The sequence below is a fragment of the Amblyomma mixtum genome, chromosome 5, assembly GCF_055824585.1.
Source record: "Amblyomma mixtum isolate Tamu chromosome 5, ASM5582458v1, whole genome shotgun sequence".
Taxonomy (NCBI): Eukaryota; Metazoa; Arthropoda; class Arachnida; order Ixodida; family Ixodidae; genus Amblyomma; species Amblyomma mixtum.
The window spans coordinates 194293119-194365207 of record NC_143016.1 but is presented as its reverse complement, the minus strand read 5'-3'; the positions used below and the strand labels follow the sequence as shown (position 1 = coordinate 194365207).

Below are 72089 nucleotides of genomic sequence, written 5' to 3'. Positions count from 1 at the left end.
CACTTCAAGCCTGCGAGCACCGTATCCATTACTCGCTGGAACGTCGCTGGGGCAGAGCAGAGGCCGAATGGCATCACCTTGAACTCGAAGAGTCCGTCTGGCGTGATGAACGCAGTCTTCTCGCGATCTCTTTCGTCGACTTCAATTTGCCAGTAGCCGCTCTTCAGGTCCATCGATGAGAAGTACTTAGCGTTGCACAGCCGGTACAGTGTATCGTCGATGCGGGGGAGGGGGTAGACATCCTTCTTCGTAATGTTGTTCAGGCGGCGGTAATCGACGCAAAAGCGAAGGTTGCCGTCTTTCTTTTTCACTAGGACGACCGGTGCTGCCCAGGGGCTCCTCGATGGCTGTATGACGTCGTCACGAAGCATTTCCTCAACTTGCTTGCGGATAGCTTGGCGTTCTAGCGGCGATACGCGGTAGGGGCTCTGTCGCAGTGGTCGCGCGTGTTCGTCTGTGACAATGCGGTGCTTGGCAAGCCGGGTTCGTCGCACATTCGATGCTGATGAGAAGCAATCGGTGTACCTTTGAAGAAGACTGCGTATTTGGTCTTGTCTGCTCCGGGGTAATGCCGGGTTGATGTCGAACGTGGGTTGATGGCCTTGGTCAGATGGTTCTGCGGGTTGGTCGGGTAGGGCAAATACGTCTCTGATGTCTGCCAGCTCGTCGAGGAAAGCGATCGTCGTACCTTTGTTTAGATGCCGGTATTATTCCGTGAATTTGGTTAGCAACACCTGGGCTTGGCCATTTCGGATTTCGGCGACTCCCCTCGCGACGCCCAATCCTCGATCCAGGAGTAACTGTGTGTTCCCCTCGATAACGCCTTCGGCATTTTCGATGTCTCCAGTACCTATGCCGACGAGAACACTTGATCGGGGCGGCACGCTCAATGCTTCATCGAGGACGTTTAAGGCAACGTGATGAGTCGCGCCCGTCGCAACAGGTATGGCTTTTTCCGTGGAAAGCTTGATCGACTTAGATCGAAGGTCGATGATTGCCCGATGTTCGTTCAGGAAGTCCATTCCCAAAATCACGTCTCTCGAGCATTGCTGTAGGATCAGGAAGGTTGTCGCATAGGTTCTCCCATTTATAGCAACTCTCGCGGTGCAGCGTCCTGACGGCGTAATCAGGTTGCCACCTGCGGTGCGGATCAGCGGGCCATCCCAGGTTGTTGTTACCTTTCTGAGTCGGACAGCGAGTGGGCCACTCATGACAGAGTAGTCAGCTCCCGTGTCCACCAAGGCAGTAACCGCGTGACCGTCGACCGTAACTTCAAGGTCACTTGTTCGCGTTCTCGTATTGTACGTTGTCTTCGGTGTCCGATCTCGGCTTCGTCGAGTAGTGAGGCTGCGGTGGGCGTACTGCGACGTTACTTCACTGGGCAGCGGTAAAAGCTTCAAGTCTGGCCGCGTCGTCGTCGTCGTCGTCGGTGTCGTAGTCGTCGGTGTCGTCGTCCTCGGTGTCGTCGTTGTCGGTGTCGTCGTCCTCGGTGTCGTCGTCGTCGGTGTTGTCGTCGTAGTTGAGGCATGGTCTTGAGTACTCGTCGATGGAGGATCTTTGTCATTGCGCTTAGAAGCAACCTCACCTCCAGAGGCTGCTTTATTTAGTTTAACCTTCGGGGGCTGGGGGAGCGTCCACGCACGGCGTAGCCTCGGCTAGGAGATACTTAGCGCGGTGACGATGGCGACGGAGAACGCGACGCAAAAAATCCTCGATTTCGGCTGGTCGCTGGCCGGGTCGGGGTCGTGGGGCGTCGTAAGAGAACCCTCGGATGCCCAGTCTTCTGTATGGGCAGTGCCTGAGGACGTGACCGGCTTCGCCGCAGTGGAAGCATAGTGGGCGGCGCTGGTCGGGAGTTCTCCACTCGTCGCATTTCCTCGGCTGTGTACGACGCTCGTAGGACGGGCGGGTTGGGGCGAATGGGCGGCGGTCCAACGCAGCTGGCTGAGGGTGATAGGGGCTTGGGTCCCGTCGTCGCGGTGCAGGACGGCGCACAGCTGCGGCGTAAGTCATGGCTGGGGGCTGCAGAGGCTGCGTGGGTGTCGGCGTCACACCCAAGGCCTGTTGAACCTCGTCCCGGATGACGTCAGTGAGCGGTGAAGGTTGCGGCTGCGTTCCCGTTGGCAGCAATCGTCGGAGCTCCTCTCGCACAACTTGACGTATAACCTCCCGCAGGTCATTGCTGTTAGCGGTGTCCAGGCAGCTTGCTGAGAAAACGCGCTGCTGGCGGTCATACTGGCGGGCTCGGGCATCAAGAGTTTTTTCCATCGTGGATGCCTCTTCTACAAATTCCGCGACAGTTTTCGGTGGGTTGCGGACGAGGCCGGCAAAGAGCTGCTCTTTAACTCCTCGCATGAGCAGCTTTACTTTTTCTTCTTCCTTCATGTTTGCGTCGGTACGCCGGAAGAGACGCTTCATTTCCTCAGTGTACACAGCAACGGTCTCGTTTGGGTGTTGTATGCGAGACTGTAGCAGCTGCTGGGCTCTCTCCTTTCGCACGACGTTCGTGAAGGTCTTTAGAAGCTGCTCCTTGAAGGTTTCCCAGTTCGTGAGGTTAGCTTCCTCATTCTCAAACCAGACTTTTGCTGGCCCCTCCAAGGCGAAGAACACGTACCTAAGTTTCGTGGCATCGTCCCAGCTGTTGAAGATAGCCACACGGTCGAACTGCTCCAGCCATTCTTCGGGGTCGGCGCCAGGCGAAGCGTCGAAGGTTGGTGGCACCCGGGGCTGCTGAAGAATGATTGGAGTCATCGTCTGGGGCAAGCTCATGGTAGATGTTGCTGCTGGCTTCCGCTTCCGGGTAGGGTCCGGCAGAATCCCGAACTCAGGTTCGTCCCCTTGCAGGCGTCGGCTTGCGCGGTGGACTGGACTCAGGTCCTGCGGTAGATGATTCAAAGGGCTGGCGTCTCGACTTGTAGGGGGTGTCCGGAACATGGGAGGCTACCCAGCACCTCCACCAGATGTCACGTTGTAGTGACGGCAGTCCAGCGGTCAGGAAGACACCAACCAGTCTTGGAAACGAAACTCTTTATTTGGGCTGACTTGCGCCCACAAAAGAACTGAATCACTCGGCGCCGGCGTAAGCAACAAGCGTGCTCGTCGGTCGTCGAACTACGAATGCCTGCTGCTCGCGGCATCGTTCAATTTAAAGCCGGCAAGGAAACTTCGAGATAACAGGTCGAGATCTTCTAGAGTAATCTGGAAACACGTAGATGATGCTGTTCATGGCTTTGAACAATCGAGATAAGTCTGGTCGCTTCTCGTGTCACGAACAAAAATGATAACACCCCTTTTCTGCGGCCTTGCGCGAACGAACGGGCGCTACAATGATACGTGGCAATATGATGTTCTGTCTCAATATTGAACAGATGTGAAGGTCTGTACACGTGGATCAGCGATCTTGGACCTTGTTGGGCTTTTGCCCACATTCCGCTGGCCCCTCTGGAAACAAGCGCCGCGCGCCCGCCGTCGCGCAAAGCAAGCCCACGCTCTCATCAGACATGTCGCGGCTTGCAGCGTGAATCATCCCGCTCGCCGGCGTGGCTATGGGCGCGCACCCTTCCTCCTCCTTCTCCCCCTCCTCTCCGTCGGTTCGAACTCCTATGACGCTTCGCCGGCCGCCCGTTCCAGTCTGCAAGCCTTCAACGGCCGGGTGCCTCTCGACCATTCGTCTAATTTGAACGGTGGCCAGTGCCGTGACCTGATTAAAGGATTTGAACTGCTGGCTGCCGTAACGGACACCGGCGGCTATAAAAACGGAGCCGCGCCGAACCCGCGCAGCAGACGGGCAGCAGAAGAGCCATCACGCCGGAGCTACGCTCGCCGCCGGGGCCGCCCTTCTTCTTTTTGCTAGCCCGTGGTGCTCTTGGCCCTTGTATCTACCATGCAACAGCCCTTGTACATATTGTACATAAACGTCCTTTGACTAACCGTCGCCTCGACCGTTTCTTCGCTCGGCGACCCAGTCCCAATAGTGGATGGCAGCTGCGGTATCGACCGGCGTCAGCCACCTCGGTGCGGTGAGTGCCTAATGTTTTCCCCTCAATTCGCCAGACTGCTCTAGCACACGTGACTGTAGTTTAGAGTAGGACTGGAGAGAGCTTTGCTGTTTCGAGCCAGGTCGGAGTGCTTTGAAACGAAAGCTGGTGCAGTTATCTCCGAAGCTTTTAACAATTACTTTAGATCGGTATTTGAGAGTGACAATGGCACTACACCAACATTTAGTTTAGTCACTGAATTGCCGTCCTTCCCGAAGTTGGATATAACATACAATGGAGTTCTTAATCTACTGTTACAAATTGACACGACGAAAAGCACTGGAGCCGATGGTATACCCAATATGTTTCTAAAAAAGTATCCTGAGTGGTGTGCCCGCTACCTGACTGTTAGTTTCCAAAAGTCCCTCCTATCCGAAACCGTTCCACAAGTCTGGAAAATAGCTAATGTATTACCAGTATTTAAGTCCGGTAATAAACAATGCCTCTCCAATTATAGACCATTTTCCTTATTGTGTACTTGTTGCAAGGTATTAGGGCACATTATTCATAAACATATCGTGTCGTACTTGTCTGACAACAATCTTCTCTGTAATAATCAGCATGGTTTCCGGGCTGGGTTCTCCACACTCACGCAGTTAATTGAATTCTCACACGACATTGCATCATGCTTAAATAACCGCGGTCAGCTGGACGCCATTTTTATCGACTACTCCAAAGCATTCGATTTGGTTTCTCATAGTAAACTCATTACTAAACTTGGCGCTTTTCTCAAAGGAACTCACGGCGTTCCACTACTAGGCTTGATCAAGGACTATTTGCGGTTAAGATCCCAGTTTGTCACCTTCAATCACTCTCAATCAGCGTCTGTCTCTGTAACATCTGGCGTCCCGCAGGGATCAGTTCTAGGTCCACTTCTATTTCTCATCTACATTAATGACGTCGTCCAGATAACTGCTAACACACCTGTTAAAATTCGTTTATATGCAGATGACTGCGTTCTGTATTCAAACATAAATAATGCATGCGACCAGCTAATTTTAAATAATGTGTTTTCTTCATTCTGTGCTTGGAGCAACACAAGCCAGATAAAGATAAAATTCAGCAAAACTGTGTCGATGACATTCACTAACAAGAAGAATCCTTTGCGTTTTTCGTACACTAACAGCACTCATCAACTAACGCACGTAAATGAGTTCAAGTACCTAGGAGTAACCTTTTGTTCTAACTTAAATTGGTCAAAACACGTCGATTTAACTTGCTCCAAGGCACTGAAGAAACTCGGATTTTTAAAACGTACCTTAAAGGATTCGACTAAAAACTGTAAGTTGACGGCGTACAAATCTCTGGTAAGGCCTGTGCTTGAATGCGCCTCGGCAGTCTGGTCACCGCACTTCGCTAAAGACATCACTAAACTAGAAAATGTGCAGAAAAAAGCAATAAGATTTATATATAAACGTTATGACCGCCAGTTCCCTCCCACAGCACATGCCCGCACCTTATCACTTGACACACTTCAACACAGACGCATATGTGATCGCCTTATCACTCTTCACAAGATAATCAACAAATGCATTTATGTTGACGCCCCGCTTTTCTTTTCTTTCGCCAGTTCTTCAGCACGTGTCACTCGCCGTACTAACCCGCTTAACATTGTGCCCTTTATGCAGTTTTTGGACTGATTCAAATATTCATTTTTTCCTTCGACAGTCGAGCTATGGAATAATTTGGATATTACATTACGTCAGATGTCTGTTGACCACTTTGCGCAAGAATTGCCTAATCATGTATTTTCTTATTAATAGCACACTTTTGTTTATGTAAAATGTCCGATTCACACTTGTTTATGCACTTTCCTACTGTTTTATCTGTTTTCAATCCTCTGTACCACTCCTGCAATGTCCCAACTGGGATAGCAGTATTTGTAAATAAAAAATAAATAAATAAAGGGAGTAAACAAGGCGGTTTTGGAAAGAATTACTTGCGCTTGTCATGCTAGTAGCTCTATAGCAGTGGACCGCAAGGGAATTCTAAAAGGGCAAGCTGCAAGAAACTATTGTGCACGATGGAGAACCTTAAAGCGAAGGAACTCGTCAAAATTTGTGAAGAGCTAGGCCTTACCTTAGAACGTGCGAAACGAAAGCATGCGATTGTTGAGATTATGCGGAAGGAGAATGTAACGGCTGAGGAATCCAATGAGGCCTGGGAAGAGATCACAGAACGCCGTGAGCGCGAAGAGGTAGAAAAACAGAAGCAGCTTGAGCGCGACAGGCAGAACGTGAGCACGAAGAGGCAGAAAAACAGAAGCAGCTTGAGCGCGAAGAGGCAGAAAAACAGAAGGCAGCTTGAGATAAAACGGCGTGCTCGCGCTAGGAAACTGATGGACGTGGAGCTTGAAGCGCATCAGATCAGTTTAGAGAAATATAAAACATTGTCCGTTCTGCATGAGACCAACGGTCGGCAGCCGAGAGACAGGCCGCGGCCTTTCGTGATCGCCGAAAAGATGGCGAAATATTTGGCGGAGTTCGAGCGCGTCTGCGAGAGAAAGCGCGTTGAGCGGAATGGTTGGGCACAGAAATTGGTAGCCCTGCTTTCCAGCGAAGCGTATGACGTTGTCAAGCGCCGGTTGGACGGTGGCTTGGAAGTGTACGATGAGCTGAAAGGCTTTTTACTGATGAGATATGGCCTGTCACCGGCGGACCTTCGCCAAAGGTACCTGCGAGAGAATAGCACCCCATCGTTTTACGATTTTCCCTACCAGTTTAAAGCTGACGCTTTAGAGTGGCTCGAAAATGCTGAAGGGTCGGAAGATCGTGACACAGAGGTAGAGTGCGTCGCTCTAGAGCAGGCCTGCCAGTGCGGCACAGATGAAGGTAGTCCGTACGTGGCAGATGTAACTGCTGCAGTAACAGTGGGAATTGCCCCGCATTCGCCAACCGAGGAAACCTCTCTACCATCGGATAACGTAGTCACAGTATCGGCGATGCACTTACAGAGGTCTCGCCCATTGAGATTGTGGCGGAGTTACAGGAAAGCGGATCTCCTAGCGTGTCAAAAGCAGGAGCAGTTGCAGAGCAGGGCAGAGGGGACGTCCGTCTGGATATGAATGAAAACGCCTGCGCCGACGCAAGCGAAGTAAACGAGGACGGCACACCGTGTTGTGCATCTCGTTCGGCAGAAATGCAGAAACCCAACACTTACCATCAACAGAAGCGGGCGCATGTAGAAGTTGCAGACGCTGAGTTGTGCGTTGATGTCTCTAGCGAGCGAGGCGAAACGAGTCCCGTGCCTTCGCACTGCTCTGAGCTTTGCGACATTCCAGAAAGCAGCTGCAGTAGCGGGAACACCGCGACTGAGTGCAGAGCCTACCCTCATCCGCAATCGGCTGAAACCCGTCAGGAGCATGACGGGAGCTGTATGCCAGCACTCATGTCAGGAGAAAACACTGGGTCGTCAGCGCCTTAAGAAGCTAAGGCGCTGGACGACAGTGCAGAACAGAACGTTCCGGATTACATAGGGGCGGTAGACGTCATTCCATCCGAGGGAGATGTGCACGTACGTACACTCAGAGACGCTGAGGAGGAAGAGCGCAGCTTTATGGAACTTAGTAAAGGCGCCAAAGACAGGCCTGATCTAGGTAGCGTAGGTGAATTGGCTGACAGTCAAAGTGATGTTGTCAGAGAGCAGAAACCTAGGCGACAGAAGCAGAATGTGCTTCCACAGGCGAAAATGAAAGGAAAGCTCACGATAGAAAGCTCCAACCGGAAGAAAAGGAACCGCCAGTTCAGTAAAGTGAGCTATCACCACAAGGTGGTAGACAAACAGTGCTGCCGCCGAAAGGAAAGTAAAGGCAAGCTCAAGAGAGAGAGCTGTCACCGAAAGCCGATGAAAGGCAGGCATAAGAAACAGTGGCGCCGCCGAAAAGAGAGAAAGGGCAAGCGCGCGAGAAGTAGTTGCCGCCGTAGGAAGCATCAGCTTCACCGGCACATGGACAGCAGCAACGTCAGTAACGTTGTTAGCCGTGAAGCTAGGCTCAGAATCGGAGCTAAAGAAATGTGCGAGGCATCATTATCGCGCAAAACGAAGCGCAGAAGTGTGCCGAGGCACATGGATCTTGGCAGTAGGATAAACTGCAACAAGAAATCGTACAAACATTCCCGCGGGAAAGTGCACCAAGGCAGCAAACCGAGATTCAAGACAGCGCTGCCCGGGAGACGAAAAATCAAGGAGCGAGACGGGGGAGAATCTTGCCGCCAGCACAAAGAGAGCAAGACGCGCAAAGGCGCGTACTCTCATGAAGTCTCCCGCTTTCCACTGCAGTCAGGGAAGAAACCGCGATCGCACAGAAAGCGGCATGCGCGCGCAGATAAAACGCGTGTACGGTTCAAAAAATGGCTGAAGCTTAGCTAAGGTTAAGCCTAGTCAGATGCGAAGCATATTGATGGCTAGGCTTGGTAATACATGGCTTTCCTTGGTTGAATACTTGGTCATTTTAATACAACCACTAGAAGTTGTCGCCGAGCCGCATATTGAGCACGCCGCTTAGCCAGACGTTCATCCCGCTCTTCATCGGTCTCTGTGGCACGCTGAAGCTTTCGCTTCTCGTTCAAATCAGCCCTGCATCTAGGCGGCATCCCAACACCTGGCCGCCTCGTAAGTGCCCGGAGAGCGAGGCAAGCTCAGCTTTATACCGCTGCTGTAGCGTCACGTGGTCAGCTGCAGCGCCTCCACCGCCGCGGCCGACCGCGCGAGCCGGCAGCCCATCTCTCCTCTGCTGTGACGTCATGTTGTCACGTGGTCAGCCGCCGCGCCTCTGATGTGGAGCCTCCACCGCCGCGGCCGACCGCGCGAGCCGGCAGCCCATCTCTCCTCTCCTGTAACGTCATGTTGTCACGTGGTGTCACGTGGTCCCGCTAAAGGTCAATGGTAGCTCGACCGCCGCGCTCGACGGGCTGTAGTGTAGCTCTAGTAATATGCTTCTCATAAAAGCGAAATATTGTACGAGGCCGTAGATACAGGGGCAAGAAAATTGGCAAGAAGAAACCGTCTAAGCGCTCGGCCAAGCACAGTTATCGCGATAGAAAGCCGCGTGTCAGGATAACGCTATTAGGTAGGCGTAAAATCAAAAGGCCGTGTAGATGCGAAGCTCACATTCAGCGGAGAGGCAAAAAGGTGCGCGAGAAATGGACGACTCGTGGGAGGTCTCACTTGCCACCTCCACCACGAACAAAGAAAACGAAAGAACGGCCCCACCGGAAGCGTTGCGCACTCGCAATTGAAAGCCGCGTCTGGCGTGCGAAGCGCAAAGAAAGGGACAATTCGCAAGTCAATGAAGTCAACTCGTTCTCGTCTCATTCTTTCCGTACAAACTGGAAAGACACGTAAAGAGAGAAAGAGAAAAGCGCAGCCACAGTGAAAGAGGCAGACACTTTAGCTTCCACGTTAGCGAATATTATTTAACATCCGTTGGAAACGAGGTAAACGCGAACGCAGACGCACTAAGCTGTGCGTTCTAAGCAAGGCTGCCTTCGCCTCTTCGTGACTTATATCTTGTCACTTCGCGTGCGGTTATCAAGTTCGCTCGTAAATTGGGGCAAAATTGATATCCTCATTCATGGCCTCACCTGAGTGTTTTCCTGGCCGAGTGATCTCAAGAGAGCAAATTTACTTTGCATTCATTTCATTCCGTGTTACATATTTGACACTTTCGAGTTCTAGTGTCCCACATGTGTCTCTTGTTGGAGAAGGAACAAAAAGGGGACAGAAATATAGCCAGCAGAGTTTTGTGACTTTGAAGTCTGGTGTTTTGACCGGTGACAGAGGGCACTTGCTTTTGTTGGGTGTTGCTTGTTGTCGGTCGGTTCTTGGCAAGATGCAGAACGATCAACGACCGATGCTGAGAAGCAAGCTCTTCCGAAGGACCGAGCGAAGCTGTTCCAGTCACCTGGGCGGCAAGGCGGCGGAGCAGTGATCCTGTCCTGACGAGCGGGACTTGTTCACGAAAAGGAGCCTGGAGCTACCTGCGGCTGAACACCCGACGAGAACTTGGAGCAGCCTGGCATACGAGCGCGCCCCGCATCCGGGCCACGCGGAAGTAGCTCGTCTTCGTGGCGCATTGTCTGGCGGCGGTGGTGCTGTTGTGCTTTTGCCCACATTCCGCTGGCCTCTCTGGAAACCAGCGCCGCGCGCCCGCCGTCGCGCAAAGCAAGCCCAGACTCTCATCGGACATGTCGCGGCTTGCAACGTGAATCATCCCACCTCGCCGGCGCGGACCCTTCCCCGTCCCCCTCCTCACCGTCGGTTCGAACTACGACGACGCTTTGCCGGCCGCCCTTTCCAGTCTGCAAGCCTTCAATGGCCGAGCCCCTCTCGACCATTCGTCTAATTAGAACGGTGGCCAGTGCCGTGACCTGACTGGAGGGTTTGAACGGCTGGCTGCCGCAACGGACACCGGTGGCTATAAAAACGGAGCCGCGCTGAGCCCGAGCAGCAGACGGGCAGCAGAAGAGCCCTCACGCCGGAGCTACGCTCGCCGCCGGGCGCCGTACTTCTTCTTTGTGCTAGCCCGTGGTGCTCTTGGCCCTTGTATCTACCATGTAAAAGCCCTTGTACATATTGTACATAAACGTCCTTTGATTCACCGTCGCCTCGACCGTTTCGTGGCTCAGAGTCCCATACCCAACAACCTGTTGTTTGTAAGCGAGTCGTTCAGTAACGGCACCGTTCACGTTGAGCGCGGCATCTCCGACCAAATATGCTTTTACTGGCAAATCACTGGTGATAACATTGATAAAACGGTTAAGTGGTCAGCTTCAGAGCTTTTAGCAGAGCTGTTGATGTCGCGATTCTTGATTATTTGGAATGCCACCTTAGCTCTGTTACCAGTCATGTTAAGGGTTGTTGGAAACAATTCTGCAATGCAGTTAAGTTTTGTATTGACGAATTTGTTCTGCTGAAGAAAGTCGCTAAACGCAGTGAAAATCCTTGGATTAATCGAGAGATAATTCATGTTAAACGCAAACTGAAAAGACTTAGGAAACAGCACAGGACAAGAACTCCGATAAGTTCGTTTAACAGTACGTTTTGCTGGGCTAGTTGGTGTGACATTGTGTTCAGGAAAGAAAAAACAGCGCTAAATTGTACACAAACCACACAGAAAGACGGACAGGACGGGCGCTGACTCCAACTAAGTTTATTGAAAGCCACATGTAGCATATATATAGCCCGAAGAAGGTGAACGCATGCGCATTTCCCACATGGCAACAACACCCACACACACACGGACGATAACTTCTCATAATCGCGTATTTTTTAACAATCTGTGCTCACTTCCTCGTAGGGAGATAGAAGTGGTGCTGACGCACATGCCACCCCTCTCTTTGATAAAAAAGGCTTCTGCCAGTTCGCGAGCTAATCTATCTTTACTTCTGGTTAGAATTTTAATCTCTTCAAGTCGTGGTGCACAGTGCTTTTTATTTTCATCAATGCAAGAGCGGCAATGGGCGGGAAGGTTTTCGAACGAAACCGATGCGTTCGCTAAGGACCTTCTGTGTTCCCTGGCACGCTCGTTGACGCAGCGTCCGGTCTGACCGACGTACACTTTGCCACATGTAAGGGGGATCTCGTAGACCACTCCCGTGGCACACCTTACGTAGGGCTTTGAGTGCTTCTTCCCACACCCAAATGTGGCTTTCGCACCGCTGCTAATCTTGGGGCACATCTTTGCCAATTTGCAAGGGGCGGAGAAGACCATGGGGACTCCGTACTTATTGCCAACTCGTTTTAAATTGTGGGACACCTTGTGCATATACGATATCACCACTGGTTTGACTTCACCGAACGGTTCTCTCCTCCGTTGCCCCTTTGGCTTGCCCTTAAGTTTCTGCAGCAATGCCTCGGTTACGGCAGCCAAGACGTGGTCAGGGAACCCTGCTTTACGCAGTCTGTTCACCTCGCCCTCGAAGCTCTCCCGCATCATGTGAGAGCACGACTTGAGGAGTGCTGATTCCATAGAAAGGGTGGCGATAGCCCTCTTGACAGTTTTAGACTGAGCCGAATCATACGGTAAAAAATCTTTCTTGGCCCTGGGCAGGTAGCGCCAGCAAACACTTCCGTCCCCCAGCTTAATATTAAGGTCCAAAAACTGGAGGCGGTCCTGTTCAGGAAGCTCAAATGTGAAAGAGAGCCCCTTCCCATGTTGTCCGAACATTTCTAAAATTTTCATGGCAGTCTCCTCATAGCGGCCTGTGTCATGTTTCTTTAAGATCACTAAAAAATCATCAACATACCTAAAAATCTTTAGGACAGTTCCGTCGTCAGATAGTGATGCCAAAATGTTGTCAATGGATGCGAGAAAAATGTTACATAAAACTGGCGCGACACATGAACCGATGCAAATGCCCTGGCGTTGTAGGAACCGCCGGTTGTCAAACTGGCTGAAGGTGGACTTAATATAAAACTCTAAAAGAGACATAAAATTATCAACACTCACCCCTGCCTTATTTTGAAATGCAATAGATTAAAATTCTAACCAGAAGTAAAGATAGATTAGCTCGCGAACTGGCAGAAGCCTTTTTTATCAAAGAGAGGGGTGGCATGTGCGTCAGCACCACTTCTACGAGGAAGTGAGCACAGATTGTTAAAAAATACGCGATTATGAGAAGTTATCGTCCGTGTGTGTGTGGGTGTTGTTGCCATGTGGGAAATGCGCATGCGTTCACATTCTTCGGGCTATATATATGCTACATGTGGCTTTCAATAAACTTAGTTGGAGTCAGCGCCCGTCCTGTCCGTCTTTCTGTGTGGTTTGTGTACAATTTAGCGCTGTTTTTTCTTTCCTGAACACAAAGAACTGCGATGTTTGACTTATTAAAAAGTAAGATGGCAGACAAATGAAGAGAAGCCAGAAATAACGTTTTCAAAAACAGGCTTGAATAGTTCCTGAGGTCGGACCCAATAAATTTATCGCGCCATTTGAGTACTTCCAGGCACGAAATCCCGAAGATAAAAATTGACGATATGACTATAACAGACGCTAGTGTGATTGCAACGCATTTTAACAATTGCTTCCAGAGTGTCTTCACGAAGCTAGATGATTTTAAACCTCAGAGTGCTTGTAGTAATGATTACTCTTCTGTTTGTAGCAACGAGTTGATAATTAGTGGCGAAGGAGTTTTACCAATGTTACTTAAACTTAACACAAAAAAGTCTTCCGGACCTGATGGTGTTCCGAATTCATTTCTTAAACGTTACGCGGAACAAATATCTCAATCCTTGACTGATATCTTTGTCTTTAACCACAGGTGTTATACCGTGTGATATGCGTAAGGCTCGAGTAGTCCCTAGTCTTAAGAAAGGTGACTGCCAACTAGTTAGCAATTATCGCCGTGTTTCTTTGACGAACAATTGCTGTAAGTTGTTAGAGCATGCTATTTTTTGTTATATTGTAAAATTTTTAAAGGATCGTAACATTTTGACACCTTACCAACATGGTTTTAGGAGAGGCATGTCAACTGTTGGACCCAACTTTTATCGGTAGTGCATGAATTTTCAAGAGTGTTGGATGCTTGTGGACAAACAGACGTCTTATTTTTTTACTTCAGTAAGGCATTTGACAAGGTGCCTCACGGAAAATAATTGTTTGACTGGAATCGATTGGACTTTCCTTCTTTATAATTCAATGGGTGCGCGCTTATCTTACAGATAGGCAGCAATTTGTAGCAATCCAGAACTCTTGTTCAGACATGCTGCATGTGACTTCAGAGGTTCCTCAAGGCAGTGTCTTGGGACCCCTGTTATTTTTAATCTATGTGAACGACCTAGTGGATATTGTTAAGAAAGAAAGAAAGAATTTATTTAGCATAAAACATGAAATACAAAGAGACAATTTCAGGGACCCAACAAAATTTGTTTAAGGGTCCCGACCACTATAAGCTATTACATATGACGTAGACGACAGCAACAAATAACGCAACTATATGACAATAAGCATGTTACAGCAGTAGGCACTGGATACTAGTGACAATATCAAATAAACATGTTATAATTAGAAAAGAAAAACACAAACCACAGCACTAAAGAATGTAAACTAGGTTGAATTTAGTAGAAAATGTTTTAATTGTTTCTGAAAGGCATGAAGTGTAGGTGAAATTTGAACGTTATATTCAAGACTATTCCACAGATAAGGACCCGTAAATTGCAACGTTTGTCGACCATAATTTGTATGTATTGTAGGAAGCAAGAGCCGATGTCTTGTAGTAGACGTGTTCGTGCGTAGTGAGTGACGAAGACATACTGTAGTTAAATTGAGTGTGTTGTGAATTATCTGATAAATTAAGGAAGCGGTATTATAAGTTACTAGGTCATATACATTTAGAATACCAAGAACGGCAAATAATTCATCCGGATGAGTATGCTGAATGTTTTGCGCGACAATTCGAAGAGCTCTTTTTTGAAAAGCATATAAGGGGGCGATGTGAGATGAATATGTGCATCCCCAAACAGACACACAGTAATTAATATGTGAATGGACAAAGGCGTAATAAAGGTTAACAAGCACATCAACGGGGAAAAAAATTTCGGCATTTGGAAAGTGCATGCAGGCCGTATGAGGCTTTTTTAATTACTGAACGGATATGTAAATCAAACTTGAGATAACTATCTATCACAATACCCAAAAATTTTGTGTTGGTAGCATGCTGAATAGGCCGGTTATTGTAAATTACATCTGTATGCTGAGACACAATTCTTCTGCCAGAGTGAAAAAGGATAAAAACGGTTTTATTAGGATTAAGGTTGACTGCATTCGCCATGCACCATTTATGTACATTTTGTAATTCTTTATTTACTTTTCTAATCAGGGCACTTTCATCGCGATCTGATAATACTAGAGTCGTATCATTGGCATATAATACAGTTTGGGCATAATTTAATTGGGAAGGCAAGTCATTGATATAAAGCAAAAAAAACAAAGGTCCCAACACGGAGCCTTGGGGAACCCCAATATTAATCACCTTTGCAGTCGACTGTGAAAAGGATGTAACGGTGAAGCTGTCTGCCGATGATTGTGTTATTTTCAAAGAGATAGTAAGTGATTCTGACCGCTTGTCGCTTCAAAAAACTGTAGTAGCAATTGCAGACTGGTGTGAGCGCTGGGGTATAGATATTAATCCAAACAAAACCGTATTATTAAGAATCACAAGAAAAAAAGTGCCCAGATTTCACAGTTATATACTTCACAACTATCCCATTTTAGAAGTAGAGAGCTATAAGTACCTCGGAGTAACCCTCGCTAACAAACTTACTTGGTCCTCTCATATAGCTGACATATCTGCTCATCAGCAGTATAGAAATTATGGTTTATTAAAAGAAAACTCACAACCTCTCTCGTCAGTACCATAATCATTGCATGCAAGGCTTGTGTTTGGTCCCGACTTGAATATGCGGCAGCAGTGTGGAACTCGCATTACAAGAAAGACATTGCTCCACTTGAGCGTGTTCATCGAGAAGCAGTTCGTTTTATTTATGGCAAATATAGAAGGACAGACTCTCCAACTGCATTAATTCGAAAGAGTAATTGACAATTCTTGCCAGTAAGAAGAAACCTTACCCGTCTAGTAGTGCTTCATGATTGCATGTCTGGATATTTGAAGGCAGACCTTCTTGATTATGTGAAACTGGCGAGCACTAGGAGAACACGACATGTACATGAGCAGTCATTAGCACCAATTTTGGCACGAACTAGTGGGTTTAAGAAGAGTTTTTTCTGAATACTGTCGCGGAGTAGAATAGTCTTCCTTCGGGTCTATGTGAATCTATGTATTTTGAGAAGAAGCTGGAGAACTTATTGAATGGCTCCTAGTATTGTTGTTTGATGACTCTGGATTTGTGTCTTGTTTATTGACTTGCGGTGCTGCAGCGGATGCTTTTATAGGTTTTTTTTTAGTTGTATGCCCCGCCTGCTCGGGCCAACTCTGCCTTGCAGTATACTGAAATAATGAATAAATACCGCGTCGTAAGTCTGAATTATGTGCACTGATGTCACTAATACTTGGGTTTTTCTCGCCAGCTCCTTACGACACGTCGCTCCCTGCGGAGGCGTCGGGTCCTTTTTATGAGAACTAGCACTTGCGCAAACTTTTAAACTGGAACAAATTATGTTTCATACCTCCCCTTGATGACCCTCACATAAAGAGGAAGAATACAACGGAATTTGCACAGCCTCGGAACTTGCTAGCGAGGAGTAAGCCGGGCTAGTTGGTACATTCTTTGCATAAAAACAGTGGAGCAGACGGGATCAAGAAGAGAAGACACAAACACGGGCGCTAACTATCAACTTAAAGAAATTTATTGGAGCAACGGCAATATATAAAACCCACGCAGCGCCACCATGACAACACCATGAAAAACATTAAAACTAGGTGATAAGTTTTTTTGCATTCAGCCATCGAGAAATCTGATTTCTTTTCAAGTTAACAGAAGGAGTGCTGACCCGCTTCTCTCCTCGTTGATGAATGGCATACGCTTCAACTATTTCACGTTCAAGCTGGTTCTTTTAGCATTTAAGAACCTTTGTTCCCTCCAAAGTGGCATTGCACTGGCAAGTGGTCACGTGGTCAGGTAACTTCTTTCTTGTGCCGTCTTTTATATCTTTGTTGGGATTTCTGAGCCTATCATTCAAACAGCGCCCAGTTTGTCCAATGTATTATGATGCACACAATAATGAATATTGTAGACGACTTCCTTTGTACAGTAAGCTGTTTTAGCAACGTATCTACTTGGTTGACCACCTTGCAAAGTTCTTCTAGTTTTTCTTTGGCGCAGAGAAAACCAACTTGACGTCGGACTCCCCGAAGGCTTTTACCTGAACCCATGACCACTTGCCAGGATTACGCCACCGCATGCCGGTAGTGCTGCCCGCCTTGTCCACTGTCAGCGTCATGTTAGGGGAGGCCATATATATTGTTGGTTTGCGGTGGCTCTGGTAGCATTCCGCGTGTGCAGTGGTCTGCGCACATCTTCCAGAAGCAGCGTCAGCGCGTCTCGCACGTGGAAGCTCGCGCTCCTGGATGCCTGGTTCAAAGCATTTTCCTCGGGCAGACTGCTGGTGCTGGCGCCCGTTTGAAACAGAGCTGAGATGACAATCTGCACAATGAAGGCAAAGGATTTTGCCACTGCATGCCGGTAGTGCTGCCTTGCCCAGCTAACTTATTTTAACTTGCTTTCCAGCGGAAAATACATTGGTGGTACCTTTTTTTTTTATGGTGGTGCACTCATAATACAATCCAATATGCGACAAAATTATTTTTATAATGCTTACGGCAAGCACTTTTCTCCAGGAAGAACTGCTTGCCGGCAAAAAAAAATGCCTTCGGTGAAGCTGTAATATTGAATATAGATTGTGATGTGTTCTAGACGCACTTAAAACATTTCAGGAATATTCCTGGAATGTTCTTGTAAGTGCTATAATCGCATGAAATGCAAATGTACTTCATGCGTTTCGTTTAGCTCATAGGTGGTGGCGTTGAACTAGAAATGGTGCGTAATAGTCTTATATCTTGGGGTTTAAATAGGTAGATGGGTTCCCTCCTGCAGCCTTTAGAAATAATAAGCGATTGCCATTGTTAGTTTTTGTAAGGAATTTGTCATATGCCGACTTGAACACAAATTTTGACCACTCAAATATTTTAAACCTGAAAGGCGTCGTCACATACTGAAGGTACCATTCCAAATTACTCCCTGAAATTTTAAAGATTTTGTTGTTGATAAGCCGCGGTTTAACATGTACAGGTTTCGTAAGTGTGGCTGCATGTCTCTGGTTTTGGCACCATGACAATGTGTAATGGTCTCCATTCCTATGGGAGAGAACCCATGATCTTCCTCATGAATCGAACACAATAGTAAAACAAAACTAACGCTCTGCTACACCTGACCCGACTCGGCAAACAGGTACCAGAGGTGACACTGTGCACAATATTCGTGGTCATAATGCATGACAACTTCAATGCGAACTCTAACATTGTACAATTTGAAAAGAAGGCAGCCGAAATCTCACACACCTAATCCGAAGGAACCTTATGAAAAAGCACAAGCTTAGAGAAGAACAAGTAAAGCAGCTTGTCGCTGCAGTTTTGTAGAGCAGACTCCTGCGCACCAGCCCATATGTAACGCTAACACAAAATAGAAAATTCGAATCTTCACTCAAAACCCTTCCCAAGGCCGTTTTGGGTCTACCCATATATAACTCAGTTTGGCGACTTCAACGCACTGGCCTCTTTCTCACTCTCGCCGAACATAACCGCATAGAAACAGCTCAGTAGCGCGCGTGTCTTGCACGGGCAGGGATGCGACATCCTGAACCGAGTAGGCATCACCTCCGTCAAACTAACCCCAGTTAGGCGACGCCCTCAGCCCAGCATCGCATTTCAAACATACCAAAAAGCATGGCGCCGCCCCTCTATGACGCTCAACGTCAGGCCCATGCAAATAATCACCTCTAAGACAGGCCATGTGTAACGATATACACGGACTACACATGGTCTAGTGTGAGGTCATATGCGTGTGCTATATATGCACCCAGACAGACATAACCAACCATCAGCACAGCAGGACGAATTTCTAACCCTCCCAACATAACCACTCCAGAAACTATTGCGACAATATATGCCATACAGGAAGCATCTTTCCTCACTATACAACAGACCATTAACATCAACATCTATACTGGCTCCAGCAAAGATATCTGCAGTATACAATGAAGACTACTGAAAACCCGCCTACATGATAATCTGTAGTAGAATCCTATAACAGCTATCGCAACGTTACAGCCACCCTGCCTTGGATACCCGGTCATGCTGAGAACGAGGGAAATTGGTTCATCGACGGGCCCGCGAAATCAGCATCCGGGCGCCTTGATCCTCTGGCCAAATCGAACGTCAGGAAAGCGCCGCAACATACAAAGAGCAAATAGATTAACACTACCGAAAGAGCAAGGAAAATCGCACAATTTTATCCCACCCTAACTCTTCGCGGAAGACGCAACAAGCGCTCGTCCTTCGCAAAAAGTTCAAACTAACACTCTCGTCACCCCACTAAGGCTCGACAACTTCGGATGCCGTGACAAACGTCACTGTCCAGGAATCAAAGCAGACACAAAACGCACTCTCCGCTCATGTAACCCTGTCATTGTGTCTCCATGTTTCCCTCACCCTCCCACGCCTTCCTTGAGTGCTTGGCTTCACACGGGCCAGGCAGATTACCTGTATCAGCGGGCCTTGGCGGAGCAAACATTCTTCTTCACTGGAACTTAGTGCTGGCCCCAAATAAAGTTGTTTTCCTTTCACATAAAATATTTAATCATGCCACCCGTTACAGCGAATACTGGATGGTAAAAACATACCGCACAACATATGGTCATCAAACATTGCAATATCAGTTGCCGAGGTTATTGAATAAATTGAATAAAGAAAATGTACAATTACAAATATATCCATTTAAAGAAATCAGAAAATACTACATGTCCAAATGATCATGCCTGATTGTCCCTGACAATCCGCAATCACACTTTTTTTTTCTTAATACTTGAGTTTGTTTCTACACCCATATCCTTTTCAACTGAATAATTTCTCCTTACACTAAGTGACCATGTTTACCTACCGGATTTTTATTTTTATTGTATTGTATCCATGCTGTTTCCTCCTGTCCAGTGAACTGTAATCTTGGCTATCTTTTCTTGCCTTAGTAGACTACAACCGCCTGTGTATTTTGTTCTTATGAGTTCATAGAATTGTTCTGTCATTGTTTCATGCCTTAAGCCACGGTAATTTTATGTTCTATCCATCATACTGTATGTTCGATTCTATGTTCTTTCTATTAATTTATGCCGTATATCACAAAATTTTACGTTCCGTTCTGTATAGAAAATGGAATTTATTTATCAGGGTGTACTGTGAGCTGCACTGTGTATAGCATCTTTTTTTGCATATAAGCATTGACACTGTACTGCTGCCAAGTGTATGGGGGCCTGCGTCTCTGTCAAGCTGTCGCTTGTGACAGCTTTTACTGCTGGCCTCCAGTGTCGACCGTGTACACTACGACACAAATAAAGAGATTATTATTATTATAAAATATAACCAGAACAGCGTTCTTGGTACGCGTGTGTGGAGAATAGTTGGACATAAAACAGTTTAAATCAACAGGGATATTGTTCCCCATATTTTGCGGATATCTGTATCTGGAACGCGATTTATTTATTTAGGTAGAACGTTAAAAGGTTGAACTTAAGTTCCACTTATTAACTCCAAACAATGTAAAACGAGATTAGATTTTAGCATACTAACTGCTAAGCTGTAAAAGACTAATGGTTATCGCGCGCAATGCACTTCGCCCCGAAAGAAATAACTGTTCGTCGAAAAATGAGTAAATAACTCTTTGAGTGCGCGAAACCAGAGCGGAGGACTTATGATTCGCGCTGCTCGCTAAAGCCTTTTACATGCAAGTTTGCATTGAAACGACCCCCATAAGTAATGCGAATGGCGCATGAATTAATTTCTGTAGAGTTATTAGCATCTTCACCTGCTGTCCAAGCATGGCCATCCACATTTGTGGCACCGTCCCTACTTTACAGATTCACGCTGCACTGTTCCAGTTTCTTTCGAGAGCGCCGCATTATATCAGCAGGCGCAGAAAAAAAAAACACGTTAGTCGGTGCGCCTCGTGAGCACGCGCCACGGGCGAACAACAGAAGACAACGTCCAAGAGCACAGCTACGTAGCCATGGCGTCGAGTCCGCCCAGCTCAGCCGCTCCCAGCCCCTCCCGCCACAAGTCCCGCTCCAAGGGTGCACGTACGCCGAAGGGCAAGTCAGCCACCAAGACTTCGCAGAGGCCCGAGAACGCCCGGCCTGCGCACAGCGAAGACAGGCAGGGCAAGCCGCGGCAAGAGCCCGTGCCGTTGCAGCCCGAGGCGGAGGCGTTGGACGTTCGGGCGACGCTGTCTACGGGGGTCGACCGCGGTGCCTCGCCCGTCGCAGTTGCCCTTGGAAGCGCCGTTCCCTCATCCAGCTCGGTGCCGAAGCTCACCGACTCAAATGAGCGACCCTCGACGGCGCTGCAGTCGAGCGCACCCGATACGAGAGCACAGGCCTCACGTGAGTGCGCTGTCTTGGCCAGATTTGCGCCTCCTGACCTGGAATGACCTTGTGTTGCTTTTTGTTGTTTGAGCCTTGTGTTGTTTGAGCATCGTTTATAGCTGATCGTTTTGTGCAGATTAGTGTGAAGAGAGTCTGCTGTGGCAAACGTCCACTGGAGGCAACTAATAAGCATTCCGCAAACGATTTAACTTGAGGCGATATTGTACTATCTATTTCGGCCTAATTATTAGCAGCGTTGTAGCAATAATAGTGCGCGGTGCGCCGTTCGTAACGCGTCCTCCTGGGCGAAGCTATTGGACTCGTTTCAGTGACACACACTCTGCAAACGGCCATGTTTGTGAATGATGTGATGCTTCCTCGCAAGCAGAGGCAGGACACGTCGCACTCGACGAAGTACACACATAAGGGAGATTGCGAACGAACAGAGGCTCCTACTTATGTCATCAATTTGATGGCAATGTATTTGTGCAACTACTGAAAAAGCACTCAAGGATGCTGAGTGGATGTATTGTGCTATATCAGTGCACTTTACAGAACCTCAAGCGGTCGAAATAAATTCGAAACCCATCTACGCCGCGTAATTTGGTCTGTCTCCTTTCACATCCCCTAGGCTCGGTGCAAGTGTCCCCCTTGGATAAGAGGGTCGCTTCGCCTTTCCTTTTCTTGACAAAACATTCCAACTTTTGCACTGTAATATTCACGCAGCGCACTCAGTGCCTCGGAACCGCGCAGCTATTGTAATACACAGCTGCCTCTGGACGCTACGATATTCTGCAAGTCAGCTGTACACGCCTTTTTGGCTTAATTTGCGTAGATAAAAATGTATTATTATCCGCCCTTATTGGTGTTCAGCCACCAAACTTACTCACCAATATATTATCTGAGCCACCGCGGTGGTTCAGTGGTTAATACGGCCGTCTACTGAGCCAGAGCACTCGGGTTTAGAACCCAGCTGCGGCGGCGGCGTTTTTATGGAGGCGAAACGCAAAAGACGCCCGCGCGCTGTGCGATGTCAGCGCACATTAAAGATCCGCAGGTGGTCGAAATTATACTGGAGACCTCCACTAAGGCATCTCTTTCTTTCTTTTTTCTTTCACTCCCGTCGTTACCCGTTCCCTTACGGCGCAGTTCGGGTGTCCACCGGGATATGTGAAACAGTTACTGCGTCATTTCCTTACCTAAAAACCAATTTTTATTATATACTAATGCGAAAGCATTTCTTTCCTTATGAGTGGCGTGCAGATGACCTGTCAGCAGAGCGTGTACGCATATCCATTCGGAGAAAGAAATTCGCCGGCATTGCAGTTCGAACCAAGGCCCCCCGTGTGCCAGGCAGGCACTCAACGCATACGGCACGAAGGGTCGTTGGTTCAAGCGCGTTAGATGGCACGAAGTGTACGCGTTGTGGTGTGTACGACCGTAAAGTGTGTTGGGGATCTGTATACTGATTTTAGACAACGATGACTTGGAACGCCAATGCTTTCTCCAATCCAATCAGACTACAGTGCTCTCCATTTTTTTTAAACCTGTTCCTTGGTTGCGGCAGGCAATAAGTAAAGCAGCTACCAATGTGTTCAGGAAAGTAAAAACAGCGCTAAATTCTACACGAAACACACAGAAAGAAAGACGGACAGGACGGGCGCTGTAGTCAGCGCCCGTCCTGTCCGTCTTTCTTTCTGTGTGTTTCGTGTAGAATTTAGCGCTGTTTTTACTTTCCTGAACACAATGTCACATCAACTAGCCCAACAAAAGGTACTGTTAAACAGCTACCAATGTGGTCAGCCCATAGTGCAACGAACTACCTCCGAAAGTGCCGCACGGCGTGTATTATGCGATAGCACACAGCATTATAGGAGCTCAAAGCCGGCATCGACCGTCCGGAAAAAAACTGTTTCGCTGGCGCGCAGTGTGACCGAATAGGCACGGCCAAGGGCGTACAGCTGGTGACGCGAGGGGAGCGGAGATCCGTGATAGGGCCGCGCGGAGTGTGACGTCAATCAACACGTGATCAGCAGTGGCACGTCGGGGTCGTGGCGGCGGTCTGCAGCTACGCACGGGCATGTATGAACATGCCAAGCTCTGCGCTCTGATGAAGTCAGAAGCAGAATCGTTGCGCGTGTTGAAATTCGCCCACAAGCGGAGAGGGCACCCACCTAAGTATGTCGCTGCAGAGGGGCCGTCCGCTGTGAAGGAAGAGGATAAGAGCGAGACACACGGGTAGCGGACGCCACAATCATGTGGTACATTGGCAGTACAGTAACAGTCGCTCGGTGGCGCTATGCTATCGCTATATAACGCGTAATGTTAATTAATTTGTCCCTCTTTGTAAATATATGAGGCCGGTCCCGGGAGCCCCTGGGCAAGGGGGCGCGCGGAATGGAAACAGGCTTGGTTGGCAAAAGCGGCCTTTCCGGTCCAACCTGCCTGTGGTGCGGTGCGTCGCAGAGCACTTTGACGGCGTGTATTTTCTGCGAGAGGGGCAGCAATGGCGTAGAGGTAGAGCATCCGCTGGCATGCAAGAGGGGCGGGCCTCGAATCGCGATGATTAGAAATTGCCCACCTCGCGTTAAAACAAGATTGGTGATCTTTAGCTCTTATAAACCTAGTTACACAGAGCGAAAGTTCTGTTCCGTTGCTTCGCAAGTCTAGCGTCTCGTTGCCCTTCGGTTTCAACGGCGCGTTTAGCTCGGGCCCTCCGTAGCACAGCTTCTGGGCGAGCTATATCGACTGGATGATCGGACGCGGCTTGACGGCGACGCAGAAGAATTCACACACTCGGACCGGCGCGCGCCTCATCCATGCCGAAACTGAAGGAGAAACGGCCGATGTAGAAACAGTTACACCCTCTCCCAGTCTCGTGGTACCACGCCGGCTAGCGCGCACAGTTGCGCCTCTCCCAGCCTGCCCTCTCCTAATCGCATGGTATCACAGCGGCGGAGCCGGTGAGCGCGCGCATGTGCGCCTCGGATTGGCTAGTCACGTGGCCTGCCTGTGCTCCAGGGCACCAAGGTCTAATGCGCATTAAGACTGACTTAGTTAGACATGCACGAATAGAGCTTTTGCTCTAAAAAGCGCCTGTCCAATGAATTGAATATCCAGGCCTGGGGTGCGGCCTGATCTCGGTGACCAGGAGCGAGAACGCGCTTCCTCACCAGAACAGGACTTGGCCACCGGTGTCTCGCGCTTGGCCACAACCTCCTATATCAGTAAGCCAATGAACCATCGGGCCTTAGTCCTCAGCGGCTTTGGACTAATTGACCAAGCTGACCAAGGTCAGACCTGTGATGCAGCAGGTGGTGCTAAGAATCCCTGGCTTCGGACAGGCCACCATTACCAACTCAACCAGGCAACTTATAATGCGAGAAGCTTATACAGTGAGGCTAGCTTATCAGTGCTGTTGGAGGAATTAGCGGGTATGAAATGGGATGACAATGGCTTAGTGAGGTTAGGAGGACAGATGCGGCGTATACAGCGATAAAGGCCGAGCAAGATTATGCTTTCGCGGACTAGCAAACAGAGGAGAACAATGTGTGGGATTCCTCATCACTCAGGATATAGCTTCCAACGTAAAGGAATTGTATAGCAGTGACGAAAGGGTGGCAGCTATCGCGATTAAGCTTAGTAAGACTTACAAACAGAAGATGATAAGGCCTACGCGCCTACACTAAGCAAGGAGGTAGAAGGATAGATGCAGCGTATACAGCGATAAAGGCCGGGCAAGATTATTCTCTTGTGCATTAGCGGACAGGCGAGAACTAAAAGTGGGATTCGTCATCACTCAGGATATAGCTTCCAACGTAAAGGAATTGTATAGCAGTGACCAAAGGGTGGCAGCTATCGCGATTAAGCTTAGTAAGACTTACAAACAGAAGATGATAAGGCCTACGTGCCTTCATTTAGCTAGGGAGAGGCGATCGTAGAAAACTTCTAAGAGGACGTGGAATCCGCAATGACCAAAGTAAAAACGCAGTACAGTGTACTGACTGGCGACTTCACTGCCAAGGTAGGAAAGAAGCAGGCTTGGAGACCAGGCAGTAGGCGACTGTGGCATAGCCTCTCGGAGTAGCAGGGGAGATTTGCTAGTAGAGGTCGTTGAGAGAAATAGTTTAAGGATCATGACTACGTTATTATCTTCCGCAAACGAGAAAACAGGAAATAGTAGTGGGAGAGCCCCAATGGTAACCCTAAAAATGGAATAGCCTTCATACTTTGTGTCCATCCTGGCATCGTACGGGGTGTGGAGCTCATCGGAAAGGTGCATTGTAGCGACCACAGCTTGGGACTGTCTCTAATTAGCCTAGACTTGAAAAAGAACGAAAGAATCTAGTGAAGCGAAAGCCCATTAACGAGCTAGCGGATAAGGGGAAAGTAGAAGAATTCAGGATATCTTTGCAGGACAGACATTCACCTTTAACGGGGGACGACAACCTTAATGTAAAAGCTATGAACGACAGTCTCACAGCTATCATTAGGAATGCGCTGTACAAGTAGCCGGTAGGATGATTTGACAGGATAGCAGCAAGCCATGTGAGGAAACGAAAGAGCTGATTAAGCATGTCAAAGCATGAAGGCGCCTCTCCAGACGAACAGCATATAACTAGCAGAGCTATATAAATTAATAAGGGCCAGGTAGCCGACATAAGGAAGTTTAATATGGACAGAATACAGCATGCTCTAAAGAACGGAGGTAGCCTAAAAAGGTTGAAATCTTCACACTATCAACCTGGTGATAGACAAATGCGCAGAATATAAACAACCCCTATTTTACAGCTTTATACATTATGAGAACGGATTTGACTCAGCTGAAACTTCAGGTGTCGTGCAGGCATTGTGCAACCGGGGTGTACAAGAGCCTTATGCGAAAATACTGGAAGATATCTATAGCTGGTGCACAGCTACCGTAGTCCTCCTAAAGACAGCAAATAAAACTCCAATAAGAAAGGTAGTCAGGCAGGAGAGTCGATCTCGCAAATACAACTTATCGCCTGTTTCGGGCGATAAGGGCGGCGGGGGGGGGGGGGGGGGGGGGGGCACCGGGGCGGGGGGGGGGTAAGAGCTATGCTCACTGAATGAGACAGGCAGAGCAGAACGGTGAGTCTAAAAATTAATACGCAGAAGACCAAAGTAAGGTTTAACAGTGTCGGAAGGGTACAAGCAGCTTACAATTGTTAGCGAGGTGATGCAAGTGGTAAGGGAATACGTGCACATAGGGCAGGTGGTGGTCGCTGAACCGTATTAGGAAAGTTAAATAGCTAGCAGAATAAAACTGGGGTGGAGCACATTTGGCAGTTTCTCTCAGATCAGGAATGGCAGTTTGCAAATAATCCCTCAAGTGTAAACTACACATTTCTAGAAATGCTTCGGCGCGGCAGGCAAGGAGAAAACGTAGAATAACACCACAGAGCGCCAACTAACAACTGATTTTATTGGAACCCGCGTCAACGAATATATGCTTTGCGCTCATCAATGACAAAAGAAAAAAGATAACATGCAGTGAAGACAGCATTAGGCAAAAAAATGATCAGCACCCATGGCACGTGTGGCAAACGCGTACATCGTCATGCCCCAAATCTAATCATTCTGATAGGAATTCTAATTCTCTCTTGAGAAGCGTCACTGATGGATTGCTCACGCATGTGTTTGTCCCCGAACGAAGGATGACTGCTGCTTCAAAAATTTCTCTTCGAAGCTTGTCTTTTCTGCGGCCTAAAATAACTGTACCGCTGAAGAGCGGGATACAGCCACATTATTTGCAGTGCGCCGGCAGGTGCTCCCCAGTGCGGTTCTTGAGAGAGTTTGAGTGTTCTCTTAGTCTGTCATTTATGCACCTGCCGGTTTGTCCAACATAAAACTGACCACAGGTGAACTTGATTTTGTAGATCACGCCTACTGCACATGGGATGAAAGGATTTTGGTGTTTTATGCCGCAGACTATTTTTTCTGATTGCACCCTGCCAACCATCGGGCATAGTGTTGACAGTTCACAAGGTGCCGTAAAAACCATGCTGACACCATGCTTCGTAGACACCTTTTTAAGCGATATAATAGCGCAGAGTAGGACAGGACACACGAAGAAGACACGAACAACACGAGCGTTCAGAACTCCCTGAGAAAATCTTGTACGCACAGGATGGATGAAAGTTTTAAGGAGCAGACCAAAAGGCTGACTGATGCTGGGTACCCCATAGATGTTCAGGTGTCTGTTGCCGAGAAGCTTTTAAGAAAACTGAATGAAGATAAATGTCAACAGGCCCCGATGCACGGTGGAAGGAAGCGCTTTATTGTATTGCCATATCTGCACAAGATTTCTCATAATCTGAAAAGGATTGGACAGCGGGCAAACGCAACTGTAGTATTTTCGGCGCCAAAAAAAACTTGCCTCCTTGCGCAAGATTGGGAAAAGCAACAGCAACAGAACACATGGATGCACGACTCGTCATCAGAAGCCGTACGTGTCATGCATTGAAGATGTCGTGTATAAAATACCGTTATCATGCGGGGGCAATTACATCGGCCAGACGGGGAGATGCCTCAATCAGCGATTGATGGCGCACGCACGCGACGTCAAGAACGGGAAAGAGAAATCACTTGTTGATCACATTCATTCATGCAAATCAAAAACATGCAAACTATTTTTTGAGAAAACTGCTGTCATTGCAAAAAGTAGGGACATGACCACGCGGTTAATAATTGAAGCAGAGAGGATAAATTCTTCGAGAGAGACATGTGTGAGCACTCCTTCTATCTTTTTATCGGATAAAGAACTATCGTTTCTCAGACAACGTTACTGATAGCACAGGTGATGACGTGGTTTTGGTGTTAAATATGTTGCATGTGTGAAATAAAAAAAATTGTTGGAAGTAGCGCTCGTGTTGTTCGTGTCTTCTTCGTGTGTCCTGTCCTATTCTGCGCTATTATATAGCTATGATCATGCACCAACAAGCCCAAAAAGCTACGCTTTTGAACCTTTTTAAGGTTGTGTGAAACCTTGTGTATGTATGGGACAACCTCAAATTTCTTTTCTCTTGAAGGTTCCTGTGATGTGGCCGCTCTGCCTGGGTTCTTCAACTTTTTGAATAATGGATTCCGCGGCTCCCACCATCAGGGATGACTTGTAGCCGGCCATGCGAAGACGCTCTGTTTGAGTTGTAAAACTGTCGCTAACTTTGTGCTCGCAAGACTTTAGAAGTGCGGATTTAAATAGGGAAACCACAAGACCGCGTTTTACAATTTTTGAATGGCAGGAATTGAAGGGCAATGGAGCCTTCTAACACCGCGGGAGATACTGCCAACAAATGTGCTCTTTGTTATCAAAAGATAACCTTAAATCCACAAATTGAATTGAGGTGCATAAATGACAGACTAAGAGAACACTCAAACTCTCTCAAGAACCGCACTGGGGAGCACCTGCCGGCGCACTGCAATGAATGTGGCTGTATCCCGCTCTTCAGCGGTACAGTTATTTTAGGCCGCAGAAAAGACAAGCTTCAAAGAGAAATTTTTGAAGCAGCAGTCATCCTTCGTTCGGGGACAAACACATGCGTGAGCAATCCATCAGTGACGCTTCTCAAGAGAGAATTAGAATTCCTATCAGAATGATTAGATTTGGGTCATTACGATGTACGCGTGTGCCACACGTGCCATGGGTGCTGATCATTTTTTTGCCTAATGCTGTCTTCACTGCATGTTATCTTTTTTCTTTTGTCATTGATGAGCGCAAAGCATATATTCGTTGACGCGGGTTCCAATAAAATCAGTTGTTAGTTTTCGCTCTGTGGTGTTATTCTACGTTTTGTCCTTGCCTGCCGCGCCGAAGCATTTCTTGAAATATATATGGCCAACTGGCCTACAAAACAACCCTTCTCAGCTGTAAACTACACAACAGCTAAATGTTACCTGTACATACCTATCAGGCAGAAACCTCGAGGCTAACGAGAAGGGATCAACTTAAGGACAGCGCAGTGAGCTGTGGAAAGAAAAATAATAGGTCTAACTTTGAGACAGGAATAGGGCAGAGTGGGTCAGTGATCAAACACGGCGTAATGGTATCCTAGTGGGAATCAAAGGAAGAAATGGGCATGGGCAGGGCATGTAATGCGAATGAAAGGTAACCGATGTTCCTTAAGGGTAACAGACTCGACTCCAAGTTAACGGAAGCGTAGCAGGCGGTGGCAGAAAGTTAGGTGTGTAGTTGAGATTACGAAGTTTGTGGAGATAGGGTGGCCGCAGCTTGGACTGGACAGGATTAATTGGAGCCATATGGGAGAGACCATTGTCCTGCAGTGGGCATAGTGAGGCTCATGGTGATGATTTTCTGCCATAAATTGTATATTATCAATTTTAGATAAGGTCCAAGAACGCGGCACTCCAGTGCCCGAACCCATTAAGAATGGAAACTGGAAAAATGAATTCAATTGTTCCGCAAACATACACATCAGGGATAGTCGTATTTTTGTATACCTTGTACGATCAAGCCTGGCCTGTGCAGTCCGCAGGCACTGAAACCCTAGCAATCGCTTGAAAACTTTATGGCCTCACAGTGGAAGGGCATATTGGCAAAGGGTCATTTCTGACATCGGTTCAGGTTCTTCATTTTAAAGGCCTCTCAGAAATTCGGCTGCAGATCTCTTTTGTTACGGAACAACGCAAAACAGAGGGACAAGAGACAAGCGCTGACTTACAACTGATTTTCAGTTGTAAGTCAGCGCTTGTCTCTTGTCCCTGTGTTTTGCGCTGTTCCGTCACAATTGAATAACCAACATGCCCAAGCTAGTGTCCTGGCCGATTTCATTTCTAGCACTTCGGGCTCTTTTCAGTAAAAATCAGTTGTATGTCAGCGCTTGTGCCTTGTCCCTGTGTTTTGCGCTGTTCCGTCACAAATGAATAACCAACATGTCCAAGCTAGTGTCCTTGCAGATCCCTGTTAAGTGCCTGTGGTCGCTGGTGAGCGGAGACAGCAGCGTACGCGCGAGCGCCGTGCTTGGCTGGCCGACTCTTACCTTAGGTACTGGCATTATTATTTGGTCTTTTGAAGCGAAGGCTTTACAATGAAACCTAGTGCTTGGATCATCGGGTACCTAGTTTTGACCTTCAGCTGAGTTCGAGGTCAACCCATGAAAAAGAGGAAAAGAAATTGAATCAATATCCCTGACTGGGAGTCGAGCCCGCAGCTGCGCGAACAGATCTCTTTTAATGGCCGCTCAGCGAGACCACTAGGCTACCGCCGCAGCCAACATGCCGCGTGTTCAACTGCACCACACTCTCGCGCTGTGCATTAGAAAGTGTCATAAACTTCCACCTGCTCCGTCCCGCGGCACTGCCTGCTCACCGTCGTCTTCTACGCAGCACAAATCCGTGCTTTTGCTCCGATTCGAATGTAGTAAACATTCTCTGTAGCTTTTTTTAGATTACGTGCTGCCATGCAACCACATGGTATCGTTGCCAGAATGTATACTTTCTGGGGTAAGCGCAATGCGGAACAGTCAGTGCGATGCGTATAGATTAAAGGTGCTCAAAAGAGAAATCTGAACTCATCTTTTTACCGCGGGAACTCGATCTACACGTTCCGAGCATTCTTAGAAACGAACTTTCCTGCGCTACTGAGTTAAATAATTTATATCGGATTAAACGTCCGGGCTACCGGCTTTTTGTTTTTTGAACTCGTCGCAGACTGCAGGAGGAGTCAACCAACATTTCAGCCAATCCCGCGGCGGCTTGCCGCTCTGGCATTGGTGGAGTGGTACGTACCGATCGGCGAAAGCAAAGGGTCCGCGCGTATCTTTATTCCCGTGGGCCTATTATGCGGCTATGTAGCCTCTGACTGGGTCTGTTTATTCACGGAGACGGTGAAAAACAAAATAAAAGTGAAAGTGGAGCCGCCACATGACTCCCTGAAAGGCACTCCACACGTTAGTTGACTCCTCCTTCCGTCTGTGGCGAGTTAAAAAAGTCGGTAGCCAGGACGTTTAATCCGATTTTAATTATGAAGATCGGTCGCACACGATAGTATTTCGTAGTTTCTAATAATGCTCGGAACGTGTAGACCGAGTTTCCGCGGAAAAAAGACGAGTTCAGATTCCTGTTTAGTGCACCTTTAGGCAACATCATAATCAGCAGCAGCAGCAGCCTGACTACGCCCGCTGCAGGGCAAAGGCCTCTCCCATGTCTCTCCAATTAACCCTGTCTTTCGCCAGTTGAAGCCACTGTATCTCCGCAAACTTCTTAATCTCATCCGCCCACCTAACTTTCTGCCGCCCCCAGCTACGCTTGCCTTCTCTTGGTATCCACTCCGTTACCCTTAAGGACCAGCGGTTATCATGCCTTCGCATTACATGCCCTGCCCAAGCCCACTTCTTCCTCTTGATTTCAACTAGGATGTCATTAACCCGTGTTTGTTCCCTCACCCACTCCACCCTCTTCCGATATCTTAACGTTACACCTATCATTTTTCTTTCCATAGCTCGCTGCGTTGTCCTTAACTTAAGCTGAACCCTCTTTGTTAGCCTCTAAGTTTCTGCCCCATAGGTGAGTACCGGTAAGATACAGCTGTTGTATACTTTTATCTCGAGGGATATTAGTAAACTGCCATTCATGATCTGAGAGAACCTGCCATATGTGCTCCACCCTATTCTTATTCTTCTAGTTATTTCCCTCTCATGATCCGGATCAGCTGTCACTACTTGCCCTAAATAAACATATTCCCTTACTACTTCTAGCACCGCACCACCAAATGCGAACTGTTGCTCTCTTGCTAGACTGTTTAATTTAGTGGGGATAAACTTTTGGAATAAACTGGAATGAAGTGTTGTTTATTCCAGTTCTGACATTACTTTCAATGATGAGATGCCATCCGGTACTTTTGAGTTGACGATAGGTCATGATTTCAGTTTGGAGGGTAATATAGAAAACGAAGTGCTTGTTTGTTCAGACAAAAATGCATGGGTGCACTTGTAACCGAGCAAATCTCCTATAATAAAGTGCACTGTGCTGATTATGACATTTGTCACTTCTCTTTTTGCACACCTCCGAAGCCCATTCTTCACCGGCTATCGCTATCCGGAAAGTAGAAGGCATGTATGTGGCTGGTATTTTTCGATCATTGGTTTCGATCATTGGGCCCACTCCCCTCCGCAATGACTCGATGGCATTGAGAAAAACGTCAAATTCTCACTACACGAGACCAAATCCTGCACCACGCCGCCATCAGCGCAATGTTTTGCCAACCACCCCAAGACACGCCCCCTGGCGTACGCCGGGAGAGGTCCATACAGTGGTCTTTTGTTGCGAAAGCAGTGTTAATGCCGCAATGCGAAAAACCTGCGTCTATCTGTGCGTCGGGTCTCTATCCGCGGCCAGTGAATCCTCTGCCGTCCACGCCACTCGCCAGCCATCTCCGCACCGACCCCTCCCCCCCCCCCCCCACACACACACACCTTAGCTAGCGGGATGCCCACTTCTAACCACGGCACCCGCCAGCCATCTCCGCACCGACCCCTCCCCCCCCCCCCCACCTTAGCTAGCGGGATGCCCACTGCCACTTTCAGTCTCAGCCTTCCTCTGCCAACCTTTGCCCTCTAGACGCCCCCCTTCCCCCCCCCCCCCCCCGCCACCACTCCACCTACCTCCACCCACAGAAGCCAACGCCACCAGCAGCAGAACGAAAATTCAGGGGGGCACTTTGTTCACCTAAAGTGCGGTGAGGCGAAAGCCTTAAGCGCATTGTTGCTGCTTGTGTACTTATGTGGGGTTAAGATGTTAAGCTTTCGCCTCTAAGAGTGGAACGCGACAGCGTCTTGCAACACTGCAGGGAGTCCACAGAACGCCATCACCCGTTCGGCTCTACGCCTTGCTCGACGGTAAATTGGTTTTTGAGAAAAGGAAATGTATCTCTCTCGCATATCTCGGTGGACACCTGAACTTCGCCGTAAGGGAAGAGAGGAAGATGGGAGTGAATGAAGATTCCGCATTAGCTAGGCACGCCTTTGTTCATTCCAAACTATCGAGCTGGCATGGCGGAGTGGTTCTCGTGCTCGTCTCGCACTCCGGAGACCCGGGTTCGATTCCCGAATTCTACCAATTTCCTACTCGGTTTTATTTATGTAGTCTGACTCGAAAGGTTAATTAGGCTAATTGGTCTTTACTATTATTCTAATGTCATCCATCATCTTATGTCACTTACCTGTCAAGTGATGGAACATTCTAAAATATTCCACCCTATGTATATGAAACGTCTAGAAACGTCTAACTATTAATGATGGTTAATGATAGGTAAGCATGACTTGCACCTCGAAGTAACAGCACAAAAAACAGGCAGGACACGTAGAATAAGAAGGCACCACGAGCGTTGACTTACAACAAGTTTATAAACTTGTTGTAAGCCAACGCTCGTGGTGTCTTCTTATTCTATGTGTCCTATGTTTTTTGCGCTGTTACTTCGAGATGGATCACCAGCAAGCCCAAGCTGCAGTTCTGGATGACTTGCACATTTCGTGATATTAGTTAATGTATGGTTAGTGATAGTTAAAGGGACCTTAACTTGTACACTGATTAATTAGTGTTAGTTAAGGTACAGGCGCAGTGCAAAGTCTCACATGCCACTTCCTAAATACTACTAACTACCAATTAGTCATTTAGTCATTAAGTACAATGATATGCTTTTCTCATGAGGGATATTGGTAGACTACCATTCATGATATGAGAGAACCGGCCATATGCGCTCCAGCCCATTCTTATTCTTCTAGTTATTTCCCTCACATGATCCGGATCTGCGGTCACTACCTGCTCTAAGTAGACATATTCTCTTACTACTTCCAGCACCTCGCTACCAACTGCGAACTGCTGTTCCCTTGCTAGGCTGTTGAACAGTACTTTGGTTTTCTCCATGTTAATTTTTAGCCCCACCGTTCTGCTCTGCGTGTCTAACTGATTGATCATGCTTTGCAGTTCTTGTCCTGAGTGGCTTAGCAAGGCAATGTCATCAGCGAATCGCAAATTACTCAGGTATTATCCATTAACTCTTATCCCCAACTCTTCCCATTTCTTGAAAATAGTTCGGACGGCGCGAAAACAACAAAGACAAAGGAGACACGAACACAACAGGACGGGCGCCAACTTGCAACTGAAGTTTATTGCACCAGACCCCTACATTTTATGCATCACCCCAGCCATATCTCGCAAGCCTATCACACAACAAAACGAAATTGTCATCAAAAATGCTAACACCGGAAGTAGGCGCAACTATTACAGACAGATATGCGTTCTGCACTATACACATGATAACATTTTCCTTATTTTATAAGTCTCAAGATTAGAAGAGCGCGCAACCCACATGAAAGCAGTTCATTCTCAAAAGAAATACACACGCTTGAACAAGGCAACCAAAGCGCAAACTCAACAATCCTGATTTAACACAAATTGTGATAATGAAAGAAAGACCAACAACAAACGCGGAATATTTTTGGTGGACATGAAAACTTAAACCTTCGGGGAACCTCCCAGCGTCAATGAACTATTTCTAGCGTCAAAATCATCGAGAAAACCTCCCAGCGTCAAAGATAAAACGTTAAAATCTAAAGACAGCCTTCGAGAAAAGCCACCTTAGCGTCACTAATTGAAATTGAAGGCCTACTCACGCATGCGCTTCCCGCTTTTTTAATAAAAAATGCCTCCACTACTTCCCGCTCAAATCTGTCTTTACCGCTCTTCAAAAAAACTGTTTTGCTCAATTCCGGACTACACCCTTTGCAAGTCTTGCAGTGGTCAGCAAGGAAACTTCCATGTTATTGGCGCACATTCCGCATGTGTTCGCTGGCACGTTCATTAAAACATCCACCGGTTTGCCCTATGTACACAAGACCGCAGCTTCAGTTGCAAGTTGGCGCCCGTCCTGTTGTGTTCGTGTCTCCTTTGTCTTTGTTGTTTTCGCGCCGTCCGAGCTACTTTCAAGATATGAACCAACTAGCCCAAATCAAAGTACTTCTTCCCATTTCAGGCCCCGGAATACCTCCTGTAAGCAGGCAGTGAAGAGCATTGGCGAGATCGTGTCTCCCTGCCTGACACCTTTCCGTATTGGAATTTTATTGCTGTCTTTATGGAGGACTATGGTAGCTGCGCAATCGTTATAAATATCTTCCAATATTTTCACATAACACTCCTCCACACCCTGATCCCGCAATGCCTGCATGACAGCTGAGGTTTCCACTGAGTCGAATACTTTCTCGTAATCAATGAAGGCTATATATAGGGGATGGTTATATTCTGCGCATTTCTCTATCACCTGATTGATAGTGTGGATGTGGTCTATTGTCGAGTATCCTTTACGAAAGCCTGCCTGATCACTTGGTTGACTGAAGTCCAAGGTTGCCCTGACTTTATTAGCGATTACCTCAGTAAATACCTTGTAGGCAACGGACAATAAGATGATCGGTCTGTAATTCTTGCAAGTCCTTGACGTCTCCTTTCTTATGAATTAAAATAATGTTAGCGTTCATCAAAGCTTCTGGTACTCTCGAGGTTACAAGGCATTGCGTATACAGGGTGGCTAGTTTTTGCAGCACAATCTATCCTCCGTCCTTCAAGAAATCTGCTGTTACCTGATCCTCACCAGCTGCTTTCCCCCTTTTCCCCTTTCCCTCAGTCCCCCCAAGAGAAATCCCTCATTATCTCTCAAGAGAAAAGTATACAACAGCTGTATCTTACCGGTACTCACCTATGGGACAGAAACGTGGAGGCTAACAAAGAGGGTTCAGCTTAAGTTAAGAACAACGCAACGAGCTATTGAAAGAGATCGGGAGGAGGGCGGAGTGGGTGAGGAAACAAACGCGGGTTAATGACATCCTAGTTGAAATCAAGAGGAAGAAATGGGCTTGGGCAGGGCATGTAATGCGAAGGCAAGATAGCCGCTGGTCCTTAACGGTAACGGAGTGGATTCCAAGAGAAAGCAAACGTAGCAGGGGACGGCAGAAAGTTAGGTGGGCGGATGAGATTACGAAGTTTGCGGGGATACAGGGGCCGCAACTGGCAAAGGACATGGTTAATTGGAGAAACATGGGAGAGGCCTTTGCCCTGCAGTGGGTGCAGTCAGGCTGATGATGATGATGATGATGACAATGATATAATCATGAAATCCCTTTATATCATGTTCCGATGTCTTTCGATTGCACCCAATTAAGTATCGATTGGCTGTTGATTGGCATATGCCCTTGTAAGGCATGCATTCGAAACGCGGACACATTTGCTAACACGTCCTCGTCGCAACAGTACGTGGCATTAAAGGCTTTCGCCTTAAAAATTGGCAATGGTTTATCTCAGGTTAGACCTGGAGGATTGCGAAAGCAACGAGGAGAGAGAGAGAGAGAGAGGCTATGGATAGCGCGCGGCAGCGGCGGCTGCCCCGGCACGCTAATTATGCGCCGCTACTGCTCATGCGCAACTGGCGAGCGCGGCGGCGGAACCTCTGATTCACCCGCGCCGCGACGGCGGAGGCGCGCCAGCAAAAGGATCTATAAACGATGGCGCCAGCTGTGTGCCGTGTGACGCCACTGGTCCTCGCGCATGCACAGTATGGCCTTGCCTCAGCTCCGAGAAATGGCTCGGCGACTCGCGTAGTGTTGTTTTCGCAACAAAAGCGACGCGAAATCAAATTTAACGACTTAGTGGGAAAACCAGCTGATCCCCTGAAGCATCAGCCACTTCCTCACCCCACAACGTAACAGAGGGGCTGGGCAACCACCCTCCACCATACCTGACCCATAATTCTATTCGGCCGCATCGATGATCGGGTTGTGTAAACAGATTGCAACTTTAAGTAAATAATAGGAGTCTGTAAGCAGCGCAACCTAGATATTGAAAATTAAAAACCTGATTGTGAAGGACAGGTCAGATGGGAATTACTGAGCAGGCAGGAGACCATTGACTGCTACCTATTGTCGCTGGGCGTCTGTCGCAAACACGCGAAAATGAAGGGGAAAAACAGCTTGCGAAGTGATCATGAACGTTTTTGTCTGCAGATGGGGCACTTGGGGAAAAGGCGACGCCGTCCACTGGGATCGACCGCGGTGCCGCGTCTCTCGGACTTGGCCTTGGAAGCGCCCTTCGCCCGTCCAGCTCGGTGACGAAGACCATCGACTCAAATGAGCGACCCTCGACTGCGCAGCACTCCAGCGCTCCCGGGACGAGGGCACAGGCCTCATGTGAGTGTGCAGTCTTGGCCAGATATAGGCTTCCTGACCTGCAATAGCCCTGTGTCGCTTTTTCCCCCATTGAGTTCGCGCATCAACAATAGCTTAATGTTGTGTGCAGATTAGTGTCAAGAGAGTCTGCAGTGGCAAATGTCCACGGGAGGCCACTAAGCATCACTCCGCAAACGATAACTTTAGGTGATGTTCTATTCAGATATTATGGGGTGCCAATGATTAATGGTTAGCAGCTTCATCGCACCAATATTGCGCGGTGTGCTGTATGAAAGGCGCTGCTGGTAAGACGCCCTTCTTGGGTGCAGTAATTGAACGCGTTTCAGTAACGCACTCGCTCCAAACAGACATGCTCATGAGTGAACTGATGCTTCGGCGCAAGCACAACTCCGGTAACGGGCAATTTTAGTTTCACGTATCGAGAGAGTTCAAGTGCGCAAACGGGAGAAGTGTACGTAGCCTACACGCATGTCGTTTGAAACCCTTATAGTTAGGGGTACGAGACGCATGCAGAGCGTTGTTTCGAGCGGCATCTACTAACAGATACAGACTCTGCTGTAGCCACTATAATACAAGACGACTCAAAACCAAGCCATTCGATCTCTGTCAGAGAATTGCTATGACGACGAAAAACGCTAGAGCGAAACAAAACTGCGCGAAGACGACGGGACAAAAGAAAGGCACGAATACACACACACAAAGCGCAGTGTGTGTGTATTCGTGCCTTTCTTTTGTCCCGTAGTCTTCGCGCAGTTTTTTTTTCGCTCTAACCATGAACCGACTAGCCCAACATCATGTCTTACTTCGAAAAACGCTACTTCGTCTGGTTGAAAAGCTGAAAAATTACTTCTACCTGAGAAACAAAAGAGATTTGTGACTTGAAACTTTTGCGCTAGGCAGGAATGGGCATATTGAAGGCGAAAACAGCAGTTTAGAACACGATATCGCCTCGAGGGATTAGCGACAAAGCTGTTATCGCTGTGAAACAGGCTGGTAGGGCGCTGCGATCTTGTCAGCGCTACGTACACAAGCGACGCCAAGACCGCAACGTAAAAATCCCCATCTCACGTATGTCCATGAGACTCACCCTCTGCCTTGTGCGCATGCGCACGTGTCGCCCGTAAGAGTGTACGTGCGTGAAGTTCTACGTAAAACTTGTCAAATAGCACAGGCAGCAAGCGTCGCACTTGACAAAGTGCGCATATATAGGAGTTTGCTAATGAAGAGAGGCCTCTAATTCTTCCCGCGCTGTGATATCAATGCATTTGTGCACTGAAGAAGGCTGAAGAAGGGTGTTATGGTTTGTCAGGGCACGTTACGTAACCTCAAGGAAGCAGTCGAGGCGCACAGATGACTAAGGCAGGATGTCCGTTATGACTAGCTCCCTTCTCGATCTCAATAATAAATATTTGAAGAAGTTACAGGATAGTAATCTAGGTTATATCTCTCCTACATATTAGGCGGATTGGTCGTAGAGCAGAGGCTTCCAGGTTTAATATATGCGGGCGGTATTGTACTGTTAGCGGATCGCCAGCGAGATTTACGATTTCGGATGATGCTTGTAGAGATGGAGAATTTCTATCCCTTACCTTCAGCAGCATGAAGTTAGGTTAGATGATAACAACACTGAAGACAGCAACTTTGATACCAAAATATTTGAAACTGCTTAAGATACGGAGAATACAGGCAATCTGGCTCAAAGAACTTTAGTAAAACTCTTTGTGGTTGTGTGTTAATAAGTTACCCCAAGCATATCCAAAAGTAACTTCATTTTCTTGTAATAATTACGTACCTACCAAGGCTAAAAAACACGAAATCATAATCCACGGCGCAGAAGCGTAAAACTTCACAAAGAACAAGTGAAAATTAACCATAGCCATCAATGATGTAGAATCCAAAATAAAAAAGCTAAAGCATTTTACTTTACAAATGCTTTAATTTCCTAAAAGGTGCTTCCCAAAAGTTCTCGGTTACTTAAACACTAAAGTGAAAATGGAAGTGGAGCATCTCCTGAGAAAAACCGAAACACTGCAACCACAGTGAGTGACTATTTTTTCTGTCTTTTCACTGCAGATGCCGCAAATATACCGCGCACTAGCACTTGCACAGGCAAAAAACTAGGGCCCCTTGCTTTAACCGAAGCTGTGGTCTTAACCGTTTTACTAAATTTGGACACTGAGAAAGGACCGTGGCCTGATAACATCTCCAACAAATTCCTGCGCCGATGTGGGGATGGGTGCCTAAATTTTTAGTAATACTCTTTAACAAATCCTTGTCATCCTTTTCACACCAATACACAAATCGGGTAGCAAATCAAATACCTTAAAATTTCATACCAATCTCACTAACTAACGCAGTATGCAAGCTACTTGTGCACATCATGTTAAAACAAATAGCGAACTATCAAGAAGTAAACTAAAAATATAACACGTTTTCAGCATGTTTTTCGAAATGTCTTTCTACTGTTACCCAATTAAACGAACTAGAAGATATATGCACCGCTGTTGATCACCAGAAGCTTTTTTTTTTTTCAGAAGCTTTCCACCGCATATCACACTAAACTTATTACGAGAAGAACAAAGTGCAGGAACTGGTCACATTTTGGAGAGGATTAGGGACTACCTCACTGAGCGTACTCAGTTCGTTGGAATTAACTACGTGAAGTACGCAACACCCAATGTAATGTGAGACATTCCACAAAAAAGCGGACTAGCCCCAGTGTCCTGAATTTTTATAAATGACCTGCTTGCTGATATTTATCAATTTATCACAGCGATTGCGTACTTTATCAGGCAGTTAACTCCGTGAGTGACCATATGCCTTTAAACAACGCCTTAAAAGCAGTGCACAAGCTGTGTGAAGATCGGCAGATAACTATTAATGTTAACAAATTTGTTCTTTTGTCAGTAAACAGAAAATAAACATAGATCTATTTTTCAGTCTGCCTTAAAAACATTCCTTTTGTGTCTGTCGGCGAATACAAATACTTAGTCGTAACACTAACCTCTGAACTCGGATGACGTTCACATGTTACTGCCGTGTTCTGAATAACACCGCTTTGCAGAGAGTTAATGAAGCGAAATTCCTTGGGCTGTGATTAATAGTCAGGTAACATGGCGCTCACACGTGCAACAAGTCTGTTCAAATATTGACACAAACTTCGACATATTATATAGATTACGACATAATTTCCCAATAAGAACATTGGTGACGTGTTAAAGCACTTTTGTACATTCCCATATCGTATACGCAAATGCTGTGTACGGCTTCACCTATCGTTCGACATTACATCCATTATAGTCGCCCGAAATACTCCTTTGCGCATAACAATATTTTTGTGCAAACGATATTCTGTTGCTTTCACCTTTCAGCTACTTAATATTCTAAACGTCCATAAAACCGTCTAGTATTGCGTTACCAATTTAATGCTTAAAATTCTGAACAATATAGTAATTCGCCCTACAGTAGCATCTCAACAACGTAGCACTACTTTACTCGCTCAACTGCAGCTGGTCTGCAGGCACTGCGCATTGTAACTAAGTAGAGCGCTTGTTCATTTCAATGTGCTGCCATCAACAACGCCCACGCACTACCGCAATGCAAAACATGCATAAATACTTGCGATGAGTTTTCGAGGACATTAAAGCCGCACATTTTGATTAATGTACAACTGCTATTCTGGTTCTCTGATGTTCTTTTTTTAATGTTTTTTTTTGCTTGTGCGTGATTGCTTTTATAAGATTTTTAATCATTCGAACTCCTCTCAGAACTCTTGCATAAGTTGTAAGGTTGCGCCTTCAAACTCAGAGCAATGTATTCTAAAGATTCGATTTGATAAAGATTTGAGCTGATATCTAATGATTCAGCCGATCAAGTGCTTATAGTACAAAGACGTGACACCAGGGTTGGCAGAATTCGAATATCTCGGAGTATAAGCAAACGTGGAAAAGCGCGAAAGCACTCTCAGCGGTAAAGCGCGGAAAGAGGCGGCGAGCATGAAACACCGAGTATTCTGGGAGTACAACATGTATGAAGCCGTAGCGCCCACCGTCGCCGCCACGCGGTATCGCTCACTTCGGTGTCTTAAGGCCAGCTACGCTATTGGGCAGAAGCTATAAAGTGGATAAATGCAAATAACATTGTGCAATAAGCTTGAAAAAATCCACAACAGAGCTGCAAGGTTGGTCCTACGTCGATACTCCAGAGGTGTTAGCTGCACCGACATGAAAAACGAATTAGGGTGTGAAAGTCTTTATTCTCGAAGAAGAAAAGTGCGCCTTAAACTGCTGTATCAAATATTTCATGACAAAACCGGTATTCAAAAGGAAAAATATTTACACAGGCCCCATTATGTTTCTTAGATTTTTGAGTAACGTACCAGAACTAAGATGTATGCCAGTTCATTTTTTGTGCGTTCTGTAACTGAATGAATTCGCCTTTCAGGCCAACAAATCTGCTGTATGAATGAATGTGTTTTTTTTTCATCATTTCAACCCCCCTGCTGTAACGTCCAATTTTCCACGCTAGAAAAGAAACGCCTATTCGGCGCAGCTAAAGTCAATCCTGCCAAACCTGCTCATGGGACAAATATTATGCCTCCGAGAGCTCGTATTTATCAGCTGTCAAAAACGCTAAGCGACACTTTTGTCACGACGACTTGTCGAGAATCCTAAAAAGTAACACAAAAAGTTGTGGCAAATTATATACCCTAATAATGCGCATCCAGTTACGCTCAATAAAGATTCAGGAGAGCCATTCAGCGATACTGAATGCGTCAATATCTTTTCATATGCTTTTTCTTCTGTCTTCACAAACGAGCCTGATGCGCCCTTACCTATTCTGCCTACAACCATTCCGCACACCGTGCCAATGTGCACGCCATTTCTGCTAATGGAATATTGTCGTTAATAGATAAAATGAAACTTTCATCTGTAGCAGGCACTGACGAAATAAATTCTAAACTTTTAAAGAGCACAAAGTACATTTCTGCCAAATATTTATCGTTACTGTTTGCCCAGTCGCTCTTTACAGGCACCATACCTGACGACTTGAAGAAGGGAAAGGTCGGTCCAGTCTACAAATCCGGTCCCAAAAATTCACCATTAAATTATCGCCCTATTTCGCTCACAAGTCTACCCTGTAAAATCATAGAGCATATCATCTGCTCTGAAATCATACAGTTCATGGATGGTAACAAATTTTTTCATCCGGCACAACATGGATTTCGCAAAAACTATTTCTGTAACACACAATTAGCAGTCTTTCCTCACAATCTGCATGCGAACCTCGACTTGAATATCCAGACTGACGCAATTTTTTTAGACTTTGCTAAAGCATTCTACAAAGTTTCCCACCGACGTTTGATGCTAAAACTTTCGCCGCTGAACTTGCATCCTAACATCTTAAAATGGATTGAAGCATTTCTAACGTGTCGCTTTCAGTCAGTTGCTGTTAACAACCAGTCATCTCCTTCTGCCCCCGTAACCTCAGGCGTACCTCAGGGCTCGGTCCTAGGTCCTCTTTTCTTCTTAATATACATAAATTACTTGCCAGAACATCTATCATGCAATATCCGTTTATTTGCCGATGACTGCGTTATCTACAGCTCAATAACTAATATTAACGACCAAAAAGCCCTTCAGGATTACCTTAACCGCATTGAAAAGTGGTGCGATGATTGGCTAATGACACTTAATCCTAACAAATGCAAGCTTATTTCGTTTCACCGCAGACTTAATTCATTGTCCTTTTCCTATAGAATTTATAATAATCCAATAGAGCACATTCATTCATCTAAATACTTGAGCATCACTGTAAGTCATGATTTTACTTGGCGTTAACATGTTACTAACGTTATTTCATCTGCAAACAGAACCCTCGGATATCTGAAGTGTCATTTAAGTCACACAACAAAAGAGGTCAAATTACTCGCTCACACATCACTGGTAAGGCCAAAACTAGAATACGCATCCCACATTTCGAGCCTCCATCATGCCTATCTAATCAATGCACTTGAAGCGGTGAAAAATCGCGCCGCCCATTTTATTCACTCCCAATATTCATACGAAGTCAGTGTGTCATCCTTGGAATCACTGTCCAACTTACGAAGTCTATTTCCGTCGTCGCATTGCAACCTATCTCTTTTTCATAAATTTTATTACAGCTCACTCGGCCAAGAACCATACATATGCGCACCTCCGCCGCGCATATCACATCGCACTGGTCACCCCCTTCAAGTTACTTGTCCACGCGCCCGTGCCGTAACCTTTTCCATCTCTTTCTTTCCACGAGCCGCGTCAGACTAGAACGGCCTCTCCCACTCTGTTGCTGCAATCACCTACCCAGCATTCTCCAACGCCAACATTGAACTTCATATGTCATTGGGGAGAAATGATTACCCCACCCCTTACGTAATAGCCCGAAAGGGGCCTTTAAGTTGAATAAATGAAAATGAAAATAAAATGAAAAATGCTGCACCCCTAGCTTTGGCGCTCCGCTTCAACCTGGTGACTAGGAACTACCCGCGCACACGGGACGTTGCAGCAATTCAGCTCCGCCTGCCGTCGTTCTGGCGCAAGAACCCGAAGGTGTGGTTCGCCCAGATGGAAGCCATCTTCAATCTCCACCTCGTCACTTCGGAGACATCTCTGTTTCACCACCTACTTTCCACCCTCTCTCCTGAGGTGACTCAAGAGGTCGCGGACGTCATCTCGGAACAATTGGGTGATTGATGCCCGATACCAGCTCCTCAAGCAGAGCATTCTGGATCGCATCACAAAGCCAGAGAGGGCACGCCTTCAGCACCTGCTGACCGGCGAAGAACTTGAAGATCGCCGACCCTCTCGGCTGCTCACTAGCATGCGGCAGCTCCTTGGGGAAAACAACTTCGACTCCAACGGTGCGTTGTTCAAGGATCTTTCCCTGCAGCGCTTGCCGCAGTCCACCCGCCTCGTCCTGGCTGCTGCAGGCGACTTGACCCTCGATGACCTCGCCAGTTAGCTGATCGAGTCCACGACGCGCATTCTCCTTCCGTCGCCGCCTTCATTCCACAGTGTAGTCCACCGACATGTCCGATTTAGAGGCCCGACCGCTTCTCTCGACGCCAAGCTTGCGTCCTCACATGGCCAGCGTGGTTCCTCCCCACGTTCTGGCTGCCGTTCTTCTTGCCCGAGCGGCCCACGCTAGCTAAGATTGCCCTCCTCACCTACGTGCTGGTATCATCGCACTTGCAAGCACCGTGCTTTCCGGTGCCCTTCCCCATGCAACTTCTCAGGAAACTCTGAACACAACATGGTTTCTACTGTTTGTCTATTGCAATGAACGCGCTTTGGTGGTCCGTGAAGTAGTCTTTTGGTCTGATCACTGGTTGCAGCAAGCCGTTCTTCTCTCCGGTCCGGTGGCTCTTCTACACGGCGCTTTCTTCTGTGGTAATTATATCGCTGAGCACTACTCATAGACGATTCTTCGGCATTCAGAGAGTCCATGAAACTACTCTCGCTCATTGAACTTGTAGAACGCCGCTGGGCTCGCCATTCTGCGGTATAGGCGTGTTGCTTAGCCAACCGCCCTTGCCTTTTTTCATCTGTCTCCTCGGCACGGCGCCGGCGTTTGCGCGCAGCACGTCGCTCCAGCGACGCCTTGTACAAATCCTCAGAAATGACTAAGCGGAGCGCGTCTGCGGCGCCCCGTTTATCCTCTCCTAGCGAGCGCCCTCACGCGGCGGGCCGAGGAGGCCGTCACGTGGTAGCCGCCGCGCCGAGCGAAGGAACGACTACGGCCGAAGAGACGAGTTGGGGCCCCTGCTTTCCTCTGGTCGTGACCTCACGCTGTCACGTGATCGTGCGCCGCAGCTGCGCCGGAGCGAAGGAATGACCTCCACCGAGGCAGAAAAGTGCTAGCAATATTGCTTTCGCAATAAAAAGCTGCCACCATGCTATCCAAAGCAGCCTCGATAGTGTCGCGAATTGGGGTGACGCGTCCCCGACTGCTGAAGGCGAACGCTTACGCGTGCAGGTTCGAAGAAGAAAATAAACGAATCAAACAAAACAAAACAAAGCCGTGTTTATACTGTAAAGGAAAGTTGCCAATAAATAAAACTAAAACACCAAGAAAAACACACACTAGACACGCGTAAACCACTAGGAATAAACAGGAGGTGGTGGTGGTGGTGAAAACATTTATTCAGAACAGGAGGTGTTTGGATCGGCCCGTAAGGGACCGATCCTCACAAACACTAGGTGGAGGTCCCTAGTTTGGGACCCCAGTGGCGGTAGCCGCCGCCCGGGCGCGCCCGACCAAGGCTTGTTGGGCCTGTAAGTCGTGGCAGCCGAGCAGGGTCGCCTCCCAGTCCTCCCGGGTTGGGTTGGGGATAGGGGGAATGGCCGGGTTGGAGGGGCAGGCCCACACCATGTGATAGGTGTCCGAAGACACCGCACCACAGTGCGGGCAGCTGCCGCTAAAGAGAGTCCCCCGGATACAATGCCTCCCATGTGGAGCGGGAATGCCTTGCAGGTAACAAGGACGCGGGTTGGCGACTTGCGATGCGTCGCTGGCGTTGCGTCCAGGGAGGCGGTTGTAGAGAGCCAGAAGGTGAGGGACGGAGATGGACACGGAAGACGCTGACGAACTCCTGTCAGCCGTAGCCAGGTCCTGTCGACGGCGTTCCAAAACACCGTAGGCTTGTGCAGCCTATTCAAGAAAGCCTTGGCAGCAAGGATCCTCAATCCATCTGCTGCCTCTTCCGACCTCGAAAGGGACGCAGTAGGCCTGCGTCGTTGATTCAAGGGAAGTTCACGGCAGCACAGACCCGAAGTCTGACGGCTGCCACCTCCACGCTGGAATGGGGCTCAATGGTCTTGGAAGACACTGGCAGCTCGGGCCCAACGTCCGACAGCTGCCACTTCCACGCTTGAATGGCCAAACTTGTGGCGCGGTGTCTTCCTCTGCACCTCGGTTTGCTGACACGTCAGCCCTCCGCTCCCCGTGCCTGCCTCGCGCACACCATTCGCACGCACACACGCGCAACGCGGGGCTGGCACGCACGGCGCTCCGCTGTCCGATGCACCACTGCCGGCACGACGCATTCCAAAAATCCCTCGACAATTTAGTGCTCCTAAGCACAAAGACACGCTGAAAGGAACTCGAGTGACGGACTGGGACTGATTTCGGAAATTAAGGAATGACACAGTGAACGGGGAAATCGAGGACTTGGGAGCCTGGGTTGAGACACTCAAGAAAGCTATGAAGAGTACCACAGAAGAGGTTCCGACGGAGGAGGAGGGCTTTACGGTTGACTCTATATTGTTACACATGTGGGAAGCACATGCGAGTCTCCTTCGGAGGTGGAGGAAACAAAGGCATAATGGTGTCCTCCGTAGGAAAATGGCCAAGCTAGAACGAGAAATCGAAAGCTACACATTGGAGTGTCAGTGAAAACAGTCGGGGCAGATTTGTGACCGGATGAATGGGCAATTTGGATGAAAAAAAACATGGCACTTGTTGAGGTACCTATTAGACCCGGCGGCAACAAAATCTGCGCAGAAGGGGCAAATGGCTAGGTTAGAGCATCGGTATCAAGTTACGATTGGGGTATTTATACATGAACTCCGAAGTCGTTACATAAACGGAGAGGCGGGCGGTTTCTTGCCAGATTACTCGGGAGAGGAAAACCTTGAATTAGATGCAGACTTTACGGTGGCGGAGGTGGAGTTTGCGATTGGCCAGCTTCGTACCACATCAGCAGCGGGTCCGGACGGGGTTACTTAAAATGTTGAGGAACCTGGATTTGAACTCAGTGGAGGCACTCACGAATTTGATGAATAAATATTGGGCGGCCGGGGAGATTCCGCCAAAGTGAAAGCATGCTAGAATTGCATTTATTCCGAAAGCAAGGAAGAAGCTCTGCATTGAGAATCTGCGTCCCATCTCGCTAACGTCGTGCTTGGCCAAATTGATGCAGCATGTGGTCCTGAACAGGCTTCAGGGCTATGTAGAGGACAAGGCGTTGATACCTGAAACAATTATTGGCTTCAGGACTAATTTATCAACGCAGGACGTCATGATACAGCTCAAAAAAGACGGGTTGATCCTGGGTACGTCACGGGCACCAAGGCTATCTTGGGGCTCGACCTAACTAAGGCCTTTGACAATGTTACCCATGAGGCAATATTGAGGAACCTATCGGACATAGGACCGGGGGGTAGAAACTTCCGATACATCAGATCGTTTCTGGAGTGTAGGACTGCGGAGAATGTAGTCGGAGAAATGAAATCGAATCATTTCCCATTGGGGGGCAGGCGAACACCGTGTGATGTGCACACTTGACTGTCAAGGGGTTTTTGGAACGCTGCGTGTCGGCCGTGGTGCGTCGGACAGCGGAGCGCCGTGTGTGCCAGCCCCGCGTTACGCGTGTGCGCGTGCGTAGGGTGTGCGCGAGGCAGGCACGAGGAGAGGATAGCTGACGTGTCAGCTAACCGAGGTGTAAAGGAAGACACCGCAGCACAAGTCCAGTCGTTCAAGCGTGGAAGTGGCAGCGGTCGGACGTTGGGTTCGAGCTGCCAGTGGCTTCCCTTGGATCACCGACGCAAGACCATTAAGCCTCATTCAAGCGTGGAGGTGGCAGCCGTCAGACTTCGGGTCTGTGCTGCCGTGGACCTCCCTGAATCAACGACGCAGGCCAACTGCATCCATTTCGAGGTTGGAAGAGGCAGCAGCCAAGGATTCCTTGGATAGGCTGCACAAGCCTACGGTGTTTGCGGAACGCCGTCGACAGGACCTGGCTACATTTTTCCTGCTGCAGCTGCCCAGTTCTTGGGGGCGGCTGACAGGAGTTCGTCAGCGTCTCCCATATCCGCCTCCGTTCTTCATCTCCTGGCTCTCTACCACCGCCTCCCTGAACGCAACGCCAGCGACGCATTGCAACTCGCCAAACCGCGTATGTGCTACCTGCAAGGCATTCCCGCACCACCTGGGACGCTTTGTAGCCGGTGAACTCTCTCCTTTTTATCTGTTGTGTTTTACGCGTGCCTATATAGTGTGTGTTTTCCTTGGTGTTTTCGCTTCTTCTATTGGCTCCCTTTCGTTTAAAATATAAACACGGCTTCGTTTTGTTTCGTTTGATTTCTTTCTTCTTTTCCTCGAACCTGCACGCAAAAGTGTTCCCCTCCAGCAGTCGGGGACGCGTCACCCCGATTCGCGACACACCGCAAGGATCGGTATTATCGCCATTCCTATTTAATCTCGCCTTGATCAAGATACCACCCAGGCTGCAAGGGATATCGGGACTTAAACATACATTTTATGCGGATGACATTACTCTATCGGTAACAAGAGGCAGTGACGCACAATTGGAAGAAACTCTACAGCAGGCGGTGGATATTGTGGAGGAGCTAGCAGGGGAAGCAGGACTCTCGTGCACTCAGCCCAAGTCCGAGCTTTTCTGCTGAGGGATAAATCAAGAGGGATATATGCGAGGCACTATATTGCCACGTATCATTGCAGTGTTTGTTCGTTCACGCTCAAGGCAGCAGGAAAGGGTCGTTATCACTTTTGTTCGTGACGCGAGAAGCGACCAGACTAATCTCGATTGTTCGCAGCCATGAAAGGCTGCATCTAGGTTTTTCCGGATTACAGTAGATGATCTTGACCTGTTATCTGGAAGTTTCCTTGCCGGCTTTAAATTGAGCGATGCCGCGAGCGGCGGGCATTCGTAGATCGACGATTGACGAGCACGCTTGTTGCTTACGCCGCCACCGAGTGATTCAGTTATTTTGCGGCAAGTCAGCCCAAATAAAGAGCTTCGTTTGCAAGTCTTTCTGGTGTCTTCCTGACCGCTGGACTGCCGTCACTACAACGTGACATCTGGTGGAGGTGCTGGGTAGCCTTCCATGTACCGGACACCCCCTACAAGCCGTGACGCCAGCCCTCTGAGTCATCAACCGCAGGACTTGAGTCCAGTCCACCGCGCAAGCCGACGCCTGCAAGGGGACGCACCTGAGTTCGGGACCCTGCCGAGCCCTACCCGGAAGCGAAAGCAAGTACCAACGTCCATCATGACCTTGCCCCAGACGACCACTCCAGTCATTCTGCAGCAGCCCCGGGTGCCACCAACCTTCGACGCTTCGCCTGGCGCCGACCCCGAAGAATGGCTGGAGCAGTTCGACCGTGTGGCTGTCTTCAACAACTGGGACGATGCCATGAAATTTAGGTACGTCTTCTTCGCCCTGGAGGGACCAGCAAGAGTCTGGTTCGAGAATGAGGAAGCCAGCCTTGCCAACTGGGAAACCTTCAAGGAACAGCGTCTAAAGACCTTCACGAACGTCGTGCGAAAGGAGAGAGCCCAGCAGCTGCTACAGTCTCGCATACAACACCCAAACGAGACCGTTGCTGTGTACACTGAGGAAATGAAGCGTCTCTTCCGGCGTGCCGACGCAAACATGAAGGAAGAAGAAAAAGTAAGGTTGCTCATGCGAGGAGTTAAAGAGCAACTCTTTGCCGGCCTCGTCCGAAACCCACCGAAAACTGTCGCGGAATTTGTAGAAGAGGCATCCACGATGGAAAAAACTCTGGATGCCCGAGCCCGCCAGTATGACCGCCAGCAGCGCATTTTCTCAGCAAGCTGCCTGGACACCGCTAACAGCAATGACCTGCGGGATGTTATACGTCAAGTTGTGCGAGAGGAGCTCCGACGATTGCTGACAACGGGAACGCAGCCGCAAATTTCATCGCTCACGGACGTCATCAGGGACGAGGTTCAACAGGCCTTGGGTGTGACGCCGACACCCACGCAGCCTCTGCAGCCCCCAGCCATGACTTACGCCGCAGCTGTGCGCCGTCCTGCACCTCGACGACGGGACCCAAGCCCCTATCGCCCTCAGCCAGCTGCGTTGGACCGCCGCCCACTCGCCCCAATCCGCCCGTCCTACGAGCGACGCGCGCAGCAGAGGAAATGCGACGAGTGGAGAACTCCCGACCAGCGCCGCCCACTATGCTTCCACTGTGGCGAAGCCGGTCACGTCCTCCGGCACTGCCCATACAGAAGACTGGGCATCCGAGGGTTCGCTTACGACGCTCCACGACCCCGACCCGGCCAGCGACCAGCCGAAATCGAAGAGTTCTTGCGTCGGGAAGAATACTCAACGCCCAGCCGCCTATTGCGTTCCCGGTCGCCATCGTCACCGCGCACCGATGACGACAACACCGACGACGACATCACCGACGACGACAACACCGACGACGACAACACCGACGACGACAACACCGACGACGACAGCTCCGACGACGACGACACCGACGACGACGACGACGACGACGCGGCCAGACTTGAAGCTTTTACCGTTGCCCAGTGAAGTAACGTCGCAGTACGCCCACCGCAGCCTCACTACTCGACGAAGCCGAGATCGTACACCGAAGACAACGTGCAATGCGAAAACGCGAACAAGCGACCTTGAAGTTATGATCGACGATCACGCGGTTACTGCCTTGGTGGACACCGGAGCTGACTACTCCGTCATGAGTGGGCCACTCGCTGTCCGACTCAGGAAGGTAACAACAACTTGGGAGGGCCCGCTGATCCGCACCGCAGGTGGTAACCTGATTACGCCGTCAGGACGCTGCACCGCGAGAGTTACTGTAAATGGGAGAACCTACGCGACAACCTTCCTGATCCTACAGACTTGCTCGCGAGACGTGATTTTAGGAATGGACTTCCTTAATGAACATCGGGCGATCATCGACCTTCGATCCAAGTCGATCAAGCTTTCCACGGACAAAGCCATATCTGCAGCGACGACAGCGACTCATCGCGTTGCCTTAAACGTCCTTGACGAAGTACTGAGCGTGCCGCCCCGATCAAGTGTCTTCGCCTGCATAGGTACTGGAGACGTCGAAACTGCCGAAGGCGTCGTCGAGGGGAACACCCAGTTACTCCTTGATCGAGGACTGGGCGTCGCAAGGGGAGTCGCCCAAATCCGAAATGGCCAAGCCCAGGTGCTGCTAACCAACTTCACCGAAGAATACCGGCATCTAAACAAAGGTACGACGGCAATTTCCTCACTGGCGTCCCAGAACCCTCCTCGCAGCGCCGCCTCTCCTCCTCCGCTCTTTTCTCCCTTCTCCTCTTTTTTTCTTTCACGGCTGTTGCGCTCTTCGGTCTATTCCTCCGGCGAGTCTGCCTCCGCGCACCGCCGCCGCGAATCTTGCGCGTCTTCTGAACCGCGGCCTGGTCAGCGCGCCTCTCAATGTGCTGACGCATGAACACGTAGGTGGTGGTGGAAACGTTTATTGCCAATGATGTAAATCGTAGGGGGCGCCTGGTTTGCCGCAAAAGTTTGCATGATTACGAGAATTGGTCTGGGTATCGGGCATGCAGCAGTATTGGGTATTGAGCAGTCCGGGTTTGTAGTTGTCGCCAATGTGCAGCCTGCGTTATGGTGAGGGACGGAGCGGGGGGTGCGTATTCCCTTCTTTTGTCTCGGTAATACGAGAGAATATCACGGAAGGAGACCAGGTAGTGCGCGGGCCGCGGACGAACGGACCGTCGTGTGAATCGCCCTTTAACGCCATTTTAAGTACGTACGCAGTCGCCTTTGCGCGAGGAACGTGCCGGCCACACAAATGGCTCGAAGGGCAACGCGAAAATCGCTAGCCGGCCGCCCTAGAAGCTCGCCAGGAGCAGAACAGCTGTGAAAGACAATACGAGCAGAATCGCTTTATTAAGGCGAAAGCCTTTAATGCCTCATACTGTAGTGAGCAGGGAATGCACTACCTGGTCTCCTTCCGTGATATTCTCTCGTATTACCGAGACAAAAGAAGGGAATACGCACCCCCGCTCCGTCCCTCACCATAGCGCAGGCTGCACCATGGTGTTATTCTAACACCATGGGCTGCACATTGGCGACAACTACAAACCCGGACTGCTCAATACCCAATACTCCTGCATGCCCGATACCCAGACCAATGCTCGTAATCATGCAAACTTTTGCGGCAAACCAGGCGCCCCCTACGATTTACATCATTGGCAATAAACGTTTCCACCACCACCTACGTGTTCATGCGTCAGCACATTGAGAGGCGCGCTGACCAGGTCCAGAAGACGCGCAGATTCGCGGCGGCGGTGCGCGGAGGCAGACTCGCCGGAGGAATAGACCGAAGAGCGCAACAGCCGTGAAAGAAAAAAAGAGAAGGGAGAAAAGAGCGGAGGAGGAGAGGCGGCGCTGCGAGGAGGGTTCTGGGACGCCAGTGAGGAAATTGCCGGTACGACGATCGCTTTCCTCGACGAGCTGGCAGACATCAGAGACATATGTGCCCTACCCGACCAACCCCTAGAACCATCTAACCAAGGCCATCAACCAACGTTTGATATCAACCCGGCATTACCACGGAGCAGACAAGAACAAATACGCAGTCTTCTTCAGAAGTACAGCGATTGCTTCTCATCAGCATCGAATGTGCGAAGAACCCAGCTTGCCAAGCACCGCATTGTCACAGACGAACACGCCCGACCACTGCGACAGAGCCCCTACCGCGTATCGCCGCTAGAACGCCAAGCTATTCGCAAGCAAGTTGAGGAAATGCTACGTGACGACGTCATCCAGCCATCAAGGAGCCCATGGGCAGCACCAGTTGTCCTAATGAAAAAGAAAGACGGCACCCTTCGCTTCTGCGTCGATTACCGCCGCCTGAACAGCATTACGAAGAAGGATGTCTACCCCCTCCCCCGCATCGACGACACACTGGATCGGCTATGCAACGCTAAGTACTTCTCATCGATGGACCTGAAGAGCGGCTACTGGCAAATTGAAGTCGACGAAAGAGATCGCGAGAAGACTGCGTTCATCACGCCAGACGGACTCTTCGAGTTCAAGGTGACGCCATTCGGCCTCTGCTCTGCACCAGCGACGTTCCAGCGAGTAATGGATACGGTGCTCGCAGGCTTGAAGTGGCAGATTTGCCTCGTCTACTTAGATGACGTTGTTGTCTTCTCCTCAAACTTTGAAGACCACCTCAGAAGGCTTCGGATAGTGCTGGAAACGATCAAGTCTTCAGGCCTGACACTGAAACCAGAGAAGTGCCACTTCGCCTACGAGGAGCTGCTGTTCCTTGGTCACGTCGTAAGCAAGGATGCAGTTCGCCCAGACCCCCAGAAGACGGCTGCGATCACAGAGTTTCCACAGCCTAATGACAAGAAAGCTATACGCAGATTCCTTGGATTGTGCGCTTATTACCGGCGATTCGTCAAGAACTTTTCGCGCATCGCTGAACCTTTGACCCAACTTACCAAGGCTGACGTGACTTTTAAATGGGAAAGGCCGCAAGAGCAAGCTTTCAACGAGCTGAAGCGCCGCTTACAGTCCCCTCCTGTGCTCGGGCACTTTGACGAAAACGCCGAAACCGAAGTTCATACCGATGCAAGCAGTGTGGGCTTAGGAGCGGTCCTCGTTCAGAAAAATGGCAGACAGGAGAAAGTCATCGCGTACGCTAGCCGTTCACTGTCGAGAGCCGAAGCCAACTATTCGACGACAGAGAAAGAATGTCTCGCCATTATTTGGGCCACGTCGAAATTTCGCCCCTACCTATACGGACGACCATTCAAGGTTGTGAGCGATCACCATGCTGTCTGCTGGCTGGCCAATTTGAAAGATCCCTCCGGCCGCCTTGCTCGTTGGAGTCTGCGCCTTCAAGAATTCGACATAACTGTAGTCTACAAATCTGGCCGCAAACATTCCGATGCAGACTGCCTATCGCGAGCCCCCGTAGACGCAGCACCGGAAGAGGAAGACGACGATGCTTTCCTAGGACCGGTAAGCGACAGCAGTTTCGCGCAGCAGCAGCGCTCGGATCCTGAGTTGCAAAGCCTAGTTGATTATTTGAAAGGCAAGACTGCGTCGCCTCCCCGGGGGTTCAAGCGCCAACTGTCGTCCTTCGTCCTTCACAATAATGTCCTCCTGAAGAAGAACTTCGCGCCCAACAGGACAGTACATCTTCTTGTCGTGCCCAAGAATCTTATTCAAGAAATTATGCAGGCATGTCATGATGAGCCGACTGCAGGGCATCTCGGGATTGCTCGCACGTTGCACCGCATCCAGGAGAAGTACTACTGGCCGCGGCTAGCTACCGACGTTTCCCATTACGTGAAAACGTGCCGTGAGTGTCAGCGGCGCAAAACGCCTCCGACTAGACCAGCCGGACTCCTGAACCCCATACCACCTGCAACTAAGCCCTTTCAGCAAATAGGAATGGACCTCCTCGGCCCCTTTCCGACTTCATCATCAGGTAACAAGTGGATCATCGTGGCCACCGACTACATGACCCGATACGCCGAAGCAAAAGCGTTGCCTAATGGTACCGCAACAGAAGTCGCAAAATTTTTTGTCGAGCAAATTCTCCTGCGACACGGCGCCCCCGAAGTGCTCATCACAGACAGAGGGACGGCATTTACAGCGGAGCTGACGCAAGCCATTTTAAACTACAGCCAGACAAGTCATCGGAGGACAACTGCCTATCATCCACAAACCAACGGACTCACAGAGCGTCTGAACAAGACCATCGCTCTCCATTTACATCGACGCCGAACACAAGACGTGGGACTCCATTCTGCCCTACGTGATCTTCGCGTATAATACTGCCGTCCAGGAGACACCAGGTTTACCCCATTCCAGCTGGCATACGGCAGGAAGCCCACGACAACACTCGACGCAATGCTCCCGCACGTTTCTGACGAAGACAACCTCGACGTCGCCGCCTACCTTCATCGCGCCGAGGAAGCCCGAAGACTTGCGCGGCTTCGCATTCAAGACCAGCAGCACACCGACGCCCGACGCTACAATCTGCGCCGACGAGACACGCATTACAAGCCAGGTGATCGTGTTTGGATATGGACGCCAGTTCGCCGCCGTGGATTGAGTGAAAAGTTGCTGCGACGCTACTTTGGCCCGTACAAGGTTCTCCGTCGAATCGGTGACCTCGACTATGAAGTCATCCCCGACGGCACGACAGCATCTCAGCGACGCCGCACACGCCCGGAAGTCGTACATATCGTACGCCTGAAGCCATATAATGAACGCTAAAGGACTCGAAGTTTTCATTGTCCGTGTTTATTTTCATTTTAAAGCATCGAGACGATGCTTCTTTGGAAGGGGGGTAATGCCACGTATCATTGCAGTGTTTGTTCGTCCACGCTCAAGGCAGCAGGAAAGGGTCGTTATCACTTTTGTTCGTGACGCGAGAAGCGACCAGACTAATCTCGATTGTTCGCAGCCATGAAAGGCTGCATCTAGGTTTTTCCGGATTACAGTAGATGATCTTGACCTGTTATCTGGAAGTTTCCTTGCCGGCTTTAAATTGAGCGATGCCGCGAGCGGCGGGCATTCGTAGATCGACGATTGACGAGCACGCTTGTTGCTTACGCCGCCACCGAGTGATTCAGTTATTTTGCGGGCGCAAGTCAGCCTAAATAAAGAGCTTCGTTTGCAAGTCTTTCTGGTGTCTTCCTGACCGCTGGACTGCCGTCACTACAGCGTGAAAATATGCCGCCACCACCTGTAGAGGTGAAAGTGGGTTGAGTACCGGTCGTTGAGGTCGACACAATCAGAATCCTGGGTATGTATCTGCAGACTAACAGGAAGAATAGCGAGTCCTTGCAAAGGCTTCAAGATACGGTCAATGCTACCGTGCGGCTAATCAGGAGAATCGCCAATCGTAAGAGCGGTGTTCAAGGTGCAGTGAAGAGGAATCTGAACGCGTCTTTTTTGTCACGGGAACTGTATATACACGTTCCGAGCATTCTTAGAAAATTCGACTTATTGCCCTGTGTGGCCGATTTTCCTAATTAAATCGAATTAACGTCCGGCTCCCGCCTTGTTTATTTGATTTCTCCCTCGTACGGTTGGCGGAGTCGACCAACGCGTGGAGTGCCTTTCACCCAGTCCCGTGGCGGCTTGCCGCTCTGCCATCGGCGGGGTAATACGTAGTAGTCCGTAGAAGCAAATTGTACGCGCGTATTTTTATTTCTGTGGGCTTATTTTGCGGCTATATTAACTGCGAAAGAAACTGTTTATTCACGGAAACCTAAAAAACAAAATAAAGCGAAAGCAAAGCCTCCACGGAGCTGCCTGAAAAACACTCCACGTCTTGGTCGACTCCGCCCACCGTACGGGGAGAATTCAAAAAATAAAGGCGGGAGCATGACGTGAATCGGATTTAATTAGGGAAATCGGCCACACAGGGCAATAAGTCGAAATTTCTAAGAATGCTCGGAACATGTAGATCGAGTTCCCGCGGCAAGAGGACGAGTTCAGATTCTTCTTCAGTGCACCTTTAAGGAAAAGGACTTGTGCAAGCTAGTGCAGGTGTTCGTGCTCAGTAGAATAGCGTATGCGACGCCTTATTTGAAGTTGGACGCGACGGAAAAAGGCAAGGTGGAGGCTATGATTAGGCAGGCGTATAAAGCGGCCCTTGGGTTGCCTCACAATGCGTCTACCGAAAGGCTGCTGGGATTAGGGGTGCACAACACCCTAGAAGAACTACGGGAGGCGCACTTGGTGATGCAGCTCGGTAGGCTTTCAAAAACAAAAGCAGGAAGGGACATATTGGAAAGGATCGGCATTGGGGTTGACGTTCCAGCCGGTGACACGAAAATTCAGATTAGGCGGGAAATGCACGAGGGCTTGTACATAAAACCTTTGCCCAAGAACATGCATCCAAAAGTCAGGGGGCACTTTGACTGTCTAAAGTGCGTATAGGCGAAAGCGTTTTCCGCACCACTTTGACTGCTTCTGTGGCACTGGTGGCGTCACATATAATTGAGTACTAATTACTAAGTGATGACAAATGACTAATTAATGGTTGATTACTGATTAATGCCTGAATACTAATTAACTGCTAATTAATGACGCTTAAGCTTCGCCTTTAGGAGTGGAACGCGACAGCGTGTTGTAGCGCTGCCAGGGAGTCCACGGAACGCCACCACCCGTTCGGCGCGATGCCTTGCCGTTTGAACGCAACGCTTTTTGAGGAAAGGAAATGGCGCAGTAATTCTCTGTCGTCTCGGTGGACACCTGTACCGCACTGCAGAGGAAGGGAGGAAGTGGGAGTGAAAGAAGAAAGACAAGAGAGAGAGAGAAACAACTTTATTGCCATAGATTGGCGGGATTTAGGGCAGGTGGGCTTGGTGTGGCCCCCAGGTGGGGGCGACTTCCTGGGCCCACGAAATGAGTGCCAGTTGGATGCTCTTGTCTGGCCTTCTGAGGAGTTGGTTCCATCCGTCTTCGGAGGGAGCTGGCAGTAAGGTTCGAGGGGGCGGATTTCCCGCGCAACCCCAGAGGATGTGAGCCTGGGTGGCGATTTCTCCCTGGTAACAATTTTGGCAGACGGGGTCGTATTCCCCGTCTGTGATGAGTGAAAGTCTAGAATGGCTAAGGATGGAGTGTGTCTGCAACCTGCGGAGCAAGGTGGCTTGCGCTCGATTCAAGTCGGGGTGTGGAGGCGGGAACTGGCGTCTTATCTCTCTGTAGAGGTTGGTAATTTCGGCAAAGGTCTGGGGAGCCTCGGCAAGAGCGTCTGGGTCCGTGGGGCCGGCCGCCCGGTTGGTTAGTCCTCGGGCTAGTCGGTAGACCCCTTCGTTTCCAGAGTTTCCCGCGTGGGCGGGTACCCAGACCAGATTGATCTCATGGTCGGGAGTGCAGCCGCGAAGGATGCGTGCAGCGGGGTGGCAGATAAAACCTGCCGAGTAATTTTGTATCGCTCTTTTGGAGTCGCTGAGGACTGTGCGCGTACGTGGGTCAGCGATGGCCAGCGCGATGGCGGTTTCTTCTGCCGCTGTCGGAGAGTGAGCTACTACTGTGGCGGCGGTGACGATAGTAGATTGTGGCGTGGTTGCACAAGCCACGTATGTGTTTGCACTTTGCCGTGCAGCATCTACGTATATTGCGTGTTCGTCGGCAAGGTATGTGGCGTCTAGTGCTTGGGCTTTCGGTTTGGTTTGGTTTATGGGGTTTAACGTCCCAAAGCGACTAAGGCTATGAGAGACGCTGTAGTGGAGGGCTCCGGAAATTTCGACCACCTGGAGTTCGTTAACGTGCACTGACATCGCACAGTACACGGGCCTCGAATTTCTCCTCCAAAGAAATTCAGCCGCCGCGGCCGGGATCGAACCCGCGTCTTTCGGGTCAGCAGCCGAGCACCATAGCCACTGAGCCACCGCGGCGGCACTTGGGCTTTCAGCTGACAGCTGACGGCGCGTATCATGGCGGCCAGGTAGCATGTTTTTGGGAATTGGTTTTATAACTAGGCGGCTATAGACCCCTATCGGAATGGGCGTCGTGGGGTGGACGTCGCCTATGGGGTTGATGTTGAGACGGTCAAGTATGAGCCGCCCGTGTTTAGTGCGTGAGAGGCGGTGGATTTGGGCGGTCTTGTGTGCCTCTATGAGTTCTGTGAGCGTGTTGTAGATGCCGAGTTGAAGGAGGTGCTGTGTGCTGGCGTACTGAGGTAGCCCCAGTGCCGCTTTGTACGCTGAACGTATAATGCTGTTCGCGTCTCTCATAGCCTCAGTCGCTTTGGGACGTTAAACCCCATAAACCAAACCAAACCGTATAATGCTGTTCACAGCTTCCTCGTCCTTCCGGCGGAGGTGATAGTAGGGGTAGGAGTAGACTATCCTGCTAATGAGGAAAGCTTGCGTGAGCCGACAGAGGTCATCCTCCTTCATACCTCTCCGGCGGGTGCTGATGCGGCGGATAAGGCCGTTGATCTGATTGGCTGTGGTGCGGAGGCGCTGAATGGCTTCCGAGTTTTGCGTGTTGTTCTGTATTAACATACCCAGAACGCGGATGGTGCGGACCGGAGGTATGGGATGGGTGTCGACTTGAAGCACAATAGGTTCTTGCGGGTCGGGTACGGGCAGGCGAGCTCGTCTGTCCCTGATGACTAGTAATTCGGACTTCGTGGAGGAGCATGTGAGCCCGTTCGCCTGTACAAAGGAGTGTACTTTATTGATTGCTGTTTGGAGGGAGTTTTGGATTTCCCCGTCAGAGCCAGAGTTGGTCCACAGGGTAATGTCATCGGCATATATTGAGTGTTTAATGTGAGGTATCTCTTCCAGGAGCGGAGGGAGGCCTCTCATTGTAGTGTTGAAAAGGAACGGAGATAGGACTGCTCCTTGTGGTGTTCCCCGGGTGCCTAGTGTGATCTTCTCGCTGTGGAGGTCTGCGATGTGAAGTTCTGCTGTTCGGTTATGAAGAAAGTCGGCGATGTAGTTGTAAGTGCGAGTGCCTACATTCATTTGTGAGAGGTTTGCCAGGATGGAAGCATGTGACACGTTGTCGAAAGCCTTGCTGACATCTAGGCTTAGGATGGTTCGTGTAGCTCGGATGGGTCTCGGATCGAGGATGTCGTGTTGGATTTGCCACATAATGTCTTGAGTGGAGAGGCCGGTCCTGAAGCCGATCATAGTGGGGGGGAAAAGGTCCTCTTGGTCTACGTGAGTGTGGAGTCTATTGAGTATGACGTGTTCCATGACCTTTCCCAGGCAGGACGTGAGCGAGATGGGCCGAAGGTTGCCCAGCTCGAGTCGTTTGCCTGGCTTAGGTATGAAAATTACTTTGGCATGCTTCCAAGTGTCTGGAAGGCGACCCTCATGCCAGTGTTGGTTGAAGAGGTCCGTGAGTGCCTCGACGGACTGATCTTCGAGGTTACGAAGTGTTACGCTCGCCGCAGGTGGGAGCAGAGCACGCACTAGGCATGCTGAGCCGTTAGGCCTAGCTCCCGCGGTCGGGCGTGGCCGCAAATCGGCCGTAAAATTGAAGGCACTCGCCTGAAAGTGGTTAAAAGTCCCACAGGTGACGCCGTATCGGTGGCGGGCGGTCCTGTGAGAAATTGGTGGCTGTAAATAGCCGGAAACTGGTGAAATCGCCGGAAAATCGCAGACCGCATATAAGATGCGTCCGCTCGCTCCGAGCGCAGTCGGCGTTCCACCGAAGAAAGACAAAGATGGCCCGTAATGAAGAAAATGAAAATTGTATTTGAGGGAAGGAAATTACGCAGTAACTGTCTCACATATCTCGGTGGACACGCGTCAAGACTCAGGAAGGGGGGGGGGGGCACTTTTTGACCTAAAGTGCAGTCACTGATCTGTGGTTAAGATGTTAAGCTTCGCCTCTAAGGGCGCGTTCACACTACACCAAAGTTCCGGCGAGCGAAGCGGATTCGGCTAGATTCGGCCGCTTTTGACGCCGACGAAGGCGGAAAGCGGCGCCGAGAGGGTGATCGGTGCGGGACCGATTTTTCCGCCTTCGCCGCGGAAGCGACGACGGGCCGTTGACGTCATGTCCGGACAAATTCAGCATGGCGGCAAGCATGGCAGCTGGCCGGCTAGCGCTTTCTCGGGGGAGATGCTACTAGACGCTATAAAGGAACACCCAATCCTTTACGATAAGCGGCAGCTGAACTTTAAAGACGTGTCACATAAGGAGGAGCTCTTGGAAAAGATCGGCAAAGAACTGGGAGTGAGCGGTACGTACAATTGCTTTTATATCTTGCTTCACGCTGATACACGCGAGAATCGTTTTTTTTTTTTTTTCGGATGCCAGTGTAGTACGTTTCGCGTTGTTCTCGTTATGCTGTGAACTTTTATCCCTTGCATGCGGACCTTGCGCGATCGTGTACGACGCATGCTCATGCTGCTGTTGAGAACTCTGTTTTCGAGTGCCAGTAGAGTATACGTTTTGGCGTATACAGTATACGTTTCGCGTGGTCTTCCCGTTTTGAGCCTACGGGAAGGATGGTTGTTTTCGCGCCGGTGCTAGCTTTTATACCACGCATTCAGACTCGCGCGATCGTACGACGCATGCATTACGCACTGAAAAACCGGCGCACTTATTTTGCTTATGCCGCTGTTTGCATCTATCGCATGCACGCACAGCTCGTGCGAGCACGCGCGGCGTACTTTCGTTACTTTGCTTGTGCCACTGCCAGCTGCTGTCCCATGCAGGTTCAGCTCGTACGAATATCTTGGAGTGTATATCATCACGGTAGCAGCGCTGGGAGTTGCGTGGCAAGCTCTGGGGCGGACCGTGAGCGCGATGCATTTTTAGCGATTTATTTCGTGTGGCGAAAGGCGAATCCCAAATATTGTTGAAAAGTGAAGCCAAGGATCTTGATGTGGCTCCGCCGGGGGATCCTCTCAATAATCAGTTTGATTCCTGTACCAGCTTGGTTGTGTGCGCTTACGAGCGTGTACCTTCATAGCACCGAGGAAAATGTGAGTGCCCAGTTACCACATCTGAACTGTACAAATACAAATACAAAATGCCTTTATTTAAACATGTGATGCTAGGAGGCGCACCCAAAAAAGAACAACGCGAAACGTACTACAGTGGCATCCGAAAAAAAAAACGATTCTCGCGTGTATCGGCGTGAAGCAAGATATAAAAGCAATTGTACGTACCGCTCACTCCCAGTTCTTTGCCGATCTTTTCCCAGAGCTCCTTATCTTTAACCAATGGAGTAATTAACTTTTTATTCCCTGCAGTTAGCATGCATGTTTGTATTGACATAATGACATGTGATGAATATTCAATTTTGTACAATTTTAGTAACGCGCGCGTGTCCTGTGATACACACATCTAAATTTGAGTTGAACTTCATGTTAGATGGACCAGCTTAATTTATGTGAAACAGGCAGCTTCCTTTCATCTCGTTTAGTGGAACTGGTTGGTTTTAAGCGGAACAGATGTGATTTATAGTTCCACGCCGGTTATGTGGAAACCAATTACAGTCAGTTCTTCGAAGTTTTAGAGATGAAACTTGGTCCCTGCTCGTGGGAGGTAAAGCTCATAAAAAATTTTCCTAATTACTTTGTAGGAAAGGACCAAGCAAAGGAGTTTCAATTTTCCTTCGGGCCTACTGATGTCGTTTCGTAGATACATGGGGTCATATTCTCGAAAGACGCACTAATGAAATAAATGCCAACACTTCATTTCTATAAACATTCTTTTATAAAATCTCCAGTATTCGCACTCGTATTCAGAAAAAAGACACGAGGTTACGTAAGGCGATACCCGTAGATCAGCGCCTGGCGCAGGTTACAGGTGAGGTGGAAATTTTATATTGCTCTTACGAGCGCACCCACCACCGCCTCCGCCGCGAAGCTGGTCTTTCTTCTGCCTTCCGCAACTCTTCCAGCATAGCCATTACAGAGTTGCAGAGAAGAATCGAAACAATCTCCTCCTCCTCTGAAATGCTCGCCATTCTGCGATAAAACGGCGCAGGACAGTGTGCAGCCGAACAACCAGCGACAAAAGCGCGCGAACTGTCTGCGGGGCTCACGCGCGCTCTCGCTTCGTTCGCGAATTCCCGATACCGCAAAAGAAACTGCCATGAGGTCTCGCTGCTTTCGTGAAAAAGCGAGAAGCAGCCGCAGTTCCGCGTCGGATCCGCCGTCGCGGGTGGGGTAATGAGAACAGCCCCCTTTTTTTCCAGCGAAGCGAATCCGCTTCGCTCGCCGGAACTTTGGTGTAGTGTGAACGCGCCCTAAGAGTGTAACGCGACAGCGTCTTGCAATGCTGCCAGGGAGTCCATAGAACGCCATCGCCCATTCGGTTCTACGCCTCGCTCGTCGGTAAATTGGTTTTTGAGGAAAGGAAATGTATCTTTCTCTCATATCTCGATGGACACCTAAACCTCGCTGGAAGGGAAGGGAGGAGGATGCCAGTGAGCGAAGACACCGTATTCACTAGACGCGCCTTTCTTCACTCCGAACCATCAAGCTGCCATGGCGGAGTGGATAGCATGCTTGTCTCGCACTCCGAAGACCGGGGTTCGATTCCCGAGCTCGACGAATTTTCTACCCGTTTTTATTTATTTATATGGCCTGACTAGAAAAACTAAGTAGGCAAATTGGGTAATTAAGCAATTAACTAAGCTCAGTCACACTTACTTGGAGCGTCACTATATGTCCCTTTAATTGGTTGCATGGTTACTAGGCAAAGTACAATTGTGGCCCCGTTTGAAATTGGCGCACTGTGACGTTACGACCGTTTCGACCAACTGAAAAGCGTGACATTTCTGTCGACAACTGCTGCTTACAACGATGAGACATTAAAGGCTTTCGCCTTAATACATCACGAGTACCGCAGGAAGACAAGAGCCAAAGCTTTGCATGCTAAGTACAGGAAGTACGTACAACGGGGCAGTCTATGTAGATGTCGCCGAGTGTAAGGACAAGGACGCATTAGCAATTGCGGCGGTGGACGGGCGGGGACGCTTGATCGCCTCCGGATCAGTCAAAACCCGCTCCCCAGAAACTGCAGAGGAAGCGGCGATAGCACTAGCTATAACTAGTAGTAATGCTGACTTGATCTTCAGCGATTCAAAAACAGCCATCCGAAATTTGGCGAGGGGCAGAATATCTGTCACAGCGGCGCGATTGGTGAATCGGGCCACGTGGCGAGGGACTACGGAGGCGGAAATTGTCTGAGTACCTGCACACTCTGGGAACCCTGGGAACGAGACGGCTCACATGAATGCTCGAGGTTTCGTCAGCCGAGTAGGTGAACCGGACGTCCCGGGAAGGTTGGCATCCTTTCATGACATTACTAACCATTTCAGACTTAAGCGGAGGATTTACCCGCCCCCGGGCAAGCAGTTGGTGAAGGCGCAGGAATGCGTCTGGCGACGATTGCAGACTAGATGTTTCTTCAACCCATACGTGTTGAGCAAAACCTACCCGGACATTCAGCCGGAGTGCAAATGGTGTCAGGAATTGGCAACCTATGACCACATATTATGGAGCTGCAGCATAGCACCGCCACCGGCGGATATTATGCGTGATCCTTCCCTCGAGCAGTGGGAGGCCGTGTTGGCCAGCTCAGACCAGGTCATCCAGACCAGGGCCGTGGAGTGGGCCACCCAGGTCGCCGTAAGCCATGGGTTGACGGCCATCTAACACGGAATCGTCCACACATGCTCTCTGACGAAAATAAAGTTTTTCCATCCATAGTGAGCACATCACATATGCCCCCCCTTCGGAAATGTTTTTCACATAAAATGCCGTTGGTGCACACAAAGCTTGTGTACATGCGGTAAACAGACAAGTTAGATATCGCTGAAGTCCACGAAGGCAATTTACACTGTCACACACGAAGGCACATAGAAACACGCACACAGGGATCATGGGGTCAAACACTATACATCTGGCAAAAGGCAAAATAAAAACTACACAGAACATCAGACAAACTTTAAACACGTCTATACCTTACAGGTGAATATGTACACACCGAACAGTCCATAACCAGAGAACGAAGGAAGAAGAAAAACAAACCACAAGCTCTACCACACTGTATTTACACAGGTTACAAACACCGGATAGTAGCACTGTGTGTACATTGGTCATCCTTTCAAAAACGATCTCTTAGAAAGCGGTCCCTTTGGACACACGCTCTTCGTACCGTTTGAGCTTATTGATATGGAATAGCTTCTTAGTGTGCCCCAAGTCGATCCAATAATCCAAGTCATTCTTTTTGCGTGAAACTACGAATGGACCTTGCCACTCCATCAGGAGTTTTTTGTGGCTACTCGGCAAAATACTGAGAGCACGACCTCCAACTCTTAAATACCGCTTCATGCTATTCCTGTCATATCTCCTCTTAGATTTTTGGGCACGCAACAAATGTTGATGTGCCGCACTCACAATTTGCTCAAGACGTTCTTTTAGATCAAGAACGTACCCATATGTCGTCTTTGTCTCTTCTCCCAGCTCTTCCCTTGTCCAAAGCTCTCTGAGGACTGCGAGCGGTCCTGGCACATGTCCGAATATCAACTCAAAAGGAGAATACCCTAGGCTTGCCTGCGGCACCTCTCTGTATGCAAACAGAAGCGGAGCGGTATAGTGATCCCAAGTTTTGGGCTGCTCTTGACTGAGCTTCCGCAGCATCTGCTTGAGTGTGCCATTAAATTTCTCCACCAATCTATTGCACATTGGATGGTAAGGGGTCGTGCTGAGATGTTTCACCGCCAAGAGATCATTCAGCTCTCTCATCATTTCCGAAGTGAAACAGGAGCCCTGGTCACAGACGATCTCTCGGAAAACCTATTCTTGAAAACATCTTCACCAAACCTTCTGCCACGGTTGTTGAATCTGTTTTTGGCAGAGCCACGGCGTCGGGATGCTGCGTGGCAAAATCGACGAGAGCGAGAATATACCTATTCCCTTTCACCCAGCCGTGGTGGCTCAGTGGCTATACGGCGCTCGACTGCTGACCCGAAAGACGCGGGTTCGATCCCGGCTGCGGCGGCTGAATTTCGATGAATGCGAAATTCTAGAGGCCCGTGTGCTGTGCGATGTCAGGGAACGTTAAAGAACCCCAGGTGGTCGAAATTTCAGGAGCCCTTCACTACGGCGTCCATCATAGCCTAAGTTACTTTGGGGCGTTAAACCCCAATAAACCAAACCTATTCCCTTTTACCGATGTGGGCGACAGCGGACCAATAATATCGACAGCGACCCTATCAAAAGGAGTGTCGATCAGAGGCATGCGTCCCAACGGGGCCTTCCCTACTTTGCCCTTTGGTCACGTGCTTTGGCAGGTGTCGCACGACCTAACATAATTTTTAATCTCCTGCTGCACTCGCGGCCAGTAGAATCCTTCCAAAATTTGGTCTATAGTCTTCTTAATGCCCTGATGCTGCGCCAACGGGCTATCGTGGGCAAGCCTTAACACCTGCGATCTGCAAGACTTGGCCATGCATCGACTACCTGTCGAACCTCTCTGCCAGAGGCCTGATGATAGAGGCGGTGGTGGTGGTGGTAAAACTTTATTTCCCACAGTAGGGGTCCTGAAGGACACTCGGCTAGGCGCCAGGTGTAGAGGGCAGCTCCCACGTAGGCACAGGGAGCCCGAAGCTCTCCGCCGCCGCGCGGGCCTCCTGGACAGCCCGAAGCTGGTCGTGAAGTGAAGCACTCTTTAGTACTTTGTCCCAATGTTCCTTGTTCTGGGCGTAGGCGTCACTTGATGCACAATCACGCAGCATATGGGTCAAGTCTACACGCTCACTGCACTGGTCACACACATGTTGTCCGTCGTAGTCTGGGTCGATGTGCTTCATGCGCCAGGGGTTGGGGTATGCGTTCGTTTAAAGCAAGCGTAACGTGACCGACTGGCTGCGGGTTAATTTCTTATCCGGGAGGGGAAACGCTCGTCTGCCTAGAACAGCAAACCCTTTTCGACAGAATACGAGTGCGAACTGCCGTGTTTACCATGGAACACCTTTCCTATTTTCAGCCAACACGCCTCCAAAGAGCCATCCTCTCTTTACTCTTTTTCTAACTCCTCCTTGGTGAACTGCACGGGACCGACTCTTAAAGCGGTATTTTCGCTACTTTGTCTGGAAGCTTCCTTTCCAGCCAATAACATTTTGGGCTCTCGCCATCGCCATTTTCGCAGGCAACCTCGTCATTTACTACGCCAGGACGTAATTTAGCAACGGGCCTTGATTTCTTCCAATTCATCACTGGATTTGACGGCTCACGGGCCTCTGGTATATTTCTAATTATGACATCGTACAATGGTGTCTCCATGCACTTCACCAGGGCCGTCCCAGTGAAATAAGGGGAAGCGATATAGACTTCTGCTTCGGGAACTTCCAGACTACTGCCATCAACACCGAACACCGCAGATCTCGAGCCGGTGAGAGCTGAGGCAGGAACTAGGGCTCTCCGCACAACCACCGTATTGCTCCCCGTGTCCCGTAAAACACGTACGGCAGGCCACGGAGCTATCCCTCTAGGACAGGCATGTGTTGTGCGTCCGCAGGATTTTTCTGGACAAGTCCGACCACCACCCTATCCTCAGCTGGTTCAAGCATACCTGCCGTTGTGGACATCGCCTCGAGCGCAACGCTCTCTGGCTGGATACAACAGGACGATTGCTTTTTATTTTCTTGCTTTCTTGAGCAAGAACTTACTTCATGTCCTGTTTTCCGGCAATAAACGCAATAAAGCTGTTTTGGCTTTGAGCGACAGTCGGCAGCCTTATGCCCTAGACGATTACAAATGAGGTACCTTACTGTCTATTTGATGGAGCATCCTTCTCTTTTGGAATCCCTATCTCGAACGGTTCTTTGAACACAGATAAGTTTCTTTACAGCTGGGCCTCTAGAAAGTTGTCTGGTGCCTCAGTCATTTTGTCCAGCGTCTTGCATTCTCTTTCTCGAAGGAGAATCGCCAGACGAGTATGGCAGTTCCTCATGAACTGTTCGGCCACCACCAAGTCACGTAGATTATTGTACGACGTGGCCGTTCCCGACATATCGACCCATCGATCGAAAAGACTGAGCAAGCGTGCTGCGTATTGCTTCCCTGTATCTTTATCCAGCGACTTCCTTTCACTAAACCTTTCGCGATAACCCTTTCCTGTGTAACGAAAGTGTTGGAGCAGGGCTACTTTTGCCTTATCGTAATCCATTGAATCTGCTGGAGATAGTCGACCGAACACACGGCGAGCCTCCCCAGTCAAACATACTGAGTGCTATAGCCTATTTTTCCTTAGGCCAGCTGTACCCTTCTGCGATACGCTCAAAATATTTCAGGTATGCATCTAAGTCATCCCTGCGGTCGTCGAAAGGCGGGATCAACTTGTGTGGGCTAACTGCTGCTGAGGGTCCCGGTGCAGGTTCTGGATTACACCCACCAGCTTCTGCAAGCCTTAATTGGAGCTGCAATCTCCGCTCTTCAGCCTCTGCTAGCGACTTTGCATGCTCGCGTTCGGCTTCGCGTGCAGCGTGTTGGGCTTCTGCTTGGGCATTTTCGTGCTCGCGTTCAGCTTCTCCTTGAGCCTTTGCGTGCTCGCGTTCGGCTGCACGTGCAGCGCGTTCCTCCTTCTGCTCAGCGGCAACCCACGAACGCAGCCCGCAATCTCTCAAATCCAACCCTTTGCCTATTTGAGCCAATTCCTGTAGCGTTGCCATCGGTTCTTTTCAGGAAACCACGCAAGAAAAAAAAAACACTGCTTCGTCCTGTCGCGCGGAAGCCAAATTGTCGCGAATTGGGGTGACGCGTCCACGACTGCTGAAGGGAAACGCTTTCGCGTGCAGGTTCGAAGTAGAAAACCAACGAATCAAACAAAACAAAACGAAGCCGTGTTTATACTTTAAAGGAAAGGTACCAATAAAGAAAACAAAAACATCAAGAAAAACACACTAGACACGCGTACAACACTACGAATAAACAGGAGAGAGTTTCATACTTTCAGCTGCGCAAAAAAAAAAAAAAAAACACGGACACAAGGTAGAAGGCACGACACGAGCGCAGACTATCAACTAAATTTTTATTTCAGGAATCAGGTGCTTATAAACGCTCAAAAAACCCAGGACACAGACGCATAGAAACGAACGCAACACAATCACGGACTTTGGCGTGTGCACTGTCAATTCATTCAACAAAACAAAAACCCAAAAACAAGGAAAAAACCAACAAGTGGCATCAGGTCAGGCCAACGTTCCGTACTTCCTACTCGTGCAAAGATAATTGCGTAGGAAAGGTATCTCCTCATCCAGCAGGCCGACGGAAGGCAAAGCGACGCATGCATCTCCTTTTTTCTTAATGAGATATGCTTCCACTATCTCCCTGCATACCTGGTCTCGGTGTCTCAATAAGATTGTGGTCTTATTCAGGCGTGGAAAGCATCCCTGGCAATTCCTGCAGTGCAATGCAAGGTTAGACGAGACCGCGCCCTTCAAAGATGATTGGTTGGTTTATGGGGTTTAACGTCCCAAAGCGACTAAGGCCATGAGAGACGCCGTAGTGAAGGGCTCCGGAAATTTCGACCACCTGGGGTTCTTTAACGTGCACTGACATCGCACAGTACACGGGCCTCAAATTTCTCCTTCAAAGAAATTCAGCCGCCGCGGCCGGGATCGAACGCGCGTCTTTCGGGCCAGCAGCCGAGCACCATAGCCACTGAGCCACCGCGGCGGCGCGCCATTCAAAGACCTGCGGTGCTCCGCCATCCGCTCATTAACACATCGACCCGTCTGGCCGATGTACGACCTACCACACTTAAGGGGGACTTCATAAACCACCCCCGTGTCACAATCCGTGAATCTGTTTTCCTTCCTGTGCGTTATCGTGCATCCACCCTTTCCTCTGTGGCCCTCTGGCTCAAGCTTGTTGCGTACAGCGCTACAGACCCCCGCCAGCTTATTGCTTGCGGTGAAAATGACGGTTGCTCCGTATCTAGCCCCCACTTTTTTTATCCTGAGCGAAATTCCGTGAACGTATGGAATCCCTACAATTCGTCCTTTCATGTTCTCTTTTTGAACACCTGCCCTGCCTGTCTCGGATAAGATCCTTTCAGTGAACTGGCCGAGAACGAGCCTGAGTCAGGATATCCGGCTACCTTCAACCTCCTTATTTGGGCTTGGAAGCTGGCCTGAACCCTATGCTCACAGGATTTTTCCAGGGAAGCTTTCAGACAGGAGGTCACTATGCCAGCCTTAATCAGTTTCGAGTGTCCTGAACCACAGTTCAGGAGTGGTTTTGTCGTCCGAGGGTGGTACTCCCAACATACTCCTTTTTCAAGGCGCTCGATACTCAGGTCTAGGAACTGAAGAGTACTCAGGCTTCGTAGTTCAAAGGTGAACTTCAAGCCTTTCCCTGAAAATTTTGACGACGTCCGGAACCGCCCTAGGAGACCTCGACAGCGGGAAAACCAAAAATTCATCCACACAACGGAATACCTTTCCTGCAAGATCAACAAGATCTTCCGCCAGTTCCTGATCCATTCTACTCAAGAAAATGTTACTCAAAATGGGCGCAACTCTAGCCTATGCACACTCCCGACCTCTGGACGAAGACTTTCCCACCCCACCCAATTAAAGTAGAATCTAAGTAAAAAGAAAGCAGCTCAAGGAAACTTTCCACCGATGTGCCACATTTGGCCACGAAAGCCACCTCGTCGTTGTTCAAGACAATGCAGTCTTTGACTTTCTTCATGAGCTGAGCGTGGGGTAGAGTAAAATAAGTCCTCTACGTCTATGCTGAAGGCAAAGTAATTTTTTTCTTCCAGCTCGGAAAGGAACTTGACAACACTTGCAGAATTCTTCACCCAAGAAAGGGTCCGAAAGCGTAAAGCCTGGCCCGCATAGAGCGTTTTTTACCTGCGAAATCGCGTCGCGCGCCCGACGCCCGCGCCGGCGTCCACGAATTCACTCCCGCATGGTCAGCAGCCAAGCGGCGCGCGCTAGGAGCGCGTTACGGGATACGTTGACAAGATGGCGCCGCCCTGCTCGCCCGCTTCGGAATAAATACATGCCACCGCTGGATTCTTCGACGTGATAGCTCGCTCAAATGGTAGCGGTTCGCTTTTACTTCGCACAGCTCGCCCACGAGTACAAGTAGAGGTATAAGCGATAACTAGACCTTGTTTTTCAGATAATTTGGCGAATTTCCAGCTCTTAGGCCTAACTAAATACAGTGTTTTACCTCGCAAGAACGACACCTGGTGAAGCAGTTCTCTAGCTTTGAGTCGCTACATTTTCATCTGTTTGCAGCTTTTCGTCTTGGAACGAAAAAAGGCTCGCAATGCACCCATCGTAGTTATCAGTAATTACGGATAAAAAATTTCTTCAACACAGCGTAATGTGCTTTGGCGTCTTGTCACTAGATGGCGCTACCTGAGAGACGGTGCGGCCAGCTAAAAACGACTCCTCCGAAAGACAACACGCTGCTCGGCCGTTTCGGCCAAGAAACCCGTAGCCCAAGCCTCGGTACTATAGTGAACTAGAACCCGGCACCCTCGGAGCGCCAATCGCCCGTCTTTCCGGGAAGCACGACGCAGTTTTGGTGGTCATGCTACAGTGCCAGAGAGAGCTCGCGAACGCGTCTCTCTCGGCCGGCGTGGCTCCGTCCAGAGTCACGTGACGCCCGCTCCGGCTCTCATTGGCCCTCTGTCGCTGCCCTCTCCCGACGTCAGCGCGGCGTCGACGTTTTTTGTGTTTCGGGAGAACCCGACGACGCCGACGATTTGGCAAAAACGTCCTCTCCGGCGGCAAAAAAACGCTTCGGTGCCGTCGACGCCGACGAATCGCCCGGAAAAACGCTCCATGCGGGCCACGCTTATGTGAACCCAATTGTCGCTGTAGGAACCCTGAAATGACATGCTGCCAAGTGTTCCGCTCCGACACAATAGCCCTAAATGGAACGGTCAGCTTATGCGTTTTTGCCGTGAAGAACAGATCCAGAACATTACCTCTACTGTTGTTGACAGCAGCAGCCAAACCAGCAGCAGCCAAACGGTAGAGAGAGTTCACCGGATAAAAAGCCTCCCATGTGGTGCGGGAATGCCTTGCTGGTAGCAAGGACGCGGGTTGGCGACTTGCGATGTGTCACTGGCGTTGCGTCCTGGGAGGTGGTGGTAGAAAGCCAGGAGGTGAGGAACGGAGATGGACACGGAAGACGCTGACGATCTCCTGTCAGCCGCCCCCAAGAACTGGGCAGCTGCAGCGGCAAAACCGTTGCCAGGTCCTGACGACGGCGTTCCAAAACACCGTAGGCTTGTGCAACCTATTCAAGAAAGCCTTGGCAGCAAGAACCCTCAATCCATCTGCTGCCTCTTCCGACCTCGAAAGGGACGCAGTAGGCCTGCGTCGTTGATTCAAGGGAAGTCCACGGCAGCACAGACCCGAAGTCTGACAGCCGCCACCTCCACGCTGGAATGGGGCTCAATGGTCTTGCGTCGATGATCCAAGGGAAGTCACTGGCAG

General features: G+C 49.3%; 1 pseudogene; it reads left to right on the top strand.

The window, feature by feature from the left end:
* Positions 1-20768: 20768 nt before the first annotated feature.
* On the top strand, positions 20769-64340 carry LOC149345317 (uncharacterized; annotated as a pseudogene).
* The last annotated feature ends 7749 nt before the right edge of the window (positions 64341-72089 follow it).